The 71,835-nt window shown below is 43.3% G+C and overlaps 1 protein-coding gene, 1 long non-coding RNA gene and 1 other non-coding gene across 3 annotated transcripts; 1 reads left to right on the top strand and 2 right to left on the bottom strand.

The window, feature by feature from the left end:
• Window positions 1–6,526: 6,526 nt before the first annotated feature.
• Window positions 6,527–37,475, bottom strand: LOC138998936 (ubiquitin-ribosomal protein eL40 fusion protein-like). Its single transcript, XM_070400976.1, has 3 exons — window positions 37,386–37,475; window positions 6,803–6,905; window positions 6,527–6,720 (listed from the first exon to the last, which is right to left on the bottom strand). The coding sequence occupies exons 1-3, from the start codon at window positions 37,473–37,475 to the stop codon at window positions 6,527–6,529; spliced, it is 387 nt and encodes a 128-aa protein (XP_070257077.1).
• Window positions 37,476–46,842: 9,367 nt separating this feature from the next.
• Window positions 46,843–52,762, top strand: LOC138998779 (uncharacterized). The gene is made up of 4 exons (XR_011469261.1): window positions 46,843–47,148; window positions 51,283–51,364; window positions 51,976–52,175; window positions 52,269–52,762. It is a non-coding gene; the product is annotated as an uncharacterized lncRNA (long non-coding RNA).
• Window positions 52,763–60,912: 8,150 nt separating this feature from the next.
• LOC138999027 (small nucleolar RNA SNORA74) lies at window positions 60,913–61,115 on the bottom strand. The gene has a single exon (XR_011469295.1). It is a non-coding gene; the product is annotated as a small nucleolar RNA SNORA74 (small nucleolar RNA).
• Between the last annotated feature and the right edge of the window lie 10,720 nt (window positions 61,116–71,835).

Genomic DNA, 71,835 nt, shown 5'->3' on the forward strand with positions numbered 1-71,835 from the left:
CCTCTGACAGCGCCTCCGGTTCACGCCGTGTCTGCGGGCGGCTGTGGCCACGGGGCGGCCATGCCTGTGTGTGAACGTGCATGCGGAGCGCTGTATTTGGAGGGTGTGGAGGTGTATATGCCGGTGAACAGTAGTGTGTGTGCGGTTTGGTGTGGGGTGTGTGGTTGTGTGTTCTCCAAGATGGAAGAGTGAATCCTGTGGGAATTTGGGAGGGGGTATGTATGCGCAGGTGTGTACGTGGCATGAAGTGTGTTTGGGACATACGTATGGGACACAGGTGTGCATGTTTGCAGGTCACGGGCTATTCGTGGGTCTGTTCGGGGCTTGTGGAGAGTGTGTGTGTGGAGTGTACTGTGTTCCAGGGCCGTGGCCGGGGAAGGATGTTTGCTGGAGCTCCGTGTTTGCATTTTTCAGTCGGGCCCTAAGGCTCACATGTTTTGGGTACCGAGGGTGTGAGTATTTGAGGGAGAGATGGTTTTTGTGCTTATACATGGGATGGACGATGGTATCTATGTATGGGAGGTGTGTGATACGGTTATTTGTTAGTGTTTGTGGATGTGAGAGCTGACCAATTAGCTAGGGGTTATTTGGAATTTGGAAGTTGTTTTATATGTGGTTTCCTGGGGATATATCTACGTGTCTTGCCCAGGTATACTGGTCTGTGTTTATATCTATGACCAGGTGCATGAATTATCAGTTTGTTCATACGGTGTATGGGGTTCTTAGATGTACATAAAGTGTATTTCTTTGGAGAATACTAAAGTGTTTCTACATGTATTTGGTAGTAGTTAGCAAGCACTGGTCTGTATATTCAGAGTGATGCCAGAGAAAACAATGTGTACAGTGTGCTTTTGTTACATACTGAAGAGGCGAGGTGACGAGGTTGTATTCTGGAGAGGTGGCATAATGCATAGTGTTTGAGGGGTCTGTATATTCAGGGCTTGAGAATATTTGCAAGCGTGTGTGTTTCCATAGGTGTGTGGGAATAGTGTATGCATATTAGTGAGAGTTAAGGGATTGTCAGTGCGTTTGTGTTTTGCATGTATCCATCTGAGTGTGTGGGGTGTATATTCGTGAGTGGTTTGTGGGTGTGTGTATTTGGGATTTGTGAGTGTATTAGGAAGCTTAGGGTCCTCTTTGCATCTGTTCCAGAATGTAATGCTTGCAGAATTTGGTGGTATTGCTTGTATGTGTCCTCTCTGTGTGTGAGGTGGGCTTATATGTATTTGATAAGTAGAGGTTGTTTGTCACTCTATGTATTTAAGTTCTTGGAGCTTATGGATGGGCTGTGTGTTCTAGGGAATGTGAGAGTTCACTTTGTGTTTGGAAACAGAGACTGTGTAGGTTGTGTGTGTGTTTGTATGTGTGTGTGTGTGTGTTCAGGAATTGTGGAGCGTGTGCATTTTATGGCTGTGGAGTTGCATATGGATCTTTTTTTGGGTGCCACATGAGACAGTTGTCTACTTGTATTTTTAGAGGGTCTGAAGTATTCAGTATTCAGTGTGTATATCTGGGTGGTATGTTGGTTGCCCATGTTTGTATACAGGCCCATGTTGTGTGTGAGTATATACAATTGTAGGTGTAGAATGTGAATATTCCGGATGATTAGGGGTTTGTTTGTAACAACTTAGGTAGTAAGAGGTGGTCTATCTGTATATTCCAGGAGAGTGAGGGTAGAAATGTACATGTGTGTTCATATATGTAAATTCATTTTTGTTTATATATCTGGGTGGGAGTGGAGGTTCACAGGTGTACTTCTGGCCTGACAGGCTACATTCAGAAGATGGGGGGGCATCCTGGAGGTCAGATGGCAAATTGTTCCCCCTGACAAACGCCCTAAGAATCAGCTGGGCAGGTACTGGTATTACTGACTCGTACCTGCTGACTGCACGGAGCAGTTGGGGCCAGCACCAGCAGCAGCTGGGAGTGGGGCTGGGGCTGTCAGCAGGTGCAAGTGGTGGCTACTGCCCTGATTGCCCCTCAGGAGCAGGGGGAGGTGGAGAAGCCCTGAGGGGTGATCGGGGCTGGCAGCTGCCACTCGCACCCGCTGATGGCTAGGAGCAATTGAGGCCGGCGCCAGCAGCAGGTGCCTATATAATAAAAGCCTAAAGGTAAGGTGGGTGGGCAAGGACAGCCTTTACATGGGGTCCAGGTGGTGAGTTGTGTTGTGTATCAGACTGGTCAGTGATGTCACTAGTTCTTAACCCACTTATCTCCATGGAAACCTCAATCCTTTTGGATAGGGAGGACTTCAGGGGTCAGTGATATGACAGAGATGGAAGCGAAGAGGCTTTGTCCCTGAGGATGGCTGGGAGCAGACACCTGGAGAGACATGGGAGTCCCACTCTGAGGACATATATGTCTCTGACATTTCTGAACACTTTAGAGAGGCTCTCCTTTGTTATCTGAAGGCTCAGGATGATTCTAGCACTGACCCTCTTTTCTCTATCCCATGTTGATCTGCAAACCACCAGAGGCATCTGGGGCTGCAGGCCTTGCATAGACCATGGTCATTCTGAATCATTGCATTGCTCTTAATCAGGTTGGTCCATTCTTTCGGCCAAAGAATGCCATAAATGTTGGTGATTTCTGGCCCCTCTTCCTACAGATGGATTGGGGGTGTCTGTCCTTTAGGCATGTGGACATTTCTTTATTCTTTAACATTTGTATGATCCTGGCATCTGGGGCAGAGCAATGCAATGATTCAGAATGACCATGGTCTATGATGAGTGTAGCCATCAGCTGACCCCACAGCTGTCTCCTGCCTCTCTTAATTCCTCCCAAGAATTTATTGGGTCTTCCTTCCTTATGGTGAGTCTCCTTCTGGTCTTTTCTCTCCCATGGTGAATCCTCCTGCCAACAGAATGTACCCCTCACTTGCTTGAATGCCCCAATAACTGCTTGTCTGAGTAGAAGCGTATTCCTAGTAGCTCTCACTGCCCTCTCCATAACCTAGCCCCTATAAAATGACAGTGTGTTGTACTGATCATGTTGTGGGTTGATGCCAGAATGGAGCCAGTCCTAGTTTTATATTTTAAAATGTTACATATTTAAATAAACATGCAGCAGAAACCGGTTTGGCTCAGTGGATAGAGCGTTGGCCTGCGGACTGAATGGTCCCAGGTTCGATTCCGGTCAAGGGCGTGTACCTTGGTTGCGGGCACATCCCCAGTAGGAGATGTGCAGGAGGCAGCTGATTGATGTTTCTCTCTCATCGATGTTTCTAACTCTCTATCTCTCTCCCTTCCTCTCTGTAAAAAATCAATAAAATATATTTAAAAAAAATAAACATGCAGTATAATGTATACAAGGTAATGTTCTTGGGGTTGTTTGTTGAAAATTTTTTGGCTTTGGTTCTGAAATGGGAAGGCACGTCTCTTGAGTTTTATGGGTGAGGAACAGGAGTACCTTGGTATCTTGAATCAGCACTGAAAATCCCCCACCAGGTGCAATTAATGCAAAATGCTAGAATGGCTGGGCTTGGACAGAGCTGGTTTTTCTGGGGCTGATATTTTTTTGGAGTGTAGTCATTTCCTTGTCTCTCCATGGACAGAAGGAATCTTCTGTTCTTTTTAAAAAAATAATTTAAGAAAATGCTTTATTACAGTTTCCATACAATTGTTATATTAGTCTCAGGTGTGCAACATGGTGATAAAACATTTATATCACTTACAAATTGATTACCTCGATAAGTCTAGTACCCATTTGACACCATTCGTAGTTCTTACAGTATTATTGACTTTATATCCCTATGGCTGTTTTTGTAATTGGCAATTTGTAGATATTAATCCCTTCCACTTTTCCCCCCATCCATCCCACCTCCCTTCAAAATGTTCTCAGCACCTGTGAATATACTTCTGTTTTGTTTGTTGGTTAATTTTGTTCTTTAGATTCCACATGTAAATGAAATCCCATGGTCCTTGTCCTTCTCCATTTGAGCTGTTTGACTTAGCATAATGCCCTCTAGTTCTATCTATGTTGTTGCAAATGGCAAGATTTCATTCTCTCTTTTGGTTGAGCAGAATTGTATTGTTTGCAGTACCACACTTTCTTTATCCACTCATTTATTGATGGATACTTCGGTTTCTTCCATGTCTTGGCTATCCTATATACTAAAAGCCTAATATGCTAAGTGTCCAGTCGGCCAGTCATTTGTTCCACAAATCAAAGTGTAATCCTATATACTAAAATGCTAATATGCAAATAGACCCAACAGTGGAACAACAGAACAACTGGTTGCTATGATGTGTGCTGACCATCAGGTGGTGTGCATAGAACGTGGTGGGTGTTGGCCACGGTGGGATGGTGGGGCATGTGAGCAGGGGCACCAGACCAAGGCAGGGCACCAGTTGTTGTCATTGGGGTGAGCCTCTGGTGGTTACTAAAAATTCTTTGCTCCCCTGCGCCGTGATCCCGCCCGGAGCTTCCACCTGCTGCCAGTGCTGGCCCCGCTCACACCTGCTGATGGCGCCTGGCATGGCTCTGATCGCTTGGCGCCATTATCGGATGCAAGTGGTAGCTGCTGGCCCCGATTGCCCCTCAGGGCTTCTCCACCTCCCCGTGCTCCCGAGGGGCAATCAGGGCAGTAGCCACCACTTGCACCCGCTGCCGGTGCCGGCCCTGCTTGCACCTGCTGCTGGTGCCGGCCCCATTTGCTTCACTCTGTCAGTGGGTGCAAGTGGGGCTGGCACCATCAGTATGTGGGAGTGGCGGCAGCAGGATTGTAGCTGCAGGCAGACAGTGGACCGAGGGCCTTGGGGGGAGGGGTTGGGTAAGGGCGTGGAGTATGGGCTGAGACCTGCCCCTATTCCTGCTGCAGCTTCTCGGCCCACGGTTCCTTTCAAGGTGCATGAATTCGTGCACTGGCCCCCTAGTGCTAATGATATGCTAAGGTCGCTCAACCACTCGCTATGACATGCACTGACCACGAGGGGGCAGACAGTACACCAGTCGCTATGATGTGCACTGACTGCCAGGGGGCAGATGATCCAACCAGTAGGTTAGCTTGCTGCTGGGGTCCGGGACTGAGCAAGATGCACCAGACACGCCCTGGAGCCCTCCCGCAACCCCTCCCTGGCTGGCCAACCTCCCGCATCCCTCCCCTGCATCAGTGGGATCCCTTGGCCTGGCCTACACCCTCTCGCAGTCTGGACCCCTTGGGGGATGTTGGTGAGCCGGTTTCAGCCTGATCCCACAGGCCAGGCTGAGGGACCCCATTGGTGCACGAATTCCCACACTGGGCCTCTAGTTGTAATTAATGGTGCAATGGACATAGAGATGCATATATCTTTTAGAATTTAGTGTTTTATGTTTCTTTGAATAAATACTGAGAATTGGAATTGCTGGGTCCTCCTCGTTACTTTTTTATGGCCTTTAATTTAAAGTGTATTTTGTGTGATAGAAGTATTGTGATACCAGTTTTTAAAATTTCCATTTGCATGAAATATCATTTTTCATCCCTTTACTTTAGATCTGAAGGAGATCTCTTGTAAGCAGCATATGTATGGGTCTTGCTGTGTTATCCATTTAGCCATCCTGTGTCTTTTGATTGGAGCATTTAACCCATTTACATTTAAAGTAATTATGGATAGGTTTGTAGTTATTGCCATTTTATTATTCATATGTTCACCTCCACCTCCACCTCTACCTCTACCTCCACCCTCACCCAAACCCACACGCACACTCACACCTTCTTTCTCTTGAGTCTTTTTAACATTTCTTGTAATACTGTTGGGTGGTTATTAACTCCTGCTTTTTCTTTTCTGAATAGCTCATATCACTCCTTCTATTCTAAGTGATAGCCCTGCTGAGTAGAGTAATCTTGATATACCAGTAGGCCCTTGCTTTTCATCACTTTGAATATTTGGTGCCAGTCCCTTCTACCTTGCAAAGTTTCTACTAAGGAATCAGATGATTATGGGAGCTCTGTTGCAGGTAAGTAGTAGTTCCTATCTTGCTGCATTTCAGATTCTCTCTTTGTCATTAACCTTTGCCATTTTACTTATGATGTATCTTGGTGTGGGCCTCTTGGGTTCATCTTCTTTGGGACTCTGCACTTCCTGGACTTGTGTGTCTGTTTTCTTCACCAGGTTAGAGAAATTTTTCATTCGTACCTCTGTAAATAGGTTTTAATCCCTTATACTTTCTTCTTCTTCTGGTACCACTGTGATCTGAATGTTGTTATGCTTGATGTTGTCCCAGAAGTCTCTTAAGCTATCAGCATTTAAAAAAAATTATATCTTTATTGCTGTTCCAATTTTCAGCTACCTTGTCTTCCAAATTGCTGATTTGATCCTCTGCTTCATGTAATCTACTCTAGACTCACTCGAATGTATTCTTCATTTCAGTTATTGTATTCTTCATTTGATTGATTCTTTTTTTTCCCATCTCCATTTTTATGTTCCCTATCTCTTCTTTTGATTTTCTTTACTGTTCTAGTCAATGAAAGGGTAACTTTATTGAGGCCCCAGGGTTCTGGGATTCAGGCAGAAGACTTCCCTGCAGTAGAGGAGCTGGTGGAGGGGCCTTATTTAACCTTCTTGGGGCACAGGTTGTTTTGGTGGCTGCACTTATTTTTGTGGCAGTTGATAGCGTGAGGATACAACTGACTGTAACACATTTGGTAGATCATCTTGTTGCATTTGCACTTCTGGGCAAGCTGGTGGAAGGAGGGTTTGATGATGCCATCCCACAGATGAAGCATCAAGTACAAGGTGGTATTTTTCTAATAATGTAGTCAGAGTGTGACCATCCTCTAGCTATTTGCCAGCAAAAATCATATGCTGCTGGTTAGGCGGGATGCCCTTCTTTTCTTGGATTTTAGCTTTGACTTTCTCAATGGCATCACTGAGCTCAACCTCAAGGGTGATGGCCTTGCCAGTCAGGGTCTTCACTGTAGGGCGTGGCTATAGGGTTAAGCCTCGGACTGACCTGTTGGCAAAGCCACAAACAAGTCCCAGCTTAGAGGGCACAGTCCTGTTAGCATAATTAGGCTTGACCTTATGACGCTCCCTAGATCCTTCCTAGGTAGCTAATGAGCTGTGGGAGGTGCAGCAAGTGCTGCCAAAACAAGTGAAACTCACAAGAACATTGTAACTATGGTGACCACTACCTTGTTTACCTCTGGCTATATTTTTAATTATTTTTATTTTTATTATTATTTTTATTTTTTTATTTTTTGCTAAAAGTATTACAAAGGGTATTACATAAGTGTCCTTCCCCCCGCCCCACCCTTGACAAACCCCTGCCTTCCCTTACCCCCCAGTGTCTTATGTCCATTAGTTATGCTTATACGCATGCATAGAAGTCCTTCCGTTGATCACTTACTCCCCTCCCTCCTGTGCCCCAACCCTCCCTGGCCTTCCCACTGCAGTTTGACAATCAGTTTGAGGCAGCTCTGCCTCTGTATCTATTATTGTTCAAAAGTGTGTAATGGTCTTTATTATCCAGGAATGAGTGAGATCATGTGGTATTTTTCCTTCATTGACTGGCTTGTTTCACTTAGAATAATGCTCTCCAGCTCCATCCATGCTGTTGCAAATGGTAAGAGTTCCTTCTTTTTTACAGCAGCATAGTATTCCATCGTGTAGATGTACCACAGTTTTCTAATCCATTCATCTACTGATGGGCACTTAGGCTGTTTCCAGATCTTAGCTATGGTGAATTGTGCTGCTATGAACATAGGGGTGCATATATCCTTTCTGATTAGTGTTTCCGGTTTCTTGGGATATATTCCTAGAAGTGGGATCACAGGGTCAAATGGGAGTTCCATTTCCAATTTTTTGAGGAAACTCCATACTGCCTTCCATAGTGGCTGCACCAGTCTGCATTCCCACCAGCAGTGCACAAGTGTTCCTTTTTCTCCACATCCTCTCCAGCACTTGTCGTTTGTTGATTTGTTGATGATGGCCATTCTGACAGGTGTGAGATGGTACCTCATTGTTGATTTGATTTGCATCTCTCGGATGATTAGTGACTTTGAGCATGTTTTCAAATGTCTCTTGGCTTTCTGAATGTCCTCTTTTGAAAGGTGTCTATTTAGCTCCTTTGCCCATTTTTTGATTGGATTGTTTATCTTCTTTTTGTTAAGTTGTATGAGTTCCCTATAAATTTTGGAGATTAGGCCCTTATCAGATATGACGTTGGCAAATATGTTTTCCCACGAAGTGGGTTTTCTTGTTGTTTTGTTGATGGTTCCTTTTGCTGTGCAGAAGCTTTTTATTTTGATGTAGTCCCATTTGTTCATTTTCTCTTTTGTTTCAACTGCCCTAGGAGCTGTATCAGTGAAGAAATTGTTTTGGCATATGTCTGAGATTTTGTTGCCTTTGTATTCTTCTAGAATTTTTATGGTTTCCTGTCGTACATTTAAGTCCTTTATCCATTTTGAGTTTATTCTTGTGTATGGTGTAAGTTGGTGGTCTAGTTTCATTTTCTTGCATGTATCTGTCCAATTTTCCCAACACCATTTATTGAAGAGACTATCTTGACTCCATTGTATGTTCATGCCTCCTTTGTCAAAAATTAATTGAGCATATTGGTTCGGGCTAATTTCTGGACTCTCTATTCTATTCCACTGATCTATATGTCTGTTCTTGTGCCAGTACCAGGCAGTTTTGAGAACAGTGGCTTTGTAATACAGCTTGATATCTGGCATTGAGATCCCACCTACTTTGTTCTTTCTCAGGATCGCTGCAGCTATTCGGGGTCTTTTTTTATTCCAGATGAATTTTTGGAGAGTTCGTTCTAGATCTTTGAAGAAGGCCATTGGTATTTTAATGGGAAGTGCGTTGAATTTATAGATTGCTTTGGGTAGTATGGACATTTTAATGATGTTGATTCTACCAATCCAAGAACATGGTATGTTCTTCCATCTCTTTATGTCTTCCTCTGTCTCTTTTTTCAACGTCCTGTAGTTTTGTGAGTAGAGGTCTTTTACCTCTTTAGTTAAGTTTATTCCTAGGTATCTTAATTTTTTTTGGTGCGATGGTAAATGGGATTGTTTTTATAATCTCTCTTTCTGAAAGTTCACTATTGGTGTATAGAAATGCCTCAGATTTCTTGGGGTTAATTTTGTATCCTGCTACATTGCCAAATTCATGTATTAAGTCTAGTAGTTATTTGATGGAGTCTCTAGGGTTTTGTATGTATAATATCATGTCATCTGCAAATAAGGACAGTTTTACTTCCTCTTTTCCAATTTGGATGCCTTTTATTTCTTCTTCTTGTCTAATTGCAATGGCTAATACTTCCAGGACTATGTTGAACAGGAGTGGTGAGAGTGGGCATCCCTGTCTTGTTCCTGTTCTTAGGGGAAATGGTGTTAGTTTTTGTCCATTGAGTATGATGTTGGCTGTGGGCCTGTCATATATGGCTTTTATTATGTTGAGGTATGATCCTTCTATTCCCACCTTGCTGAGAGTTTTTATCAAGAAAGGGTGTTGGATTGTGTCGAATGCTTTTTCTGCACCAATTGATATGACCATGTGGTTTTTTTCTTTCAATTTGTTTATGTGATGTATCACGTTTATTGATTTACGGATGTTGTACCATCCTTGCATCCCTGGGATAAATCCTACTTGGTCATGGTGTATGATCCTTCTGATGTACTGCTGGATCCGATTTGCTAAGATTTTGTTGAGGATTTTGGCATCTATGTTCATGAGGGATATTGGCCTGTAATTCTCTTTCATTGTGTTGTCTTTACCTGGTTTTGGTATTAGGGTGATGCTAGCTTCATAGATTGTGCTTGGAAGTGTTCCTTCCTCTTGAACTTTTTGTAGTAATCTGAGGAGGATAGGTTTTAGTTCTTCCTTGAAGGTTTGATAAAACTCCCCTGAGAAGCCGTCTGGTCCTGGACTTTTGTTTGCTGGACGCTTTTTGATGACTGCTTCAATTTCTTCCATAGTTATTGGCCTATTGAGATTTTTAGATTCTTCCTGATTGAGTTTTGGAATGTTGTATTTTTCTAGGAATTTGTCCATTTCCTCCAGGTTGTCTAGTTTGTTGGAGTAGAGTTGTCCGTAGTATTGTTTAACAATCATTTGTATATCTGTGGGGTCTGTTGTTATTTCGCCTCTATCTTTTCTGATTTGGTTTATTTGGGACCTCTCTCTTTGCTTCTTGTTGAGCCTGGCTAGGGGTTTGTCAATCTTGTTTATCCTTTCAAAGAACCAGCTCTTGGTTTCATTGATTTTCTTTATTGTTTTTTTTTGGTCTCTATTTAATTGATTTCTGCTCTAATCTTTATTATCTCCTTCTTTCTGCTCACTCTGGGGTTTTCTTGTTGCTCTCTTTCTAATTCTTTGAGTTGTAGAGTTAGATGATTAACTACCATTTTTTCTTGTTTTTTGAGCTAGGCCTGTAGAGCTATAAACTTCCCTCTCAGGACTGCTTTCATTGTGTCCCATAGGTTTTGGATTGTTGTGTTTTCATTGTCATTAGTGTCCAGGATGTTTTTAATTTCTTCTTTGATCTCATTGGTAACCCAATCAATATTTAATAACATGCTATTCAGCTTCCAAGTGTTTGAGTATTTTGAGTTGTTTTTATTGTAGTTTATTTCTAACATTATGCCATCGTGGTCTGAGAAGATGCTTTTTATGATTTCAATCTTCTTGAATTTGTGGAGACTTTGCTTGTGACCCAATATGTGTTCTATTTTTGAATATGTCCCATGAGCACTGAGAGGAATGTATATTCCAAGGCTTTGGGGTGGAGTGTTCTGAAGATGTTAATTAAGTCCATCTGATCTAGTGAGTCATTTAGGATTGCTGTTTCTTTGCTGATTGTTTGTCTAGCGGATTTATCCAGTGATGTCAGTGGTGTATTAAAGTCCCCTACTATGATTGTATTGTTGTCGATCTCTCCCCTGATATCTTCCAGAAGTTTTCTTATGTATGTGGGTGCTCCGGCATTGGGTGCATATATGTTTATCAGGGTTATATCCTCTTGTTGTATTGATCCCTTTAGTATTATGAAGTGGCCTTCCTTATCTTTTGTTATGGCCTTCACTTTGAGATGTATTTTGTCCGATATAAGTATTGCTACCCCAGCTTTCTTTTCCTTTCCATTTGCCTGAAAGATATTCTTCCATCCCTTCACTTTCAGTCTGTGTGAGTCCCTTCTAATGAGGTGGGTCTCTTGTAGACAGCAGATGTATGGGTCATGTTTTTTTATCCATTCAGCCACTCGATGTCTTTTGGTTGGAGCATTTAGTCCATTTACATTTAAAGTTATTATTGAAAGGTATTTGTTTGTAGCCATTTCTTTTTGTGTGTGTGGCTGTTTTCTTTCTGAGCTTGTTATTTCTTCTTTTTACACCAGTCCCTTTAGCATTTCTTGCATGGCTGGCTTGGTGGTGATAAACTCCCTTAGCGTTTTTTTGTCTGTGAAGCTTCTTATTTCCCCTTCAATTTTGAATGATAGCCTTGCTGGATAGAGTATTCTTGGATTCAGTCCTTTGCTTTGCATCACTTTGTAGATTTCCATCCATTCTTTTCTGGCCTGATGTGTTTCTGTTGAGAAATCATTTGATAATCTAATGGGAGATCCCTTGTATGTAACTTTCCGTCTCTCTCTTGCAGCCTGTAAGATTCTCTCTTTGTCCTGAACATTTGCCATGGTAATTATGATGTGTCTTGGTGTGGGTCTTTTCGGATTCACCTTATTTGGGACTCTCTGGGCTTGTGTGATTTTTTTCTTCCCCACCTCAGGGAAGTTTTCTGATATTATTTCTTCGAATAGGTTTTCTAATCCAGGTTCATCTTTCTGTTGTTCTGGCACCCCTATTATTCGTATGTTGTTTCGTTTCATGTTGTCCCAAAGCTCCCTTAGGCTCTCCTCCCGTCTTTTAATTTTTTTCTCCATTTGCAGTACAGTTTGGGTGTGTTTTGCTTCCTTGTCTTCTAATTCACTAATTCGGTCCTCCGCTTCTCCCAGTCTACTGTTGATACTTTCAATGGTGTTTTTTATTGCAGCTATGTCGCTCTTCATTTCTTCTTGGGACTTACTTAAGTTGTTGATTTTTTCATCTGTTTCTTCTAGCTTCTTGCATAAGTAGTTGATTTTTTCATCTGTTTCTTCTTGCTTCTTGCACATTTGGTTGCATGTACTCTATGACCCTTATTCTGAATTCTTTTTCCGTCATGTTGCATATCTCTGTCTCACTTAGCTGCTTTTCTGGCGAGTCCTCCTTCTCTTTCCTTTGGGGGTTTCTTTGTCTACCCATGTTTGATCTCACTGACATATCTAGTTGTTGAGTCATTCAGTGGCTGCTCCCTGGGTGGCAGTGGCTGCTCCCTGGGTGGCAGTGGCTCCTTGGGCTGTGGTTGCTCCTTGGGCGGTTGAGTTAGCAGCGGCTCCTCCGTTGATAGCAGGGCCTCTGGTGGGTGCTGTTCACAGGTGTGGTGGCTCTTCTGGTTGGTGGAGGGAGGCTTCACACACAGCAACTGTTCCCCAGACAGAGCGTGTGGTGATCAGGAGGCCGTTGTTGCTTGAATCTGCTTTCCGTGGAGGGAAGCAGGTCTCCTCTGAGTTCATGTAGTCGCGCTGCTAGAGAGCCGTTGCCTCCGCACCTCTGGCTATAAAATAAAGGCTCAGCTTGCCAGGCACAGGAAGATCCACCTAGAACAGGGGTGGGCAAACTTTTTGAACTAGAGGGCCACAATGGGTTCTTAAACTGGACCGGAGGGCTGGAACAAAATCATGGATGGAGTGTTTGTGTGAACTAATATAAATTCAAAGTAAACATCATTACATAAAAGGGTAGGGTCTTTTTTTTTTTTTTTTAGTTTTATTGATTTAAAACGGGCCGGATCCGGCCCGCGGGCCGTAGTTTGCCCGCGGCTAACCTAGACCCAGGTTATTCTCTTTGTCATTTCTTCATCCTTTCACCACCCACACTCAGGCTTTTGAACCCTTGGCTGAACTGGTTCTGCACACTTCACAAAGATCTACATCTCTGCATCTGCTGGGGAAGCTTCTCTGCCACCTCATTGAAGAGAAAGATCCCATCTCTTTATTAATGTTCTGAGTTTATCTATGTTTTTCCTACGTTCTTTGAGCATCCTAATCAAAGTATTTTGAATTCTGCATATGGTAGATTGTTTGCCTCTGTTTTGTTGAGTTCTTTCTCTGGATTTTTTCCCCTGTTTTTTTCATTTGGGTCATGTTTCTTTGTTTCCTCATTTTAGCTGCTTCTCTCTGTGTATTTCCTTGTATTTGGGTATTTGGTAGATATGTTCCATCTCCTGATCTTGGTAAAGTGGCCTTATGTTGTAGGTGTCCTGTTGGTCCCAGTGGTGCAATCTTCCATGTCACCTGTGCCAGGTACTCCAGGGGTGTCTCTTGTGTGGGTTGTGTGTGCCATTCTGTTGCAGGTGAGAGTTGATTGCTATTGGTATGTTAAGGGGAGGTATTGGCTTTCAGGCTGATTAGCTGTGTGGAATGGCTGTGGGTACAGCAGACACACTGTTGTACAGGGGTTGATGCCATGGAGCAGGATTTGGATAAAGAAGAGGGGCTACAAATAATACTAGTATTATAGAATATTACTCAGCCATGAGGAAGAATGAAATCTTACTATTTGTGACAACATGGATGGACCTAGATGGTATTATGCAAAATGAAATAAGTTAGAGAAAGTCAAATACCATGTGATTTTACTTATATGTGGAATCCAGAAAACTATATTAACAAACAAACTTATAGATACAAAGAACAAACTGATGCTTGCCAGGTGGGTGTGGGGCTAGGGAGCTGGATGAAAAGTGGAAGAGATTAAGAAGTACAAATTGACCCGGCTGGCGTGGCTCAGTGGTTGAGCATTGACCTAGGAACCAAGAGGTCATGGTTCAATTCCTGGTCAGGGCATGCACTTGGGCTTTGGGCTTGATCTCTAGTACAGGAGGCAGCCGATCAATGATTCTTTCTCATCATTGATGTTTCTATCTCTTTCTCTCCTTCCCCCTCTGAAACAATAAAAATATATTTTTTAAAAAGTACAAATTGGCAGTTACAAAATAGTCACAGGGATATAAAGTACAGCATAAGGAATATAGTCAGTAATATTGTAAATCTATGTACAATGTCAGGGTGTTACTAGACTTATGGGAGGATCACTGCATATGCTATATGAATGTCTAACCACTATGCTCTACACTTGAAACTAACATAATATTGAATGTCAACTATAATTGAAATAAAAAGATGACCTCCAGAGAAATATCTGAGTTTATATTCTCCTGATAGGGTTATTGCTTGGAAAAGACAGGTAATCATGATTTATAAACCAATGTTTGATAGAGCATTCCTATACATCCTTTAGATTGGAAATAAGAAGAGATAAGAATAAAAGAAACCCTCCCCCACCCCCATAGCTGTTGTCATGCAGTAGAGGGAACCCCAACATGAGTGGTTGTTCCAAAATAATACATAGCACAGAAGTGTTTCAAATCACTGAAAATATCCTACTGTAAGGTCATGTGGCTCCAACTTGTTTGCTCTGGTTCAAGCTACTGCTGAACATGCTTCACCTTCTAACACCAACTGCACACAAAGTAATGGATTAAGTGTACTTTAATCCAAAGCACTTGGGACTTACTTATAGGACATAGCTGTGCCCTGGGTACTATTGGGCTCAAGGGCCTACACACACTTACCTAAATGACTGATGAAACTTAATGGACATTACTGGTTTTCTTATTAATATCTGATGTAGGTACTATTGGGATAATCAATCATATCCTGAATTTTTATTTCAATACGGGATTAAAGACTTACATTTAAGACTCGAAATCAGAAAACTCCTAGAGGAAAACATAGGCAGTAAACTCTTTGATATTTGTTTTAGAAATATCTTTTTGGATATGTCTCCTCAGGCAAGGGCAACAAAAGCAAAAATAAACAAATGGGATTACACCAAATTAAAAAGCATTTGCATAGTGAAGGAAACTATCAACAAAACGAAAAGATGACCTGCTGAATGGGAGAAAATATTTGAAAATGACATCTCCAATAACGGGTTAATATCCAAAATATATAAGGAACTCATACAACTCAATATCAAAAATATAAAAAATCTAATTAACAAATGGATAGAGGATCTGAGTAGATATTTTTCCAAAGAAAACATGCAGATGGCCAAGAGACACATAAAAAGATGCTCAACACCACTAATTATCAGGGAAATGCAAACCAAAACCACAGTGAGCTATCACCTCACACCTGTCAGGTTGGCTAGTATCAAAAGGACAATAAACAAATGTTGGCAAGGATTTGTAGAAAAGGGAACCTCATGCACTGTTGGTGGGATTACAAACTGGTAAAGCCATTATGGAAGCCAATATAGAGGTTCCTTAAAAAAGTTAAAATAGAACTACCATACGACCCAGCAATTCCTCTTCTGGGTATCTATCAGAAGAAAACTAAAACACTAATTTGGAAAGATACTTGCACACTTATGTTCATTGCAACATCATTTACAATAGCCAAGATATGGAAGCAACCTAAATGTTCATCAATAGATGGATATGCAATGGAATATTACTCAGCCATAAAACAGAATGAAGTGAAATCTTGCCATGGTGATAACATGGATGGACCTAGAAGAGTATTATGCAAAGTAAAATAAGTCATATGGAGAAGGAGAAGTACCAGATAATTTCACTTACATGTGGAATCTATAAGATAAAACAAATAAAAAACAAAACAAACAGATTCATAGACATGAAGAACAAACTGATGGTTGGCAGAGGGGAAGAGGGTAGCGGGGAGGGGGAAAAATGAAGAATAAGAGGCACAAATTCCCAGTTATCAAATAAGTTATGGTAATATAATGCACAGTATAAGAAATATAGTCAGTAATATCACAGTAACCATATATGGTGCCATATGGTTACTAGACTTATTGTGATGATCTGTTCCTTAGGTATACAAATGTTGAATAACTATGTTATATACCCAAAACTAAAGTAATATTGTATATTAACTATATATTTAGATAAAAATTTATGAATATTTATTTAAACATCAGTATGATTTTAGATATCAAAATTACAACTAAGCCACAGAATAACCATCATTCAGAACCACCTGAAATCTGGCTGAATGGAAGCCCTATAACTAGAGAATTAAAGAAGCCACACTGAGACTAGATTAAAGACTTAGATTTAAGACTGGAAATCAGAAACCAATAGGAGGACTGGAGGTTGGGGCCAGCTTTCTCCCAGACAGAAGTGCTGGCAGAGGTCATTGTTCCTCATCAGAGCCCTCCCCCACCACAGAACCAACAGACAGGAGCCATATCTGAGCTTCCACTAACCTGGGCCACACTATTAACCCCACCTCCCTGGTGATACCCTGAGACCCTGCCCCACCAATTTGCAGCTCCACCCAAGCTGTTTGCAGTGGGCTTTAAATATGACTGTCCTGGCTTAGGCTTCAGACTTTCCTAAAATCTCTCAAACAAGCAGCAGCTGGCCTCAGCTTCCATACCTCTCGGTAAGTGGCCCCAGACGCTGGAGTAGCAACAGCCTGGCAAGGTTCATAGGTTGGCCTCTCCTAGACACCTCCAAGCCCAACATAAGTAGCAGCCATCTGCAGGTCACTCTTTAGCTCATGCCAGGTGGCCTCAGGCAGGGCACAGGCAGAGGCTGACATTGTACCCCCTGGGAGGCCCAGAACCAGTGCACCTAATGGTCAGCTTCAGACCATGCCAGATTACAACTTGACTACATCCACCAGTGACACACTCAAAGGATGGACGTGGTGAGCACCAAAGCCCCACTGAAGCATGTCTTGCTCCACAGGGGCATCTCCTGCATAGCAGTTCTCCCACTGTAGTTGCAGCTGGTCCTCACAGCTGATTCCCCTGGGAGTCAATTCCTCCCAGTAACACCAACAGCAATCAAAGTTCAACTACAACAAGACAGTGCACACAGCCCACATAGGGGCACAGCCAGAATGCCCAGCTCAGATGACTGGGGAGGCTGAGCCACTGGGCCGTACAGGACACCTACTACAAGAGGCTACTCTACCAATTCCAAGAGACATAGTAGTTCTACCTAATACATAGAAACAAACACAGGTAAGCAGCCAAAATGCAGAGACAAGGAAACATGTTGCAAATGAAAGAACAGAAGAAATCTCAAGACAATGAACTAAATGAAATAGAAGGAAGCAAACTACCAGATACAGTTTAAAACAGTGGTTACAAGGATGCTCAAGCAACTTAATGAGAACTTCAAGGAACATAGGGAGTACTTTTAGGGAACTTAGTGAGAACTTCGGGGAACTTAGTAAAAACAATGACATAAAAAAGGACCAGTCAGAAATTAAGGATCCACTAACTGAAATGAATAATTTACAAGGAATCAACAATCCAGTAGAGGGTGCCAAGAATCAAATCAGTGATTTGGAATATGAGGAAGCAAAAACTCCCTATGAGAACAACTAAAAGAAAAAAAGAATCCAAAAATATGAAGGGAGTCCAGCTGGTGTGGCTCAGTGGTTGAGTGTCAACCTATGAATCAAGAAGTCCCCAGTTCAATTCCCAGTTAGGGCACATGCCTGGGTTGCAGGCTCAATGTCCAGTAGGGGGCATGCAGGAGGCAGACGATTGATGTCTCTTTCATTGATGTTTCTATCTCTCTATTCCTCTCCTTTCCTCTCTAAAATCAATAAACCATATATTTAAAAAACAAAATAATACAAAGAAATATGAAGATAGTGTAAGGAAGCTCTGGGACAACTTCAAGCATACCATCCTTTGCATTATGGGGATGATGGAAGGAGAACAGAGGGAGCAAGAAATTGAAAACCTATTTGAAAAAATAGTGACAGAAAACTTCCCCTAACTGGTGAAAGAAATAGACTTATAAGTCCAAAAAGCACAGAGAGTCCCAAACAAGAAGAGCCCAAAGTTGCCCACACTAAGACACATTATAATTAAAGTGCCAAAGTTTAAAGACAAAGAGAGAATCTTAAAAGCAGTTAGTTACCTACAAGGGAGGGCCCATACAATTGTCAGCTGATTTCTTAACAGAAACCTTGCAGGCCAGAAGGGAGTGGCAAGAAATATTCAAAGTGATGAAAAGCAAGGACCTACAACCAAGACTAGCCTACACAGGAAAGCTATCAGTTAGAATTGAAGGTTAGATAAAGAGCTTCACAGACAAGAAAAAGCTAAAGACTCCATCACCACCAAATCAGTGTTCCATGAAATGTTGAAGTGTCTTTAAGAAGTAGAAAAAAAATTAAAAATATGAACAATAAAATGGCAATAAATACATATCTATCAACAATTGAATCTAAAAACAAAAACAACAAAAAAAACAACCAGACGCATGGAAACATGGAACAGACTGACAAATCTCAGAGTGAAGGGGGTTGGAGGATAGGAAGAAATTAGCCAAAGAACTTATATGTATACTAGAGGCCTGATGCATGAAATTTGTGCAAGAGTAGGCCTTCCTTCCCTCTGGCCACTGGCAGGCACCTGGAACCTGGGCTTTCCTCACAGCCCCGGCTTCGTCTGGAAGGACGGAAGGACATCCGGTCTAATTAGCATATTATGCTTTTATTATTATAGGTATGCATTAGCTATAAACACAGATAATAGGGTGTTGAAGGCCTGGGGTGGGGTGCAGGATCTGGGTAGATGGGGGCAATAAAGGGGGTGATTAAGAGGGGGCATCAGTAATACTCTCAAAAATAAAGATTTTTTTTAAAAATAAAAAATTTTAAACAAGATCATGCCATAATCATCTTTATAAACTACTTTTTATTTAACATAGAGAATTCTGCAATATAAATTACCCCAAAATTAGCAGCTTCAAACAACACATATTTATTACTTAAGCATTTTTGTTGCCAGACTGAAATCCAGTGTTGGCCAGGTTGCAATCTCATCAGAGAATTGACTGGAGAAACATCTGCTTTCAAGCTCCCTCAGGTTATTGGTAGGATTCATTTCCTTGCAGCTAGAAACTGAGGTTCCTGTTTTCTAGCTGTCAGCAGTGGGTTGCTCTCAGCTCTTAGAGGCCCCTTTCATTCATTGCCATGGGGTCCTCTCCATAGCCCCTCTCACACCATGGTAGCTTCTTCAAAGCCATCAAAGGAGAATTATTATCATGTTTAATGGTAGCATATTATATATATGGTGTGGTTATAATATAATTTTACTATTCTCTGTAGATATGTTTTCTATTTTTCTTTATTATAATACATATTTGGGACTTCTCCAATTAATTCCTTAGATAATGCCCAGAAGTGGAATTGCTGAGTCAAATGGTATGCACTTTTAAAAGTTTTTTACATATTGCAAAATAGAAATCTAATCCCATGATACTTCCAGGAAGAATGTATGAGAGTGCTGGTTTGTGTACATACTTTCAAACACTGGCTTTATCCATAAATTTAAGTATTGCTAATTGACTGGTGAAAAAATATATTTCATTATCTTAATTTGTATTTCTTTGGTGAGGTCAGACATTTTTAAATGGTACTGAACTATGTGTTTGTGAATTGTCTTTTCGTGACTTTTGCTCATTTTGCAATTGCAAAAGTACTTCATATGCTCAGGACTCTGTTGATTGCAAATATTTTTCCTAATTTGCATGCTAATATTTTGGGGAATTGTTGGCCATATAAAAGTTTACATAAGTCAATTCTATTGATCTCTTTCTTTTTTATTTTTATTTTTTTATTAAATCTTTATTGTTCAGATTATTACAGTTGTTCCTCTTTTTCCCCCCCATAGCTCCCCTCCACCCTGTTCCCACCCCACCCTCCGCCCTCACCCCACCCCCCCACTGTCCTCATCCATAGGTGCACGATTATTGTCCAGTCTCTTCCCACATCCCCCACACCCCTTTCCCCCCAAAAACTAGTCAGTCCACTCCCTTTCTATGCCCCTGATTCTATTATAATCACCAGTGCATCCTGTTCATCAGATTATTTATTCACTTGATTTTTAGATTCACTTGTTGATAGATGTGTATTTGTTGTTCATAATTTATATCTTTACCTTTTTCTTCTTCTTCCTCTTCTTAAAGGATACCTTTCAGCATTTCATATAATACTGGTTTGGTGGTGATGAACTCCTTTAGCTTTTCCTTATCTGTGAAGCTCTTTATCTGACTTTCACTTCTGAATGATAGCTTTGCTGGATAAAGTAATCTTGTTTGTAGGTTGTTGGCATTCATCACTTTGAATATTTCTTGCCACTCCCTTCTGGCCTGCAAAGTTTCTGTTGAGAAATCAGCTGACAGTCATATGGGTACTCCCTTGTAGGTAACTGACTTTCTTTCTCTTGCTGCTTTTAAGAGTCTCTCTTTGTCTTTTGCTCTTGGCATTTTAATGATGATGTGTCTTGGTGTGGTCCTCTTTGGATTCCTTTTGTTTGGGGTTCTCTGCACTTCCTGGACTTGGAAGTCTATTTCTTTCACCAGGTAGGGGAGGTTTTCTGTCATTATTTCTTCAAATAGGTTTTCAATATCTTGCTTTCTCTCTTCTTCTGGCACCCCTGTAATTCGGATGTTGGTACGCTTGAAGCTGTCCCAGAGGCTCCGTAGGCTATCTTCGTTTTTTTGGATTCTTTTTTCATTTTGCTTTTCCGGTTGGGTGTTTTTTGCTTCTTTGTATTTCATATCTTTGACTTGATTCTTGTGATCCTCTGGTCTGCTGTTGGGAGTCTGTATAACATTCTTTATTTTAGTCAGTGTATGCTTAATTTCTAGTTGTTCCTTTATCACAACCTCGAGGGTCTCATTAGATTTCTTGTAGGTCTCATTAAGTTTGTTGGCGGTTTTTAGAAAATTCTTGAAAAACCTTAAAAGTGTGGTTTTGAACTCTATATCCAGTAGTTTCCTTTCTTCCATTTCTGCCATTTGTGTCCTGTTTCTTTGTCTCAGCATTTTTTATGTTTTGCTGTGTCGATATAGTGGCTTTCTGTGCTAAGTGTCCTATAGGGCTCAGTGGCTCAGCCTCCAGAATTACCTGAGGTAGACACCCTTGGTGCACCCACTTGTGGGCTTTGTGCACAGTCTTGTTGTAGTTAAGCCTTGATTGTTGTAGTTAACACTGAGAGGAATTGACTTCCAGGACAATTGGCTGTGAGAATCAGCTGTGTCTATGGTGGGAGAACTTCTGTGCTGAAGACACCCTTCTGGGGCAAGACTTGCTTCTGTGAGGCTTTGGTGCTCACTGAGTCTGCCCCCTGAGTGTGTCACTTATGGATCTGAGGAGTTGTAATTGGATGGTCCCACTCTGACCACTGGGTACACTGACTCTTGGATCTAAGGAGGTGCTACTCTAGCCCCTGCCTGAGGCTACCCAGCAGAAGCCAGCTGTAAAGCAATGCAGGTTGCCCTGGAGCCTTGGGGCAGCTGCAGTTTGTTAAGTAATTTTCAGATTACAAAGGGCCGGGCCTTTCATATGCAAAAGCCTCCGTGCAGGGCGTGGGCAGGGCGGGGTCCCAGGGGATCAACAGGATGGGCGGAGTGAGCAGTATGGCTGCTGTCAGTCCTGCCCTCAGAGACCCAGGCAATCGCTGGGAACGCCTCTGAGAGAAAGCTGCCCTCGAGTTCCGACTGATGCCAGACAGTCCCGTTTCTCCCATATGAGTCTGGGTCCCCAGAGACTCTCCCGGAACTGGAGCTCAGAGAGTGAAACTCCCTCCCGATTGAAAAGGACAATCATGTCCTCAGCCGCCAGCCCTCTCCGCATGCACCTCCGCACCTTTGTATTTTACTTCAGCACCGCACCTCCTCTGAGTCTCGGTATGCTTTTCTCTTTCCTTCTGGTTGTAGAATTTCCACTCAGCCAGCCTTCCTGTGGTTCTGGTTGATGTCCGTTCCGTCTTTTAGTTGTATTTTTGAAGTGGCTGTGCGAGGCAGCAATCTCCGGTGTTTACCTATGCCACCATCTTGGTTTCTCTGTCTGGTCTCTTTCTTAATGCTTTTTGCCTTTGAGGTCATGCTTAGAAATATCTTCCCATCTAAGAGATGTAAAAAGTTTCCTGCATTTGTGATTTGAAAATACTTATAGTGTCCGTTTACATTTAAGTGTTAATTGTTCATGAAGTATTGTGCTGGAGATTTGTTGATTGGTTTAGTGAAACCATGACAAGTGTTTTGTGGCTCTCTGAGTAATTTTATTGCTAGTAATATCCACTTTTTTCCTGAAATTTTGTGGAAACATGTCACTAGTCCCGTGACTTCTGAGATGACTTATAGATGAAATTGACAACATGAATAAATGAACATGATTGACTAGGAGGACCTGGGACAAGCATCAAACCACAAAAGCCCTTAAAAGGAGATTCCAAAATACCGGGGAGTAAGCGGAAACTAAACAGACATGCTTCCAGGACCAAACTGGAATTACAAGTAAAATACAGAAAAACCATCCTGAATAATCAACTGAAGACTAGCTGTAGAGAACCCTGATAACCAAGGACAGAAAGTGGAGACATCATAGAGAATGGTAGAAAGTGTGGCGGTGCAAAAGGGCTGGCCAGGCTCCCACAGACATCAGCTGAAGTTCTGGAGAGATATCTCAATGGTGTAGAGTTCCCACTAAGAACTCTGAGATCTAAACCCCAAGCTGGGCCCCCCAGCCCAGAGCACCAGAACTGAGAAAGGCGCCCACATAACACCTGGCAGTGAAAAGCCACAGGGTTGAGACAGCTGGAAATGCAGGTACCCTCTTAAAAGGCCAATGCAGAAAATTTCATGTGCAGACATTCATCTTGGGCTCTGGCAGAAGGAAGGCAGAGAGGACAGGAGCTATGTGACCAAAAGCCAGGGTTGGGGGCTCTGGGATTAGAGCTCAGAAGATAGACACCCTGGTCTCTTGTGTTGACTCATTCCCTCATAATGCAGAGGATATCTTTCTCCAGCAGACCTTTTCCACCCAGGCAGCTTTTTCCTGGGGAGGGGAAGAGTGATTGCCCCACTCTATTGGAAAAATCCTTATCCCACCCTGTGGAGTTTCTGAGGCCCATTAAGAGACTTAGAATAATAATCAGCCTGCAGATAGAAGCAATTGTCCCACATTGTTGGAAAACCACACCCTGTGGTCCATAGCCTGAACTTAATCAAGATTGAATAACAATCAGAGTGCAAGGAGAGGTGGGTCTCTGGAGGCTTTGAGTCTTTGCCTGATCTAATTCAGGGTCTGGCACTAGGAAAAGTAGACATCTTGGTTCTTTCTAAAGGCACCCATCCCCAGTAGAGGGAGTCAAAAGCTGTGGAATGCTGGTAGCTCCAAAGAGGGCTACTCATGGGAAGTCAGAAACAGTGTCTGATACTGTCATGCACTAGAGATTGGGAGTTGTTGCAGCTTTACCTAATACATAGGTACAAACACAAAAAGGCAGCCAAAGCAGGGAGACAAAAAAAAACCCAAGTGAAAGAATAAGAGAATTCTCCAGAAGAAGAGCTAAATAAAATGCAGATAAGAAATTTACCAGACATACAGTTCAGAATAATGATGGCAAGGATGCTCAACAGCATGAGAAAAGATGTAGTAACTATGAAAAAACACCAATAAAAAATGAAGAATGGCTTACCACTAACAAAGAACACAGTGAAAGAAATACACAGCAGATTAGGGGAAGCTGTGGATTGGATCTGTGAATTAGAAGACAGGGTAGAAAAATATCACTCAGGCGGAGAATCAAAAAGAAAAAAACAATTGTTTGGGATGCATGCAGAAGACAACCAATACGTGTGTTTTTCTCACATTGATATTTCTCTCTGGGTATTCCTCTCTTTTCCACTCTCTCTAAAAAATCAATGGAAAAATATTCTTGGGTGAGGATGAAAAAAATAAAAAACAAACAGGACAGCTTAAGGGAGCTCTGGGACATGAACATAACAGTATTTGCATCATAGGAGTGCCAGAAGGTGAAGTAAGTGAGCAAGGAATACTAAATGTGATTGAAGAAATAATGGCAGAAAACTTCCCTAACCTATTGAAGGAAAAAATCATACAAGTTCAGGAGACACAGAGAGTCCCAAGCAGGAGGAACCCAAAAAGGCCCGTGCCCAGACACATCATAGTTTAAATGTCAAAATTTAAAGACAGAAAGAATCTTAAAGGCAGCAAGTGTAAAGCAAATTGTTACCCTCAAAGGAGCTCTCATAAGGCTGACACCTGATTTCTCATAAGAAACTCTACAGGCCAGTAAGAAATGGCATGAAGTACTCAAAGTAATGGAAAGCAAGGATCCCAAGATTACTATATCCAGCAAGACTGTCATTCAAAATAGAGAAATAAAGAGTTTCCCAGACAAAAAAAGAAAGGCTAAGGTAGTACATCACCACCAAGCCAGCATTACAAGAAATGCTAAAGGGACTGCTATAACGAGAAGAAGAAATAGAGAGAGAAACTTAGGCATAAGAATTAAAATGGCAATAAAGAAGCATCTATCAATAATAACCTTAAGTGTAAATGGATTAAATGCTCAATCAAAAGACATAGGATAGGTCAGTGGCTAAGAAAACATGACCCAAATATGTGCTGTCTACAAGAGACCCACCTCAGAACAAAGACTCACACAGAATGAGAGTGAAGGGATGGAAATAAATTGTCGAAGTGAATGGGAAAATAAAAAGCTTGGGTAGCAATACTCATATCTGACAAAATAGATTTCAAAATGAAGGCTATAACAAGAGACAATAAAAGTGACTACGTAGTACTAAAGGAATCACTCTTACAAGAGGATATAACCTTGGTAAACATATATGCATCCACTGTAGAAGCACCTAAATATATATGTATATGTATGTGTGTGTGTATATATATAATTTATTTTTACAGAGAGGAAGGGAGAGGGATAGAGAATCAGAAACACTGATGAGAGAGAAACATCGATCAGCTGCCTCCTGCACACCCCCCACTGGGGATGTGCCTGCCACCAAGGTACATGCCTTTGACCAGAATCGAACCCAGGACCCTTCAGTCCGCAGGCCGACGCTCTATCCACTGAGCCAAACCGGTTAGGGCTATTTTTTAAAACTTCAAGAAGACCTTAAGGGAGTGATCAACAGCAATACAGTCATAGTAGAGGATTTTTAACACCCTGCTGACTTCACTGGGTAGATCTTCCAGACAAAAAGTTAACAAGTAAATAGTGACCCTAAATGACACACTTGATCAGATGGATTTAATTGATACTTATAGAATATTTCACCCCAAAGCTGCAGATTATACATTCTCCAGTACACATGGGTCATTCACCAAGATAGACCACATGTTAGGACCCAAAACAAGTCCTACTAGAAGCCTACCTCCAAAAAACAAGAAAAAGTAATATTAAACTATTTAACCCTACAACTTAACAACTTAAAGAATTAGAGAACAACAAGAAGAGCCCAGAGTAAGTAGGAGGAAGGAAATAAATATTAGTGCAAAAACAAATGACATAGAGACAAAAATAAACAAACAAACAAACAAACAAATAAATAATAACCAAGAGCTGGTTCTTTAAGAAAAATAAACAATATTGATGAACCTTTAGCCAGACTCATCAAGAAACAAAGAGGACCCAAATAAATAAAGTCAGAAATGAAGTGGTGAAGTAACAAATGACATCAGAGAGATACAAAGGATTGTAAGAAAATACTATGAGCCAATAAGCTGGACTATGTGAGTGAAATGGACAAGTTCCTAGAAAAATACAATCTTCCAAAACTGAATAAGCATGAATCAAAAAATCTGAATAGGCCAATAATAATTGATGAAATGGAAGCAGTAATAAAAAAAAAACTGCCAACAATCAATAGCCCTGGTCCAGATGGCTTCACAGAGGAGTTTTAACCAACATTCAAAGAACTAACACCTGTGCTCCTCAAACTATTCCCAAAAATCCAAGAGGAAGGGACACTTTCATCTTATTTTTATTAGGCCAGCATTATCTTAATTCCAAAACCAGATAAAGACACTTCAGAAAAAGAGAATTACAAGTCAATATCCCTGATGAACATAGATGCAAAAATCCTCAACAAAATATTAGCAAATCGAATACAGCAATATATTTAAAAGATCATACACCACGATCAAGTGGGATTTATTTCAGGGATGCAAAGCTGGTAAAATATTCACAAATCAGCAAACGTGATGGATCACATAAACAAATTGAAGGACAAAAATCACATGACCATATCAATAGAAGCATTCGACAAAACCCAATACTCATTTTTTGTTTTAAAGAAAAACTCTCAGCAAAGTGGGAATAGAGGGATCATACTTCAACATAATAAAGGCCATATATGACAGACCTACAGCCAACATCATACTCCACATCAAAAACTAAAATCATTTCCCCTAGGAACAGGAACAAGAGAGGGATATCTGCTTTTACCACTCTTAATCAACATATCACTGGAAGGACTAGGCACAGTGATCCAACAAGCAGAAAATGTGAAAGGCATCCAAACTGGAAAGGAGGAAGTAAAACTCATTATTCGCAGATGACATGATATTGTACATAGAAAACCCTAAAGACTCCATCAAAAAACTAGATTTAATAAGTGGATTCAGCAATGTAGCAGATACAAAGTTAACACCCAGAAATCAATGGTATTTTTATACAGCAATAATGAATTCTCAGAGTAACTACATCAACAATCCCATTTACCATTTACCATTGCAACAAAGAAATGAAGATACTTAGAAATAAACTTAACCAAGGAGGTAAAAGACTTGTACTTAGAAAACTATAGGACATTGCAAAAAGGGATAGAGGAAGATATAAACAAGTGGAGGAATATACCATGTTCATGGATTGGTAGAATTAACATCATTAAAATATCCATACTACCCAAATCAATCTGTAGATTAAATGCAATCCCTGTTAAATTACCAATGTCATATTTCACAGATATAGAACAAATACTCCAAAAATTTATTTGGAACGAAGAAAGACCACGAACAGTCGCAGCAACCCTGTCTCAGAGGGACGGCAGGGGTGGGTAGGTGGTGGTTGGGAAGAAAGCAACCACAGAACTTGTATGCATATATGCATAACCCATGGACACAGACAATATGTTGGTGAATGCCTGAGGAGGGAGGGCGGAGTCGGCTAGAAGAGGTCAATGGGGGAATGAAGGGGGCATATGTAATTCTGCCAACAATGAAGATTAAAACAACAAAAAAAAGCCCTTAAGAGGGCAGGATGATCTTGCTACAACACAATTACTGTAGAAAGCAATCATGCTGAGTTCAAGGGCACCGAGGTTTCTGTTGAGAACGCAGTTATTCATGGCTGCGAGTGGGAAACCAAAGATGTCTAGGGAGTAGTGGCAGCTGAGACTGAGCTTGGGCCTGGCTGGAGTGTAAGGCAAGCGTCTCAGGTTTCCTCACTCTTTTTCCACAGTGAAATTCAGAGAAGACCAGTCCAATGGAAATTCTGGTCACCAGACAACCAAAGGAGCTTTTGTGAGCTTTGATGTCTCTTACATGAAGGAAAGCATGAAATGAAGAAGCAGAAGCAGGTATTAAATTAGAATGCTCTTGACTTGTTTTCCTGAGATTCCTAGCTCTTAGCACAGAGCAGGCTTAATGTGGGCTCTCAGTAAATGCTAATTTCCAACCCCTTCCCCTGACCAGTCCTCCTACTTGTTTCAACCCCATCACTTCGCACAGTGACTGGCAAGTTAGGCACTTAGTGAATGTTTATGGACTAAATGATTGGATGATTTGAAGAAACAAACACATGGGCATTCAAGAGGAAGGTTAGTTACCTACATGCCAACAATCAGAGTAGCCCCTTTAATGGATGCCCGTTTCTACATTAAATGCTGTACACACTCAGTTCATTTAATACTTATGATATCCCCACAGGATAAAATATTAGTATTCTCATTTTGTACGTGAAGAAACAGAAGCTCAGAGAGGAACTAAAGTTATTCAATTAAGTGGAGAAATCAAGGTTTCAAACCCTGCACTGTCTGATTACAATGCCCAAGTAGTTTTCCCGTATCCCTTCCTAGCCTCGAAAACATTCACAGATCACTATGGCAAGAAAACTCTAATCATTGTATAGGCATGTGTATACACCAGGCATTTGAGGTAGGTGTTTATCTTCCCAAATGGACAAGGCCTACTCCCACAGATTGTGCAAGTCACATGAGCTAGGGAGGACTCATTAACCTTCCCAATTCCTTTACTCAGCTCCCCTGAGAAGGAAGATGCCAGATGGTCAATGAGCTGCTCACTTCCTCAGCTGCACAGCTCTTTCCAGGCAGGCTTGGAATTGGCTAGTGGCTGTGAGAGCTGGCATGTTCAAGCTCAGCTAGAGCCTTACTACTGCTTATTAAACCTGTTCAAAAGGCAGCCACCATGTCAGTATAGTAGAAATCAGAGTGTACTGGAAAGGCTGGTGGATGAAGGATAGGAGAACTGGGTTCCTGCTCACTGTTTTATTAATTTGTTCACTCAGCGACTGCATTTTTGAAATATCTATTATGTGTCAAGTGTTGTGCTCTATTCTATGTATTTAGCAAGAAAGGGTTGAGGAGATCATCACATAATGATTTCTTCTGCTGACATGGAAATTATGATTAATATATGTAACTATCATCCTAAGCAAGTTAAATGAACGTCTGTGTGCTCCTGTCTCAGGAATTAAGCCACACTGAAGGAAGAGAGAATGGGGCTCCCACAGATGTGTGTGCTGGCTGGCTTTCAGTGTTTCTTTTGGACATTGGAGAAGTTCCCCTTGGTGTTCTAAGTTAAGAGAGTTATGATTCTTTGTTATCATAACTCACAATTTCTGCCCTAAGGAACGTTCAAGAACAGGGCAGGGTAGCCAGGCTGTCATTCCTGCAAAAACATCTGCCTGGTAATCTCCACTGTGCCTGCTCCAATCAGTAGACTGTCCTCTGAGTTAAGCCCAACTCCAATGGGTGAACCATCGCTGCTTGGGGGTCCAGGGCTGTCTGGTCACTCCAGCCGAGGCAGCTCAGCGTTCTGGTAGAAAGAAAGGGCTGTCTGAAGCCCTGTGGCTGCTCTTCATTTCTTGGTGCCTTAAATTCCATCTCATTATGACAAAGTATGGCTCACTGCAGGAGAGGAAGTCCTGGTCTGGCAGGTTGGAAGAGACAAATTTTCCTCTAACTTTAAGTACTTTGAGTCTAGTGGTGCCACACCTGTACATACTCCTTCAACTAAACCCTGCCAGGTAGTGTCTTACACCTGAAAACCACTTTTTATGTCCTTCTCATTACCCCTTACAAAACCCCTGTGGTGTGTCTACTGTTCTCATCCTACAGATGAAGAAACAGGCGCTCAAATGTAATGATACTGTGAACTGCAGAGATGGCATGAGGTGGAGCTGGTGTCAGCCCCATGTCTGTGTGATGCTCAGGCCCTTGTGTGGAGGCAGGACTCTAACTTGCTTCTAAGAATTCCCCTCCCATTCCACCTCCATGCACAAACCCTGTATAGTCCTTGGGACTGAATCTGATGGGCTTTACTGTTGTAATTAGGTTATATTACTTGGTACAGTTGATGTTAAGAAAAAGGGAGGATCCTACTGGGCCTAACCTAATTACGCCAGACTGTCAGAGGCGGAGAATTTCCTCTAGCTGGTAGCAGCAGCAGAAGTGAGAGATTTGAAGTATGGAAAGGATCTGATGCGCTGTTTTTGGCTTGAAGGTGGAGGCAGCCATGTGGAAAGGACAGAGTAGCTTCCAGCAGCCAAGAGCCAGCAGTCAGTAAGGAAAGATGTCTTTGGTCCAGCAAGTGAGAGAACTGAGCTTGGGAGTGGCCCTTCCCAGTGCCTCTAGGTGGGAACGCAGCCCAACTGATGCCTGAATTTCAGGCACATAGGGCCAGGCTTCTGACCCAAACCGTGAGCTAATAAATGAGGATTGTCTTAAGCGACTGAGTTTGTGGTAATTTGCTTTGCTGCAGTAGAAAACTATTTTTCTTGTTAAATCTCAGGACTAGGAGCAAATATTTTAACCTTTGTTCTTCGTTTTTGTTTGAAAGAGTTACATATGATCTTTAAGGTTCCTTCTAGCTCAGATGATTCTAAGGTTCTTAAATCAGTGTTTTTGTAAGGACTGAAAGAAAATAATGCATATGAAAGCTCTTCAATCTTGAGAAAGTGTACCAATGAAAGAGAATAGTACTCAGTCTAATAATGTTTCTAGTCATCTTACGGCCTCCTGGGATCTTGTAGGTCAGTCTCCCATGAAAGTAATCTGTATTTTAGGGCCACATCAGTGGACATACAGGGAAGAGAAAGAATTTCTAACTCCGGAGGGCCCCTTCTTTGTGGCAGATGCCAAGGAGCACATGGAGGCAGGTTGCCCTCCAGCATCCTACAGCTCCGGGAGGGGCTGTGGGAATGAGATGCAGCCTGAATGTGATGTCCTCCTGAGAGAGCTGTGATGACAAAGTGATCTGAAGCTCCTGAGGGGGAGGGAGGCTCTGTCAGAGGCATCTATGAGCCTGGGCTACATTTTGAAGGTAAGTAGTTTCCCAGGCAGGTAGGGCTGGAGCAGCCCAGAGGCCACAGCACGTGCAGAAGGTGGATCACACTTGTGAAACTAAATCCCAAGTGGGTATTCATTCAGAGGAACTGTTAGTTGGGAGATTGTTGCTGGAGCACGTGGGGTGGAGAAGCAGGAAGGGTTAGGGTGCCTGTGTTCTGACCTGATATCATTTCTCTAACTTTCAGCCTACATCATCACTGCTCATTCATTCCGAATCTTGTGCCTGTGCCTTCTGGGGGATAGTTTTGTTGAACTTTACCTTCGCTGGTTAGAATTATCAGTTCACTAAGCACACACTGAATCTCTCCTCATCTACAGGGCTGGAATCAGAATTGCTGATTGCAAACAGCTCCAGGGCCAGAGTTCAGCCTTTCACATCTTGACATCACAAGTCACTCAGCACAATTTTTTGCACACAGCAGATGCTCAGTGTCAGATTAAACTTAACTTGAGGTAAATTGAATTAACACACATAAAAAAAGAGCAGAGATTAGATCAAATCTCTGATGGGTTGTGCTCAAGCTTTTTGCACACACTAAACCCGAGTGGCCTCAAAGCACAGTGCCTCCTGGTCTGAGAGCACTTCTCCTGATGCATTTGCATTGAAAGCCCTTGTTCCTGACAAAAGTCCTTCCTTTGCCAGGTGAGCTTGGAGGAAATCCCCTCTCCACACTAGATGCAAGCTATTCTCATCAGCCCAGAGGCTTGACTATGACTCCAGACACCTGCTCTGGGAGTTGTTAGTTAAATTACACAACAATTATGGGTAATAGTGTGAGACTAACTGAAGAATTATTAAGGTGGTTGCTAAGCAGTGCTAATTTTCTACCACCGTTATTTAGAATTAAAGATCAGACAAGATGAAAACTTGGTTGGTCAATCTTTTGTTTCTGGTGGGAAGATATTTTCCCTCTGAAATCTTTTAAGTTTCAATCTGGAAGAAACCTTATAGGTTACATCTTTTTCTACTATGTAGTTTACCGTTCATTTATTTATTGAACAAATGTTAATTTTTGACTGACTACTATGACTCAGAAACTGGACTGACCTCTAGGTTTGAGCTGCAAATGGATCAATGTGGTTCCTTGCCTTATATGAGGCGTAAAATCTAGAATTTAGACATTTCAAGAGTGTAAAGTAGCCTGATGGCCAAGGGCAATATTATCTAGAAGTGTGGTCTCGGGAAATTAACCTAGTCCAGGGAGGTGAGATTCTCAGGAAGTAATATTTAGGTGATAACTAAAGGTAAATGTGAGTTACCCAGTGAAGGGAGGTGGGAGGGATTTCAGGCCAAATAAATAAACACATTCATGTAATACAATTCTATAAATAAACTTAAAAATCAAGGTTAAATTTCTAAAGGATAAAGCATGCTTTAAGTGGAGAAAACAAAAGTTAAAATTTCAGTCTTGGACTGACCTCATTTCTTTTACTGTGAATTGCGCCACCTTTGGTAGTTAATTATCAATGCACATATTGTGTGTCAACAAGTTTTCTTAGAGTCCTAGTAGGTATTTTTTGATATGGAAGATCTCTGCTTTAAAATAAAACTGTAACATAGGTTCCCAACTTTATTGCGAAAGATACATATGATAATCTGCCTTCCCCTTTGGGTCGTATTTTAAAAGGTATCTGTCAATCAAAATGCAATTATTTTTCCTCCCCCCCCCCCCCTCCCCCAGCACACTCTATTATCGGGATAATCTTGGTTGCATTATTAAGTTGATATAATACTATTTAAAAGCAAAAAAACAAACAGTAACAGATAACCACTACAATAAGTATGGTGATCACATTGTAAGGTATATATATCATATACCAACTATATTAAATTTTTAAAAATACAAGCAAACAAGGGGGGGAGATATTGTTTTTGTTTTATTTAGCCTTGTAAAACCATAGCTCTGCCTTAAAAAATCATTTCACTTCTCCATGGACTATTTTCTTGTCAGAAAATGGAAATGGTAAAATCAGTATAGTAGCACCTACTTAAGTAACTGTGAAAAAGCATGAACTTCATATGTGGGCACTTAGTAAATGTTTATTCTATAGCCCTTTTGTGAGCAAAAGTTCCATTTTATCATCTTATTGATCCCCATTCATATCACGGAGGGTCCCTGGGATCTCATTCTTGGGAGTCTAACCCTGATTGAGTTCAACCTTCTTCTTTTATAGATGAAGAAACCAAGACCCAAAAGAGAGGAAATGACCTGATTTCTGCCCTTGACTTTACATTGTATTTCAGTTTATTTGCAGTCATTATAAAGAAGCAGTTAGTGAAAAAAGGGCCTGGTGCCTCCCAAATATGCCCATATGGCAGATGAGGAGTGGGCACTGGGCAAAGGCATACACTGCAGTACAGAAGGAGGTGGGGACCAGACTAGGCAGGGCCTCTTGGGCCTTTTAAATTGCTTAGGTCTCTGTTCTAAGGTGTGGGGAACCAATAATGTTCATTGTTGGTTATATTTGGAACATTTTGACAACTACATTTTTTATTTTTCATCTATTTGTTTGGAATAGTCTAATCACAGGTTTAAAGTTAAAAAGTGTTATTGTGTCAGCTTGTGGCAAGAAATTAAACTTTCTAATGAGGATAATTGCCAAAAGCAGTGAGGGTACATGGCGAGAGAGGTAGGTTGGATGAGGACGGATACCCTTGACTGCAAGTGTTGTTGTGACACTGGGCACACCACTGAGGAGTGCCCATCCTGGAAAAGTGTGTCTCGCAGCAGTATTCTTAGCATAGATCATTATGGGTCTGATCACATTCAAACTAGCTGTGCCAGATGAAGATTTAATCTGTTTAAAGAACTTTAGAAATATGTTCTTAATATTGGGATTTCTTATTTGGTTTTCTTTTATTAAAAACCCTGAGGAATGAAGAGGGTGAGTTTGAGGAAGCCTGGATCTAGAATATCTTTTATACCAGCTATAAAGCAGTGACCCTAGTATCACACTAAGAGTATCTTCCATTTATCTCCATCCCACACCTCCCTCCTGTGTTCCCAACACTATATTTAACAGTCTATTAGACATCTGTACTTGCCTTATCCCACAGGTATCTACAACTGAACATTCTAAAACTGGATTCTTGCTCTTTCACCAAACTGCTTCTCCTTCCAGATGAGTCCATAGAACTACCTTTGATCCATCAGCCCAGATTAGCAACCAGGATGCATCCTCTATCCTTCCTTTTTCTCCCTGCTCATTGGCCATCCATCTTGTGGACTCCACCTCCTCAGAACCACCTGGGTTAACATGCTCTCTTCCACTTACAGTATGGCCGCCCTAATCTGAGTCCACATTTGGCCAGTGACTACACCTGCCTCCTGAGTGATCGCTCAGCCTCATCCAACCGCTTCAGTCCTCTGTACTGTCCTCCCAGGAAGCTTTCCACACTACACATCTGGTCATTCCACTCCCTCTTCACATGCCTTCTTTGCTTCCACATCCTTCAAAAATCCAAACTCCTTAGGGTGACATGCAAAGTGTTTCATGATCTTGCTCTGCCTGTGTTCCTAGCATCATGTCTCCCACCCTCTTCCCTCAATCCTGAAATGTATTTATGTACTCTCTGGGCAGCTTTTCAGATATACCCAGCCCTTCCAAGAAGCCTTCTCCCTCTACTCCACTCCATCCTTAGGAATGTATAATTGCAGTATGTTACATACACAATGTGCTTTTACACACATAATCATGTAACTCTGAGGGTGCAACTCTGTAAGCACCAGGACATGCCAACCTGAGTGAGAGTGAGTGATGGCAGGGCAACAAAGTTCCCTTGGAGTGTTGTGTCCTGGGAAAAGGCAGCCATGCTGGTGGCCCATGTCCCTGCTCTGACTGTTGGACACTGCAGAGGTGCCGGGCAATGAGGCAAGAAGCTCGCACAGCATCCATGCTGGGCCTCTGGCTGGCTTGGCAGCTCCTGGACCTGGATCTGCCAGGTGCTGCTGTGTTCCCCACAGGGGACTGCATGAGCCATCAAGAATGTTCTGCTACTCAGACAGAGCCAGTGGCCACCAGAGCTCCCCCAGAGCCCAGAGTTCTGTGATAAAAGGAAGGATATCAGTGGGATAGATGCATTGTCTAAGTCAGTGGTTCTCAACCTTCCTAATGCCGCGACCCTTTAATACAGTTCCTCATGTTGTGGTGACCCCCCAATTTCATTGTTATAAATTGAACATAATTAAAGCATAGTGATTAATCACAAAACAATATGTAATTATATATGTGTTTTCTGATGGTCTTAGGTGACCCCTGTGAAAGGGTCATTTGACCCCCAAAGGGGTCGCGACCCACAGGTTGAGAACCGCTGGTCTAAGTGCTTCCCAGAGGTAGAATGGAGCCTGTGGGCTTCGGATCCAGGGACAGGCCTTGATTCGAAACAAGAATGAGCTTTTGATGACCAAGCCTAATAGATGTTAGCGAGCCCTTGTCACCGAGAGGGTGCAGGCAGGGCTCTGTGGCTACATGGTGCTGCAAGGGGGTGTCCAGCAGAATAGTGCAGGTCAGTGTTCAGACCTGAATGTGCGCCACATCACCAGGGCTAGGAAGACGGGTGCTGGGTGTTTGGGGACGAGCAGTGTCTCAGACAGCTTGGGCTGCTGTAACAAAGTACCACACACTGGGGGGCTTAAGCAACAGAAACTTATTTCTCCCAGCTCTGGAGGCTGGAAGTCTGAGGCCAGAGTGTCGGCATGGTTGGGTTGCAGACCACCATCATCTCACTGTGTCCTCACATGGTGGAAGAGGTGAGAGCACTGTTTTATAATGGCACTAATCCCATTCATGAGCGCTCCACCCTCATAACCTAATCTCTTCCCCAAAGCTCCACCTCCATCACATTTGGGTAAGGGCTTCAAAATAAAAATGTTGCAGACACAGACTCTCAGTCTATAATGCTTACGTGTTGGAGACCAGGTGTAAGCTGACATGGTCCTTACACCTGAAGGGGCTAGCAAGGCTGGGACCCTTACCCACACAGTTTTCCCACACTTGTTTGGATGGCGGTTATCAGTAGAATGAGAGCAACCTTTGTAGAATGAGAACAGCCTTTCATGGTTTATCAAGAAGTCTGTAACTATTTACTGAGATTTGCTGTACCGAGAATTTGTCCTTCTGCTCTGTCCCTTCCTTAGAGATTAAGAGGAACAAAGAATACATTCCTCTTGACAGACCTCCTATTGAGTGTCTTGTGTATAAAAAGCATTGTGTGGTTAATAAACTTGCTGCAGTTCCTCGATTGAGCTGTAGTCCTCCCGATCCCGCTCTCCTGTCTTTCTTTCTTTTCTCAATTCCCACCTCCCTACGTCAGCCTGGCTCAACCTGTCAGGCTGGCCCTGACACTTAGGTCCAGAGAAGGGCCTGAGGATTTGCATGTCTAACAAGTTTATACTTTAAGAACACCTGGTGCAGATAATCCTGATATTTGATAAACCCTGCAGTAACTGTCCCCCAATGACCAAATATCACTCAAGAAATTAATTCTGAAACTGGATTGATTGCTTAATCTCTTTGCATTTCACGTTTTCTATGGCAACACCTGCAACTCTGCTCACTGAAAATGAGTAGGGCAGTCTGAGCCCTCTGTCCTTCACTGCCATCTAGAGAAACATGAGAAGGTAGCCACAGACAAGACACCACCGCAGACCTTACTCAGCCCTGAGACTTCCATGAGTTGGAAGGACCACACCACCTCCTCCTGCTCTCATTCTGGTTGGCAAGTGTGTGCTTGGAAGGTTTTTGGTCACTTTCACATTGAGAAAGATCATTGGCAGGTGTAACAGTGACCTTCAAAGGTATTTCTGGGTTAGGAGGAGACGTCTGACCAGCATGATAAGCCTGTAGACTAGTACAGATTTTGAACATTCAGGCATGTTGCTGTTGACTGAATTTGGCAGACACTCACTAACCTTTTCAAAGATATCAAATATGATGGAGCTATGACTTAAGAAAATGGGCAATTGCCCCTTTAGCAAACAACAGGGAAGATGGTGCTGAGTCCAGCTCTAGCTTTTCCCCTGTGCTAGTTTCCTATTATTAGTAACAAATTACCAGAAACTCACTGACGTAAACAACACACAATTATCATTCTGAAGGTGTGAGATTGGTTTCAAGGGGCTATCATCAAGTTGTCAGCAGGGCTGGCTCCTGCCAGGGGTCCCAGGGCTCTTGTTCCAGCATCTAGAAGTGTACAGCAATCTAGAGAAGGGGCTGTGTGTAACTTAATAAAGGGTCCAGAGACGAAATATAATTTTGAAAGGCATTCGGGGTTCAGAGGAGCCCAGCTAAAGAAACTAAGATCTCCTCATCTCAGGACCCCATGCTTTTTATTAACACAAATTGTCCTGAGGCGAGGCAGAGATATACACTTGAAAGGGTCAGATTTCCTATACACAGTCCATTGTCAGAATGGGGAGAATTAGCCTATTCAGGCTGTTCAGGTGTTTAACCAGTAGGAGGCAATAACATGTAGATTAAGATGCCCTGAGCTGTCTGGCAGCAAGCAATGATTTTAATGCATCCTTTTCAGGTTTGGGATAATGCCCTCAGCCATTCCCAACAGGCAATAACATATGTGACTCAGCCCTTGTTGAGTCCCCAAGTTTCATCAACCTTTCGATGAAACCTTGCAATTATGACATGCTGGAATTGGCTTCCGGCACAGGGGTGAATCCATTTTCTTGCTGTTTCCAGCTTCTGGAAAGAATCACTCCAACCGTGGCTTTCATCATCACATCTGCTTCTCTGACTCTCCTGCCTCCATATTATAAGGACCCTTGGAGTTACATTGGATCCATTCAGGTAATCCAGGAAAATCCCCATCTCAAGAACCTCAACTCAACCACATCTGCAAAATCCCTTTGCCACATAAAGTACCTGGTCACAAGATCTTGAGATGAAGATGTGGACATGTTTGGGGGCAATTATTCTGTATCCCATGCCCTGGAAGAATGCTGACCCAGCCATGTTTCCGAATCACAGAGCAGGTGACCCCAGGCTGTACGCTGAAGACTGAGCAAGGAGCTGCATAGAGGGCACTGTTGGCACAGGGAACCCAGGGAGGACTAGGGGCAGAACTGCAGTGTCAGCATCTGTGCATGGGGTCTTAGTAACCTGCTGGAAGAAAATTCCAGCAGGTCAGAATTAAGAAGTTCATCAGAAGGCTGGTGGATCTTGGGGCTTCAGCAGGGCTGAAAATCTGCCTATGTTATTACCTGGTGCTGAAGCAGCTGTAGGCATTTTACCTAACCTGATCATCTTTTCCTGTTTACCTGCTGCTGGCAGAATAGCTGAAGGAATATCCCCTAACCTGATCATGTTTTCCTGTTTATTGAACTTTACCTGTTTGCATTCCTAAAGGGCCTGTGTGTTTTCCAGCAAATACAAAGCGGTGGGTCCGGAGATTCAGAGAGCCCACTTCACTAGAAAGTGAAGCCTCCCCTGGTTCCCCCATGCCTTCCAAATTTATATTTCATGTGTAGTTTATTAATTTACGTCATAGCCCTTTTCCAGATTCCTGAACCTTTGCAGCTGCGGAAAAGACCCCAGCATTTATGGCGCCTGAAACAGGGACATCTGGAGAAGAAGATTTCACCTGAGCGAAGAAAGTAAATTCACCTGGGAGGTGATGGATCACTGGTAGAGGTGGGGTCACTGAAAATTTGGTGGGGAGGTTCACTGTGTGTAAAGCCTGTGCCAAGCTTTGGATTTCCAGAACCAGAGTGGGTGGGAAAGTCTTTTGTTTCAAGCCAGGCTAAAATGGGGAAGGATTCAACCAAAAGGCAAAAATATCATTGTAAATTTTTAGCTTCCATGATCAAGGATGAAGAAATTAAAATGTCGAAAGATACTTTCTTAAATCAGTCTCAAGGAAAAGGAGTGCCATTGTCATCTAACTATGTGGGGTCTTGTTCTGCTTCTAGTGTGGAAAGACTTGGCAGCTAGAGAGGATGGAGCTGTTAATCCTCTCGCCAGGGAACTCTCTGATGCTTTGTTTAACAATTACCATAAGGATGCCTTTGGACAGGCAGATTTGAGCTGAAATAACTTTAAAGGCCAGTCAATGCTGTGGAGAGCGGAATAGGAAGAGATTCAGGAAAAGATCTTTGATTTCTTTAGTCTTGTTGATCTGTCATTGTATTTAGTTTAATGTGTTTATTGTTAGTCTATTAAGCATGGCTTTAATTCAATAAGAAAGGAAACCTGGGCGGTCAGTTCAGTTGCTAAATTTCCCCAAAGCAAGCAGGATGTGGGGGTGGGGAGACACGTGGTGATCCTGTAAAATGGACACCCACTCCCAAGAGTATTATTAGAAAAATCTCATTTCCCCTATGTTTTTTATTTTCCGGTAAAATTTGCAGAATTTAAGGGATGCATCTGGGATTCTGTACTCGTAAAGAGAGAAAGCTAGCTTAAGACAAAACGTGCGCACCCTTTGATTTTGGATTTTAGATAATTTTGGGCTAAGTTTAAATCTCTTTACGGATGCTACAGAATGAACCCAAAGCTGTTTTTTTCCTCAAAAAGATGGCAGAGATGTCCCAAGGAAAAGATCCAGGCAGGTTCTAAGCAACAAGGTTGGTATTTCCATAATAAATGGTAGTTGGTTTTTTTCATTGATACAGTGAAAAATTTATTGAGTTCATCTATTTTAGTAATAACTATTAATATATATGTATATAATATATAAAGATAATAACATTCACACCTGACAAAAGTGTGTAAGAATAAGTCATATACAGATATGCAAAAAAACTGATAGAATAATTTATAAAATATCATTACTGTACATAAACCCATCAGTTCAGATATAAAATTCACAATTTTGAATCTACCCTTTGACTACTTATTTATTTGTTTATTTATATTCTCAATGCAATTTTTATTTTATTTTTATTTTTTTAAATTTTATTTTATTGTTTAAAGTATTACAGATAGTAGTACATATGTCTCCTTTTTTTCCCCATTGACTTTCCCCCGGCCTCCCCTACCCTCCCCCCCAACATGCCCTCACCCCCCCGCCCCCCAGTGTTTTGTGTCCATTGGTTATGCTTATATGCATGCATACAAGTCCTTCGGTTGATCTCTTACCTCCCCCACCCCAAACATTCCCCAGCCTCCCCACTGTAATTTGACAGTCTGTTCCATGCTTTTCTGCCTCTGAATCTATCTTTTTGTTCATCAGGTTATAATGTTCTTTATTATCCATAAATGAGTGAGATCATGTGGTGTTTTTCTTTCACTCCTGGCTTATTTCACTTAGCATAATGTTCTCCAGTTCCATCCATGCTGCTGCAAAGGGTAAGAATTCCTTCTTTTTTATAGCAGCATAATATTTCATTGTGTAGATGTACCATAGTTTTCTAATCCACTCATCTGTTGATGGGCATTTAGGCTGTTTCCAAATCTTGGCTATTGTAAATTTTGCTGCTATGAACATAGGGGTGCATATATCCTTTCTGATTGGTGTTTCTATTTTCTTGGGATATATTCCTAGAAGTGGTATTCCTGGGTCAAATGGCAGTTCCATTTTTAAATTTTTGAGGAAACGCCATACTGTTTCCCACAGTGGCTGCACCAGTCCGCATTCCCACCAGCAGTGAAGGAGGGTTCCTTTTTCTCGGCATCCTCTCCAACACTTCTCATTTGTTGATTTGTTGATGATAGCCATTCTGACAGGTGTGAGGTGGTAGCTCATTGTCGTTTTGATTTGCATCTCTTGGATGATTAGTGGCTTTCAGCATGTTTTCATGTGTCTCTTGGCTTTCTGAGTGTCCTCTTTCAAAAAGACTCTATTTAGGTCCTTTGCCCATTGTTTGATTGGATTGTTTATTTTCCTTTTGTTGAGTTGTATGAGTTCCCTGTAAATGTTGGAGATTAAACCCTTATCGGAGATAACATTGGCAAATACGATCTCCCATGCATTGGGCTTTCTTGTTGTTTTCTGGATGGTTTCCTTTGCTGTGCAGCAGCTTTTTATTTTGATGTAATCCCATCTGTTTATTTTCTCCTTAGTCTCTCTTGCCCTAGTTTCTGTGTCTGTAAAGATATTCCTACGACATATATCTGCAATTTTGCTGCCTATGGAGTCTTGTAGGATTTTTATGGTTTCTGGTCTTACAGTCAAGTCCTTTAGCCATTTGGAGTTTGTTTTTGTTTATGGTGTAAGTTGGTGATCTAGGTTCATTTTTTTGCATGTATCTGACCAAATTTCCCAGCACCATTTATTAAAGAGGTTGTTTTGACTCCATTGTATGCTCTTGCTCCTTGTCGAATATTAATTGAGTATAATAGCTTGGGTCAATTTCTGGGTCCTCTATTCTGTTCCATTGGTCTATATGTCTGTTCTTGTGCCAGTACCAGGCAGTTTTGAGAACCGTGGCTTGGTAATATAGTTTGATGTCTGGTATTGTGATCCCTCCAACTTTGTTGTTCTTTCTCAGGATAGCTGTGGCTATTCGGGGTCTTATTTTATTCCAGATGAATTTTTGGAGAGTTTGTTCTAGATCTTTGAAATATGCCATTGGTATTTTAATAGGCATTGCATTGAATCTATAGATTGCTTTAGGTAGTATGGATATTTTAATGATGTTGATTCTACCAATCCATGAACATAGTATGTTCTTCCATTTGTTTATGTCTTCCTCTATCTCTTTTTTCAATGTCCTGTAATTTTCTGAGTATAGGTCTTTTATGTCCTTGGTTAAGTTTATTCCTAGGTATCTTAATTTTTTTTGGTGCAATGGTAAATGGGATTGTTTTTTTTTCATTTCTCTTTCTGTGAGTTCATTATTGGTGTATAAAAAGGCCATAGAATTCTGGGTGTTAATTTTGTATCCTGCTACATTGCCAAATTCATTGATTAGGTCTAGTAGTTTTTTGGTGGAGTCTTTGGGCTTTTCTATGTATAATATCTTGTCGTCTGCAAATAAGGACAGTTTTACCTCTTCTCTCCCAATTTAGATGCCTTTTATTTTTTCTTATTGTCTGATCACTATGGCTAGTACTTCTAGTACTGTGTCAAACAGTAGTAGTGAAAGTGGGCATCCTTGTGTTGTTCCTGTTCTTAGGGGAAATGGATTTAGTTTTTGCCCATTGAGTATGATATTGTCTGTAGGTTTGTCATATAGGGTTTTTATTATGTTGAGGTATGATCCCTCTATTCCCACTTTGCTGAGAGTTTTTATCAAGAAAGGGTGTTGGATTTTGTCAAATGCTTTTTCTGCATTGATCGATATGTTTATGTGATTTTTGTCTTTCAGTTTGTTTATGTGATGTATCACATTTATTGATTTGCTGATATTGAACCATCCTTGCATCCCTGGAATCAATCCCACTTGGTCATGGTGTATGATCTTTCTAATGTATTGCTGAATCCGATTTGCTAGGATTTTGTTGAGTATTTTAGATTCTATGTTCATCAAGGATATTGGCCTGTAGTTCTCTTTTATTGTGGTGTCTCTATCTGGTTTTGGGATTAGGGTTATGCTGGCTTCATAGAAAGAGCTTGGAAATGTGCGTTGCTCTTGAATTTTTTGGAATAGTCTGAGGAGGATAGGTTTTAGTTCTTCTTTGAATACTTGGTAGAACTCCCCTGTAAATTCGTCCGGACCAGGGCTTTTGTTTGCTGGAAGATTTTTTTTTTTTTAAATATATTTTATTGATTTTTTACAGAGAGGAAGGGAGAGAGATAGAGAGTTAGAAACATCGATGAGAGAGAAACATCGATCAGCTGCCTCCTGCACACCCCCCACCGGGGATGTGCCCGCAACCAAGGTACATGCCCTTGACCGGAATCGAACCCGGGACCCCTCAGTCCGCAGGCTGATGCTCTATCCACTGAGCCAAACCGGTTTCGGCGCTGGAAGATTTTTGATCGCTGTTTCAATTTCTTCGGTAGTTATCAACCTATTCAGGTTTTTTGACTCTTCTTGGTTGAGTTTTGGGAGCTTGTAGTTTTCTAAGAATATGTCCATTTCATTTAGGTTGTCCATAGAATTTTGTTCGAATAGGGTTGTTCATAGTATTTTTTCATAATTGTATTTCTGTGGGATTGGTTGTTATTTCACCTCCTTCATTTCTGATTTTGTTTATTTGGGTCCTCTCTCTGCTTCTTGGTGAGCCTGGCTAGAGGTTCATCAATCTTATTTATCCTTTCTAAGAAACAGCTCTTGGTTTGTTGATCTTTTGTATTGTTTTTTTGGTCTCTATGTTGTTTATCTCCACTCTAATCTTTATTATTTCCTTCCTTCTCCTTACACTGGGCTCTTCTTGTGGCTCTAACTCTTTGAGTTGTAAGGTTAGATAATTTATTACCATTGTTTCTTGTTTTTTGAGGCAGGCCTGTAGAGCTATGAACTTCCCTCTCAAGACTGCTTTCACTGTGTCCCATAGATTTTGGATTGTTGTGTTTTCATTGTCGTTTGTTGCCATGATGCTTTTTATTTCTTCTTTGATCTCTCTGATAACCCAGTCATTGTTTAGTAGCATGCTACTTGGCCTACAGGTGTTTGATTTTTTAAATAGTTTTTATTGTAGTTGATTTCTAGTTTTATGCCATTGTGATCTGAGATGGTGCTTGATATGATTTGCTTTCTCCATTTTTTTAAATTAAAGAAAACTAATTTAAAAATCACTAGAAAATCCTGTGAGAATAGAAATGTTTTATTTTGCACTGTTCAGTAGAGTTGCCAGTAGCCACATATGGCTATTGAGCTCTTGATACATGGTCAGTGCAACTTAGGAGCGTGATTTCTCCTTTTACTTCATTTTAAATTAGCCACATGTGGGTAATGACTACCTTATTGGTCAAAGCAGAACTTGCGAGTGCTGAATCCTAACCACTAGACCACTGGGGACTGTGGTACATATAATAAACAACATAAACTGATGAACAAAAACAGATCCAGAGAGAAAGAAACATCTATCAGACCATCAAACCTCAGAGGGAAGAGAGGGGAGGGTGGGGGTAAGGGGGAGAGATCAACCAAAGGACTTACATGCATGCATATAGGCCTAATTAATGGACACAGGCAACAGCAGGTGAGGGCATGAGTGGGGGGGGCGGGGATGGGAGGGGTAATGTAGGGATAAGGACACATAGGTAATAACTTAATCAATAAAGAAATTAAAATAACAAACAAACAAACAAACATAAACAAAGCAGAACTTGAAACTTGGGAGCTCAGTGCACCACTTAGAGCATTTGCTTGTATGCAGGAATACCCCCATCTTGTGGTCTTTTAGAATATTCCTTCTGAAATATTGGGAACTAAGATGTATTAGCAAGTATAAGCAAGTATTTTTTCTTGTAACTTCAGAATGTTAATAAATCATAAGAGTCATCTGGTAGATTATATAAATTATCTACAAGTTTAAAGACCAGTGTGGGTAAAAGACAGTCATCACACAGGGCAAATGAATTGCAGGGGACAGTAAATGTTTAGAAAAACACTAAGAATATAGAGTCACTCTTTTGATTGGGACACAGGGAGGCTTTTAAACAACAGAGGGACCTTGTTATCTTCCGAGTCCAACAATATTACTATTTGCAGATAAGGCTTCATATGGTTATTCCTAGAATTAGTACAATTGGGAAATGATCACTTTTAGGCATCAAGGATATCTTTTTCCAAGAATGGTGAAATGTGAAGAGTTCCTGGAAGTTTGGTTCATCCTTGAAATGGCCTTGAAACATATTTTATTGGAGATTTATCCCTAAAGCACACACCTTTGGGGCATGTTAACCAAATATCCAGGATGCTACTTTAGTTCTTTGGGCTCATCCTAAGCTTAGCAGAAATAATTGGAAAAGGGCAATGAAATGAGGCTCAATGTACTTTGTGAAACAAGGCAGAATGGCCAAACCTCAAACTCCCTGAGATAAATAAGGTAAATTATTAAACATTGGAAAGCTAATCCCATAGCTAGTTACTGGAATTTATTTAGCCATATGCAAGTAATGAGCAGCAACTATCTTGTGATCTGTAATTATTGGGAACAATAAAGTTTTTATAAGGAAGCTCAGTTTTTATTTGGTTTCAATGTCTCACATTAGCCTTGGAACAGTTCCCTGTTGCATTAGAAGAACTAATATATCTAGTGTGTATTCCTTAAAAGCTATTGGCTGTTATTTATTTTTCTTTTAGGATAAGCTAGTCATGATTTGGTGACTCTCTGATAAGTTATCAGAATCCAACCAATTGATTACCATCAATTTTATTTATTTTTTGGTGGTATGTGCAGATTTGATCTGCATTTACACCATTCACATTTCTCTTGTCAACAAATAAAAATAAATACTTCCATGGCCATCTTGCCTTCCTTTTTTATGATAAGTTATATTTATGGTACAGAAAACATCTAATAGATGTAGAATAAACAGTGTAGAAAAAACAGAGATCATATCTTGCCCTCTTTCTTTCTATTTTCATTTTTTAATAAATAATGAAACTCTAAGGCTGGGTAGCTCAGTTGGTTGGAGCATCGTCCCATATACCAAAAAGGTGCAGGCTCAATCCCCAGTCATGGCACATATAGAAGGCAGTGTTCAATGATTCTCTCTCACATAGATGTTTCTCTCTCTCCCTCTGCCCCTCACTCTCTTTCTTTCTCTCCCTCTATAATCAATAAACATATCATCAGGCGAGGATTATAAAAAATAAACATAATACAATAATAAAGAAATAATACAATACAGTAATACTCTGTATAATTTTTCAGTCCAATTTCTCTCTTTATATTTCCATTATAAATTTTCTAATCATTCCTCTAATTTAGGTTTTTAATCATTTATTACATATACTAGAGGACCGATACATGAAATTCATGCAAGAGTAGGCCTTCCTTCCCCCAGCTGCCAGCACCAGCTTCCCTCTGGGACCCGGGATCCGGACTTCCTACCTCCCCCCCCCCCGCCCCACCCCCCGAACGCTGTCAGGCACCCGGGACCCGGGCATCCCTTGTAGCCCTGGCTTTGTCCGGAAGCTCGTCTGGAAGGATGTTCAGTCTAATTAGCATATTATGCTCTTATTATTATAGATAGATATCAATCAACCCTATGTGGTATTAGTTCTTTCTGGATTTATATACAGGTATATTTTATGTAATATTGTGGAACTATTTTGTTTATATTATCGTAAATTTTAAAATGTATCTACTTTGAGACAAATAGTTCTTTATTGATTTTAACTGCCCTGTAATATTTATTCATATAAGTATTTCAGAACTACGTATGTATTCCTTTACTGGTGAATATTTACCATATTTTGTTGATTTTATTTATTATTTTTTAAATATTTGTTTTACTTCAGAGAGGAAGGGAGATAGAGAGAAACATCAATGATGAGAGAGAATCATTGATCCACTGCCTCCTGCACACTTCACACTGGGGATTGAGCCTGCAACCCAGGCAAATGACTGGGTTTCAGAGCACTGTGCCTTCCTGGTTCATTGGTTGATGCTCAACCACTGAGCAACACTAGCTAGGCATATTTTGTTGGTTTTAAAATGTGCAATATGTGACATTTAAAATCATTTGAAATCCAAATACAGAGCTAATAATAACGCACATGGCCTTCATCTACTCTGTGAAGGACAAGGCTCTGCAAACTTTCTGTGTAAAGGCTTTGGTAGTAAATGGTTTGGGCTCTGTAGACAATACCATCTTGGTCATAACTACTCACATTGGCCATTGTAACATGAAAGTAGCCAAAGACAATATGTAAATGAATGTACATGTCTGCCTTCCAGTCAAACAGTAATTATGGACACCAAACATTAATTATGGACACCAAAATGTTAATTTCATGTTATGTTTATGTATCAAAAATATTCTTTTCATTGTTTTCTAACTTTTAAAACGTGAATAAAAATTATTGTTATCTCATGGGACATATATAAACAGGCAATAGGCCAGATCTCACCCACTGACTATAAATTGCTGACACCTGGTATACACATAATATAATGACATACCCTCCTTTCTAACATCTACAAAAAATTATATCCTTCTTTAATAGAAAACATTTAATAAAATAAGTCAAAAGAACAGATATTCTACATCATGATGACCAAACCAGTGACCTCATGAAAAATTCTGGCTCTCGACACTGACTTGGTCAAAACGCAGAAGTGTCCTGTGTTGACATTATTCTGCAGGGACAGACTGTCAGTAAGCAATGCTGGGTGGATGAGGTAACCCACACTACTGAGCAAAGGAGGATGGCCTCCTGGTACTGCGCAGAGGCCCCACCAGGTGGCGCTGCAGCGGCCAATGCGCCTGGCAGGCCAGCCTGGCAGATCTGGCCACAGGCGTCCACGTGGGTGAGGGGGACTAGCCTGGAGGGACTTGGAGTCACAGGACCCGCTGGGCTTCCTGGCTCGCGCCGCTGCCTCGCCCGAGTCCGCCAGGGTCCCGCGGGCAGAGGAGCTGGAGGAGCCTTTGGAGGCCGAGGCGTGCTGGTGTGGATGCCGCCCCGCTGCCAGACCAAGTGCATCAGCCTGGAATCCAGGCCACCATCCTGCAGGCGCTCCTCTCCCGCGTGTGGCCTGGATCCTCTTGCTAATCTGAGGGAGGAACTGGAGCTGAAGCTGGTGAGGGGCAGTGCTGGGCCAGACCACCTTCCTCCATGTCACCAAGGTGAGTGCCCTCCTGCTCACCTGCCCAGCGCCTCCCGCCTAAAAGCCCTGTTAAACCTCCTCCCTCCGCCCCCTCCCCTCGCAACTGAGTGCGGGTTCCAGCCTATCTGGCACTTCCCAGGGGCCCGGCCTGGAGTGTCCCACGTGGTGGGGGCTGTGGTGGGCGTGAAGGGTTCATTCCAAGGGTGAACTTGGGCTTGTCAGGAATTTAAAACACTTGGAGGATTGGGGTTTCTCTGAGCCTTGCTCTGTGGGGGCAGCCAAGGAGTCACTTTCCCGAAGGATTGGGACTTGGTGAGCCCCGGGTAATGGGAGAAAGCAGGAGAGTGGAGAGGCTCCATCAAGCCGCCACCTGGGACCAAGAGCCCCCGTGCGAGACCAAGAGCCCAAGTGTGGGCTCCTTCTCTGTGGGCAGCTGGTCCCCCGTCATTCGGGTGCAGGTTGCGTGTGCTCCCTGGACCTGGATGAGTGCTGGCTGCTGTACTGACAGGAGGCAGCTGGGGACAGAGTTCCAGCCAGACCCCAGCAGGACCCCTGTCTATTAAGCCAGACAGTGAGGGGTCCTGCTTCTCCAGGACTTGTCTCAAGCCAGGGGACAAGACAGATCTGTAGTCCCCAGAAAGTTAACTACCTGGTCAAACAGAGTGTGTGTGTGTGTGTGTGTGTGTGTGTGTGTGTGTGTGTGTGTATGCATTGAGGGGGGGAGCGGGGGAGGGTGGAGAGGAGAGCTGAAGGAAGGGAATGGACAGGGGCAGAGCTTATTCCAGGCCCTGACATTGTGTGTCTAGGAGAAGGGACCCTCCAGGCAGGGGGCAGGACAGTGTGGACAGGGAACCTTTCATAGAGGGGTCAGAGCTGGGGGACAGGGAACCCCACTGGGAAGGACCCCATAGTGGGGACAGGAAACCCTCCATGCAGGGGGAGGGCAGCAGGAAAGAGAACCCCAATTAGAGGGGGCAGGGCAAGGAGGAGAGGGGAAACAGGGAACCCTCTATGGAGGGGACAGGGCAGTTGGACAGGCAATCCTCCATGCAGGGGGGAGGGCAGGAGGAAAGGGAACCCCACTTTGAGAGAGCAGGGCAGAGAGGAGTCAGAATTATCCATGGAGGAGGCAGGGCAGGGGGACAGGGATCCCAACTTTGAGGGGGAGGGGCAGGGAGGAGAAGGTACCCTCCATGAAGGGGGCAGGCAGGGGGACAAGGAACCTCACTTTGAGGGGGCAGGCAGCGGGGAAAGGGAAGCCCACTTTAAGGGAGAAGGGCAGGGAGGAGACAGAACCTACATGGAGGGGACAGGGCATGGAGGAGAGGGAACAGGGAACCCTCCATGGAGGGGAGAGGCTGATTATTAAAAAGGAATAATAACATTTATTGGTCATTCATCATGTCCAAGTATGGTGATCATGATTATAGTGAAGAGCACATAGGAATGAAGTTCAAGTAGGAAGTGGTCATTCCATGGGACAAAGGATGAAACAGAGTTTGAAATTCAAGGTGCCCAAGCAGCTGGGCATTTGAGGAACAGAACCTCAGAGAGGCAGAAACCACAGGGAAGTAGCCACCACATCTGCCTGCAATCTCCCCTCAAGGCATTTGCCAAATCCTACCTTGAAAGGGTGATTGATCTCAAAACAACAAGCAGAAAACAATGGAGTGTAGGAGATTGAGACTAGCTCTCAGCAACTGGACCTGACACTTTTAGAGAATCACACCCCACAGATGGAGAGCACTAGTTCACTTGAAGTGCACAGGAAACATTTACAATTATAGACCATCGCTGTTTCAAAGGCCTGAAATCAGAGTGTGCATTCTGATCACAGTCAACCAAACTCATGATCAACAATGACAGATTGAAACACATGGGTATGACTGGCACCACTGAGAGCTTTATACATACAGTGGGGCCTTGACTTACGAGTGTCCCGACTAACGAGTTTTTTGAGATACCAGCTGTCTCTCGGCCGATTTTTTGCTTTGAGTTGACAGAGTAATTTGAGTTAACGAGCTCCTTAAGGAGCTCAGTCTCCTAAGGAATTAAACTTGTAAGTCAAGGCCCCACTGTATGTTGATAAACTTGCTTAATTAGACCTGCTTTCTGATTTAGCTCAACTTTTTCCAGCCCAGTGAAGCACCCCCAACTTTTCTTTCAGGATATTGTCAGCAACACAGCAGTAAATATCAATACGAAGCAGATTATTATTGCAGATCATACAGGGAGAACAAAGGGTGAACTATTTAACTGTAGCACTGTTTGACTATATTCTGTGTAGTGAGAAAACCTGGAGTCATTTTCAAGTTCTACCATTTCTTATTTCTTTTCAGCTGGGCCAAGTTTCTAAACATTCTAAATCTCCATTTTCCGGCTAATTGAAAGAAAATAGGATTCTACCGAGTCTCCTATCTACCTACTCCAGGACTTCTGTTTGGATGAAATGAGATGAGGCACGTGAAAAGGTTTCACAGACATTTGGTTAAACTGTAAAATGTTTTCACTTGGCTATAAAGCAAGTGGGATGAAGAAACTCCAAGGAGGCTAGTCACTAGGGAGAGGAAGCCGGGTGTCCTATGTGACATCATTACCTGGCACCCACAGCCATCATTTCTGTGCTGGGCTGGTCTGTGGGCTTTGCGCCATGGGGTCTCGGCAGTGTTGGCTGCTATTTGGTGGGGTGTCGCTTCACGGTGGTGGCAGGGCCTGTGTCCCACTTGGGGGAAGCTGAGTGTTACTTGTGGGTTCCAGGTTTTCTGTAAATTGCCAGTTCTCGTCAAGGCAGTTCCAGCATTGAGCATCTCCCCCTGGTGGTCAGTGTGCATCATAGCGACTGGTCAGACGGTTGGACATTAAGCATATGAGCTTTTTATATATATAGGTTTGCAATAAGAACAGCAAAAACCATTCTAAAAGAAAATTAGCTATGGCTCATGCCTAAAATTGATCAGATCTGAACCTTTACTGTAGATATCAGCCTTCCAATGAGGAATTCTTCAAATACAGCCTGTGCTGTGGATACTGAGGCATCCTGCCTAGGAGCCTCTCTTCAGGGTTCCTGATCTGCCCCTTCCCCTACTGCGCCCCAGCCCCTGCCCCATTATTTTTTCCAAGCAGACCCAGCATCTCCAAAGCCAAGTGTTCTCATTCAGGGGCTGTTAGCGTGCAAGAATGCAGTTTAAAGGATATTTCACACCCAAAGCACCTTTTAAGTTTCTCAAAGATGAGTGGATGGTCACTGAACATGGGTGCAAAATGCATTTTAAACCAAAAGTAGTTATTTAAATGTTTTTTTAGAAGATTTGTTCTCATTATCAAAACAATACAGGATCATTAGTAGAAATTTACAAGAAATATATGAGGTAAAAGAAACCACTTCTCTCCATTATCCAGGGTTAACCACTGTCAACATTTCAAAGTATTTCTGTTTGTCTTAGGTAAATTTATATATCCAAATACCTTTTTGAGGTGATACTATTTATTTATTTAAATATAGTTTCTATTGATTTCAGAGAGGAAAGGAGAGGGAGAGAGAGATAGTAACATCAATGATGAGAAAGAATCATTCATTAGCTGCATCCTACACACCTCCTACTGGGGTTGGAGCCCACAATCAGGGTATGTGCCCTGACAGGGACTCTATGCATGACCTCCTGGTTCATACATCAATGCTCAACCACTGAGCATGCCTCCAGGGCAAGATGATACTATTTGTTATGTGTGTATTTTGATTTGTTTTCTTTAGTTATTGTGTATGCATTTCACTGCATCTATAACCACTTTTTTTCCCCATTTATTAAGGCACTGTTTATTTTTCCCAGCTTTATTGAGAAATAATTGATATACACCACTGTATAAGTTTAAGGCAGACAGCACGATGGTTTGATTTACCTACACTGTGAAATGATTACCACATTGGGTTCAGCTAACATCCATTGAACATGTGACAAACCAAAATGGAAATCTCTAATGTAATTTGAGGTCTTTTTTCTTCAAAGTCAAACCTACAATTCTTACTATTGCAAAAAAGAGCTGTACTTGGAACTAAAGTGCAGGGTGTGGTGGGTCTGCAGCTGGGGCTCTACTGCCCTTGCCTCTTGCACTTGACCCTTGTGCCTGTTCACATGCAGTTCCGTTCTCCCTCCAGACTTCACATGAGGCTGGTGATGGATGTGCTGCCCCTACCGGACAAGCTCCACAGTCTGTCTTCCCACCACTGAGTGGCAGAGGTGAGAGCCCACACTGTAAGGCTGTGGGGCCTATAAAGTTCAGACCTCACTTGTGTCTAGGAAGCTCTGGGGGTGACCTCAGCATCAGTGTGCGCAGAGCCTATGCTGGCCTCTGGGATGTGCTCTGTGAGGGTCCAGCTCACCCATAGCTCCTCTACCCCTGGATCTCAGCCACCTTCCCGGTCCTTCTGCTAGAAGCTCTGGTTCTCTCAGAATCTTAGACTCCTCTCCCGCCATGAGCTGTGTGGAAGCTTCATATAACACGATAGTTTTCGGGGAAAACTGGCAAGAGAAAAATAAGAAAAATAAGCAGGAGTCCCCCCAATATTTTGGAGTCCAGGGCCCCGTTTTCCCAGGTCCACACCAGAGATGGGTTTTTTCCTCAGCATTTGAAGGGCTATGCCCAGGCCATGGCTTAAGAGCAAGGCCAGGAAAGAAGAGGGGGAGGATCCAGGGCAGCCCCCACTCTGGCTCCAACAGGCCCCTGGTCCAGTCCTGTGAGTCATTCCCGTCCTGCTCACAGAGCAGGGCTAAGACTCACTGCCTTCAAGACAAATCAGCTCACCACCGTGCTGGCCGCTTGTCAATTTCTCACTTCTCTCCCCACTCAGCCCACTGCTGCTCTCTCTGGAGTCCGCAGTTACTATTCTCTCTGAGACCATGGTTGTCATCATTGGGTGGACAGCTAGCCATTGACCTGCTCCATCTCGGTGGCTCCAGAATGATATCTTCGGTTCTTTTGAGAAGAAGAAAAGGAAGGGAGAAAATGGGTCTGGACAGCAAGTAACCTTTCTGTAGAAATGCATGGACAGTGAGTTTTTTTACTCTTAGTACTTTGAAGTGCTATGTGGATTGGCATGAGGTACTTTTATTTTATTATTCTCTCTGCATGTTCTTTCTGAAGGTGACTGAGTTGGCTGGCTGCACAGGTACAGGAACAAGAGAGTGAATGTGCTGTCCTATGTGCCAAGATGCAAGGAGTTTGTGCTGTTCTGCATTTCTGAGCCTCTCTCACCAAGTGAGTCAGGTCTGGCCAGAGGCAAGGACAGCCATGAGTGGCTCCTCCCAGGCCATCCTGACACCACTCCTCTGTCCAACCTCTACACCATGGGTCTGTGCTCATTGCCAGCTGAATCCACAAGCCAGAGGAGCCCTGGAGCCCTGAGTCACTGTATGGAGAGGATGAGCTTTGGTGGCTCCCTGGCCCACATCATGGACCACAAGGAGCAAGATTTTATTGGGTTCAGACACTGAAAAGTTCTTCATGACAGCCCACATTATTACCCTAATGATACAGTCTTTGATGGACAATTAGAACCTCCCTGACTGGACCACAGAGTAAGGTGTCGGACCTTTGATGAGTGACACTCCGTCTCTCATCTTCTTTTAACCCAGTGGTCGGCAAACTGCGGCTCGAGAGCCACATGCGGCTCTTTGGCCCCTTGAGTGTGGCTCTTCCACAAAATACCGACTTCTGCACATGGGCCACGAAGTTTCAATCGCACCGTACCTGCGCGCCTGCACGTGGTATTTTGTGGAAGAGCCATACTCAAGGGGCCAAAGAGCCGCATGTGGCTCGCGACCTGCAGTTTGCCGACCACTGGGTTAACCCTTAAAAATGGGATGTGTTGATTTCACTCACCAGCATTCCTTCTTCCATCTCGCAGTCAAGTTGACAGGCAAATTGGAGCCATCTCTGGAAGGAGAGAGCATATGAAGACAAGGTATTATTTTTACCTTAATTTTGAGCACCACTCTGCCGAGTACACAGAGAAAAATTATTTATCCTTCCTGACCTTTAACGGAGCATAAGTATCTTTTCTGCAGTTGAGACCTGTAGATGATTAAAAGACACATGCTTGCAACGACAACGCTCCCTTCCTTCATCCTTGTTCTTGGGTAGCGTCACTCCTGGGCCCTGGGCCCAGGACCCACCCAAGACACCGAGAAGTGGATTTGCTCTGTCGATGGGACCCTGGCCCAGCGTTCCTGGAATGGCACAAAAGGCCCATCCTTGTCACTTGGTGGATGTGGTTTAATGAAGCAGAGGGTCACTGTGGGAGGACGGTGCTGCCTCTGTTGTGTTTTGTGAGATGGTTAAAAGGTTTGAAGCTCCTTTAAGAAACCCGGTGGTACAGTGAAGGAGCTGTTCTCCGGATCGATCGCATTAGCAGTGGCTGAGACACAGCAGCTGTCTTAAAGGCTGTGGAAGCTCCGTGACGGGATGAGAACATAGCTGTGGAGGTCACTGGTCTGGATGGTGGCCCTCAATCCCACTGACTACCAGTGCCCGTGGCCAATTCCTTATACTCAGCCCAGACCCCAACTGGACCTGCTTGGACCAGATTCTCTGGGGCAGGACAACCAAATCTGGGCCACCCCTTTTATTTTTTAACCTTTTAAAAATATAATTGTAGATTGACATTATTTGTAAGAGAGAATGCAGAGGTGGCCCATGTAATCTGACCCTGTTTCTCTCAATAATATCTTTTTTTAAAAAAATATATTTTATTGATTTTTCACAGAGAGGAAGGGAGAGAGACAGAGAGCTAGAAACATTGATCAGCTGCCTCCCACACACCCCCCACTGGGGACGCTCCCGCAACCCAGGCACATGCCCTTGACCAGAATCCACCCTGGGACCCCTCAGTCCGCAGGCCGACGCTCCATCCACTGAGCCAAACCGGTTTTGGCTCTCAATAATATCTTATAAAAATCTCACAACCAGGATTTTGACAGTGACCCAACCACCCATGGAGGGCAGATGCAGAACAGCTCTACCCAATTCTCCCGCACCCAGGACAGTGCCTTCTATTTTTTTTTTTTTTTGGTATATCTTTATCACAGTAAAATATACACAATGAAATTTACCATTTTAACTATTTTTCAGGGCGCAGTCCAGTGGTGTTAAGTACATTCATATTGTTGTGCTGCCGTCACCACCATCATCTCCATCACTGTTCTCATCTTCTCCAACTGAAGCTCTGTCCCCACTAAACAACAACTCTGCATCCACTCCCCCATCCCTGGTCCCCTCCCTCTTACCTCTGTCTCTATGACTCTGACGGCTCTAGGGACCTCAGGTGAGTGGAATCACACAATATTTGTCCTTTTGTGACTGGCTTGCTTCACTGAGCATCACGTCTGCAGGGTCCATCCAGGTTGTAGCATGTGTCACAATGGCCTATTTTTCTAAATTGAATTTATTGGGGTGAGATTGGTAATGAAATCATGTAGCTTTCAGGTATACAGTTCTATAATACATCATCTGTATGTTGATTTCTGTGTCTCACCACCCTCCCCCCTGCCCCCAGGTCAGGTCTCCTTCCATCACAATTTATCCTTTCTAAACCCTCTTCTCCCCACACCCCTTTCTCCCTGATAATCACCAAACTGCTGTCTGTGTCTATGAGTTTTTTTCTTTGCTTAATCCCTTCACCTTTTTCACCTAGTCCCCCAACCTCCCTCCCCTCTGACAGCTGTCAGTCAGTTTTCTATATCTATGAGCCTGTTTCTATTTTGATTGTAGTTTATTTTGTTCACTAGATTCCACATATAAGTGAAACCATAAGGAACTTGTATATCTCTGACTGGCTTACTTCACTTCACTTAGCATAATACTCACCAGCTCCATCCATGCTGTTGCAAAAGTTAAGATTTCCTTCGTTTCCTGTGTGTGTGTGTGGGTGAGTAGTATTCCGTTCTGTTAATGTACCACAGCTTTTTCTCCACTTATCTGCTGCTGGGCACTTGGGCTGCTGTGAAATCTTTGCTAATGTAAATAATGCTGCAATGAACATAGGGCTGCATATATCCTTTCAGATCAGTGTTTCAGGTTTCTGCAGTTATATTCTCAGAAGTGGAAATGCTAGGTCATAAAGCAGTTCTCTTTTTAATTTTTGAGGTAACTTCATACTGCTTTCCATAATGGTTGCACCAATCTGCATTCCCACCCAGAGTACAGGAGAGTTCCCTTTTCTCCACATATTCACCAGCACTTGATGTTTATTGATTTATTGATGATAGCCATTCTGACAGATGTGAGGTGATACCTCACTGTGATTTTAATTTCTATTTCTGTAATGATTAGTGATGCTCTGCATCTTTTTATTTGTGTAATACTCATCTGCAGGTCCTCATTGGAGAAGTGTCTGTTTAGGTTCTTTGCTCATTTTTAAATTGGATTGATTTTTTTAAGATGTTGAGTTTTATAACTTCTTCACAAATTTTGTATATTAAGCCCTTATCAGATGTATCCTTGGCAAATATGTTCTCCCATTCAATGGGTTGTCTTTTCATTTTGTTGATGGTTTCCTTTGCTGTGCAATAACTTTTTAGTTTGATGTAGTCCCATTTGTTTAGTTTTTCTTTTGCTTCCCTTACCCAAATAGAGATATCAGAATAAAAAATATTGCTATGAAAATTTATTGCCTTTATTTTCTTCTAGAATTTTTATGGTTTCAAATCTTACTTTCATTTCTTTAATCCATTCTGAGTTTATTCTTCAATATGGTGTAAGAAGGTAGTCTGCATTCATTTATTTTTCTACATACTTGTCCAATTTTCCCAATAGCATTTATTGAGTGGACTATCTTTACCACATTGTATGTTCTTGTGTCCTTTGTCAAATATTAATTTACCATAAATGTATGGGTTTATTTCTGGGCTTTTTATTCTGTTCCAATGATCTATATGTCTGTTTTATGCCAGTACCATGCTATATTTATTACTATGTCCTTTTAGTATAGTTTGTTATCAGGTAGCATGATTCCTCCAACTTTGCTGTTCTTTCTCAAGATCACTGTGGCTATTGGCTTGGTTTTATATTCTTTGATTTTTTTTTTTTTTTTGTGTGTGTGTGTGTGTGTGTGTATGTGTTTGTGTGTGTGTGTTGGGGTTTTTTTTTTGTACTTCCATATAAATTTTTGTGGTATTTGTTGTAGCTCTCTGAAATACATCATTGGACATTTTAATGTTGGTAATTCTTCCTATCTTTGAACACCATATATGCTTTTACTTATTTGTATCTTCTGCAACTTCTTTCTTCCTTCATTTCTTTCATTTTCTTCTTTCTTTCTTTCTTTCGTTCTTTCTATCTACGTGATGTTTATTATGTTGAGGTGTATTCCCTCTATTCACATTTTGCTGCAAGTTGTTATAATGAAAAGGTGTTTTGTTGAATGCTCTTTCTGCATCTATTGTTATAACCATGTGATTTTTATTCCTTATTTTGTTTATGCTGTATCATGTTTTTTATGTGCAGATACTGTACCAAGCTTGCATCCCCGGAATAAATCCCACTTCATCATGTTGTGTAATCTTTTTAATGTATTACTGGATCCAGTTTGCCAATATTTTGTTGAGGATTTTAGCATCTATGTTCATCAGGGATATTGGCCTATAATTTTCTTTCTTTGTAAAGTCTTATTCTGGTTTGGGGATTAGGATAATGCTGGACTCATAAAATGAGCTTGGATATCTTCCCTTGTCTTGAGTGTTTTGGATGAGTTTGAGGAGAACAGGTATTAGTTCTTCTATGAATGTTTGATGAAATACACTGTGAAGCCATCCAGTCCAGCATCTGGGTTTGTTGAGAAGTTATTTTTTCTTTTAATCCTCACCAAGGATATATTTTCCAATGAATTTTTTTTTTTTTTTTTTTTTTTTTTTTTTTTTTTTTTTTTTTTTAGAGAAGAGGGAAGGAGGGAGGGAGGGAGGGGAAAGAGAGAGAGAGAGAGAGAGAGAGACATCAATGTGAAGCACACAAATCAAATAGTTGTCTCTCACACACACACATACCTCAACAGGGGGCAGGGGTGAACCTGCAACCCAGGTACGTGCCTTTGACTGGGAATCGAACCCATGATCCTTTGGTGCGTGGACCATAGCTCTAACCACTGACACACAATGGCCCGTGCTTCATTGATCACTTGTTTGTTTTTTACTGTTTTGTTTATTTCTGCTCTGATCTTTATTATTTCTTTATTATTCTCACTTTGTGGTGTCTTTTTTGTTGTTTTTTTGTTTTTTGTTTTGCACTGGTTCCTCTAAGTGTAAAGTTAGATGATGTATTTCAGATTTTTCTTGTTTCTTGAGGTAGGCCTGTAATGTTATGAATTTCCCTCTTAGGACTGCTTATGCTGTGTTCCATAGAGTTAGGATTGTTGTCCTCTCATTTCCATGTGTTTCAAGGTATCATTTTATTATGTCTTTGATCTCATTGTTAACCATTCATTGTTTAGTAACATGTTAATTAGCTTCCAAGACTTTCTGTGTTTTGCAGATTTATCTTTTTCTTTTTCTGTTTTTTTTTTTCAATCCTATATTATTCATTTTTAGTGTGGTCAAATAAATATAAGATTTAGAGTTTTAACCACAGTTAAGTATACATTAAGTATATTGACATGCAATTCTCGCCACTGTGTATCTCCAGATTTTTATTTTATTTTTTTGCTTTTCATTGCTTTTATTTCTCTGTTAATAAATTTATTGGGGCAGGGTGGTTTTAGGTGTGTACAATTAAGTAATAGATCACCTGTATATCGGTTTTTTTCTCAGTGACTTCCAGTTGTATACAGTTATGGTCAGATAAGATTCCTGATATGATTTCATTCTTCTTAAATTTCCTGAGACTGGTTTTTGTGTCCTAACATGTGGTGTATCCTAGAACATGTTGTACGTGCACTTAAAAAGAATGTATATTCTACTGCTTCTGGGTGAAATGCTCTGAAGATACCAATTAAATCCATTTGATCTAGTGTGTTATTTAAGGCTACTCTTTCCTTCTTGATTTTCTGTGTGGAAAATCCAGCCATTGATGCCAAGGTGGTATTAAAATGCCCTACTATGAGTATATTATTGTTTAACTCTCCATTTATGTACATCAGGACTTGATTTACACATTTAGGTGCTCTTATGTTGAGGAAATACATGTTTGCAAGGGTTATATCCTCTTGTTGGATTGCTCCCTTTATCATTATGTGGTGTCCTTCCTTATTGCTCAATATAGCCTTTGTTTTAAAGTCTATTTTGTCAGCTATAGGTATTACCTCCCAGCTTTTTTTCCGTTTGTATTTGCATGAAATATCTTTTGCCATCTCCTTGCTTTTTGTCTGTATATCTTTCATTCTGAGGTAGGTCTCTTATTGACTGCATATATATGGTTCTTGTTTTCTTATCGATTCAGCTATCATGCCTTTTAATTGAAGCAGTTAAGCCACTTACATTTAAAGTGATTATTCATAGATATGTTTTATTCTTTTAACTCTGTTTCCCTTTTATTCCTTCTTGATAGTTCTTATACTAATGTTTGGTGGTAACACACTTCTTTGCTGTTTCTTGTCTGCGAAGCTCTTTATTTCTCCATCCATTTTAAATGACAGCCTTGCTGGGTAAAGTAGTCTTGGTTGAAGGTCCTAGCTTTTCATTACTTAGAATATTTTGTGCCAACCCCTACTGACCTGGTATGTTTCTGCAGAGAAACAAGCTGACAATCTTATGGGAGCTCCCTTGTAGGTAACTGACTGTCTTTATCTTGTTGCTTTTAAGATGTCCTGTCTTTACTCTTTGTTATTTTAATTATGATGTGTCTTGGTGTCGTGTTTGTTTGAGTTCATCTCCTTTGGGACTCTGAACTTCCTGTACTTGTGTCTTTTCCTTCACCAGGTTAGGGAAGTGTTCGGTCATTATTTCTTTTAATAGGCTGTAGTCCCTTAATCTTTCTTTTCTCCTTCTTGTACTCCTGTAATGTGGATGTTATGCTTCATGTTGTCCCAAAAGTCCCCTAAACAGTCCTCATTTTTAAAAATCATGTTTTTCTTTTTTCTGCTTTTGTCTTCTGTGACCTTCTCTTCCAAATCACTAATTTGATTCTCTGCTTCATCCAACTATTTATTTCCTCTAGTGTATTCTTCATTGCAGAGGTTGTACTCTTTATTTCTGACTGGATCTTTTATATGGCTTAAATGTTCTTTTTCATGCCTACTATCAGTTTTCAAGTTCCCACTGATTTCATCCATTCTTCGCCTAATTTCTATTAACATCCTTACAACCATTTTTTTTAAAACACCCTGTATCTGGTATATTGCTTGCTTTCACTTCATTTAGCATTTTTTCTGGATGTGTCTCCTGTTCTTAAATTCGGGGCATGTTTCTTTGCATTTTGGCTGCCTCTGTGTGTTTGTTTCTTTGTATTAGAACCCAAGTCTTGGTACTGTGACTTTGTGTAGTAGGTGTCCTGTGGAACCCAGTGGCAAGGTTTTCTTGATCACCTGAGTTGAGTGCTCCAGGGATGTGCCATGTATGTTATGTGAACCTTCCTGTGGTAGTTGATTCTTGATGGCTATTGGCCCATGCATGTATTGAGTCGATGCTCAGGCTAGTTGGCTGGGACCAGTGTACCCTGCCTACAGTGCAGTGTATGAGCTGCTGACAGGTGTTGACCAGGTGGAGCGATTTTCATCTCAGCAGGTTCTGGTGCCTGCCTAGATCTCTCTTTGGATATCCCTCTAGTAAGGCTAATTGTATCCTGCTCTGATGTGCTTGGAAGCTGCCACTGGGCGTGTTGGTCCTGGGGCTTCCTGGGAGGGACTCTGGTGCTGAACAATGTCAGATGCTTTATGTGACTGTCCCAGGGCAATCTATTTGCATCTACAAAGCAATTCACAATGTGTGACAGCCTCTACCGAGGCTGAGTGAGCACAGGAGGGTCCAAGCAGGGCACCAAAGCTGGCTTTTACTAGCATTGAGCCTGGGGACAGGTCAGCAAAAGTCCCAGAGCACACCATGCTCTGCCTCCCTGTCTGCCTCCGTCTGCTGGGTGCCTGTTAGTCTCAGTGAATGAAAGAGTCTCTGGAAGCATTCAAGTTGCATGAGGTAGGTGCTCAGGGAGTCCCCAGGTAGAGGTGAGTGGTGTACACCAGATTGATGCAGGTTCAAGCTCAGTGTCAGTGTTGGGTCTGAGGCCACTCAGCAAATGTCCCAGGGTGTACCAGGTCCAGCTGCCACCTGCTGGGTCCTCACACATCTTTGAGCAGTGTACAGAAGACACAGACCTGGCATTGTTTGTAGGAGGAGAAGGAAAAAGTCAAAAGAGGCTGCTTCCCAGGATTTAAGATGTCTGGGATCTGTAGTCTGAGATCAGCCCTGTGAGCTTAAGGGCTTTGCAGAGGGTCTGTGGATTCTCAAAGGCCAGAGAGCTGCTTCCTGTTGTGGCTGATTCATGGGTCCCCTGGGATGCCACAGGGGAGCGAGAGCATGGCAGGATCATGCAGGTGTGATGCCATCATCAGGTAGTGAAAAGTCGAGTCCCCTCATGGGTGGCTGATTTCAGCAGATTCATCCCTCGATTTCTATCCTAAGAGAACTGGAGCTCTCTCCAGACTTCCGATCACATGCATGCTCACTGGCTTCCTGAGCAGCACTGTCCCTGCCTTCTTTCCTCAAGGCTGGATGAGCCAGGCTGGCTGGAGTGTAGGGAAGGGAGGATAGAGGTCCATTTGGTGGGTCGAAATGCTGTTAGAATCTTTAAGGCTTAAATTTATTTTTTCTGTGTCTACTCCCACACTACAAGTAAGCAGCCAAAGTGATGCTTAGCTCACTCTCAAGGAAGCACAGTACTGCCTTGTACCAGTGCCACACGTCACCAGAACAGTGAAGGGAGCAACTGGAGGAAGAAGACAGGGCATTCCTCTCCCAGCAGTGTAACACCCTCACAGGCATGATTCTGTCTGGAGAGCTGACCCCTGCTGGAGCGCTTAAGGCTTTTAGGCACAGAGTGAAATGATCTGATTTATATTTTTTAAAGATCACTCTGATTTGTATTTTTATGTTTATTAAAAATTGTTTTACTACTTTAATTTTTTTTCAATTAGGGATGACATTCAATATTAGTTTCAAGTGTACAAAATAGTGGTTAGACATTTATATAACATATAAAGTCATCTCCTGATAAGCCCAGCATGGGCTATCTTTGAAAAGGGTATTAATCCTATTCATGAGGGCTCCACCCTCATGACCTAATCAACCTCAAAAGACCCACCTTTTACTTATTTTTCATCAACCTTATTTGTGTGACATTCATTAATAAAATTGCATAGGTCGGGTGTGCAATTCTATAATGCATCATCTGTATATTGGATTGTGTGTTCACTGCCTTCAAGTCTCCTTCCTTCACCATTTATCCCCCCCCCATGCCCTCTTCTCCCTCCCCCACCTGTCACCCACCAACCCTACCTCCTACTCCCCACATGCGACCCCCACCTGCCACCCCACACCCCACACCCTCAGCCCCCACCTGCCATCCCCACCCCTGACCTGCCAGCTCCCATCCCCCACCACTACCCCTCACCCCCACCTCCCACTCTATCCCCCACCCCTACCCCCACCCGCCACCCCACATCCCATACCCCACACCACCCACCCACCCACCTCCCATCCCCCACCCCCCACCCCCCACTCCCCAGCCCCCACCCTCCACCCCCCCTCCCTGCATCCCCCCACCCCCCTTCCCCTGTTTGTGATTTGACATTTGAAATGATATTTGAGATGTGTCTTGAGAGCACGGGTAGGATTTAGACAGATGAAGAAGGTGAGAATGTGCTTCAGGTACAGAGAGTGGACACTTGGCCTGGAGGCAGGAGAGATGAACACTGGAGAGACCAGAGCATATGCCCCTCAGATGCCTGTGAGTGAGGGGTCAGGGCAGGGAAACAGAAGACCCTTCATGGAGGGAAAAGGCAGAAGGATAAGGGGACCAACCACAGAGTGGTCAGAGCAGGGGAGACAGGAGCCCCTCCATGGGAATGCAGGGCAGCGGGGACAGGGGACCACGGGAGGGGCCGATGGACAGGTAGGACAGGGAATGCTGCGAAGGGGCAGGGCTAGGAAACAAGGGCCCCACCATGGGGGAACAGGGGACTCTCCATGGAGGGGTCTGCTTCCCCTGTTACCTATCTCTACTTCCCTGTCCTCCCTTCCCTGGCCCCTCCATGGATGGTGCCCTAACCCCACTATCCTGCTCAGACTATGTGGGGTTCTTTGTCCTCCCTGCCCTGCTACCTCCATGGAGGATGCCCTCTCCCCCCCTGCCCTGCCCTCTATTTAAGGATCTGTGCCAAAATCCTTGCTGTCTCAAAGTAGGGTTCCCTATCCCCCCAGCCTCTCCCCTCCATGGAGGGTTCTGTCTCCTCCCTGCCCTTCTCCCTCAAACTGGGGTTCCCTTTCCCCACTGCTTGCCCCCTCAAAGTGAGGTTCTCTGTCCCCCTGCCCTGCCCCCTCCATGAAGGAAACCTCCTCCTCCCTGCCCCTCCCCCTCAAAGTGGGGTTCTCTACACCCCTGCCCTGCCCCCTCCATGAAGGAAACCTCCTCCTCCCTGCCCCTCCCCCTCAAAGTGAGGTTCTCTGTCCTCCTGCCCTGCCCCCTCCATGAAGGAAACCTTCTCCTCCCTGCCCCTCCCCCTCAAAGTGGGGTTCACTACACCCCTGCCCTGCCCATCCATAGAGGGTACCTTCTCCTCCCTGCCCCTGCCCCTAAAGTTGAGATCCCTGTCCCCCTGCCCTGCTCCCTCAATGGATAGTTCTGTCTCCTCTCTGCCCTGCTCTCTCAAAGTGAGGTTCCCTTATCCCCTGCCCTCCCCCCTGCATGGGGGTTCCCTGTCCAACTGCCCTGCCCCCTCCCCATAGAGCAGCGGTTCTCAACCTGTGGGTTGCGACCCCTTTGGTGGTCGAATGACCGTTTCACAGGGGTCACCTAAGACCATCCTGCATATCAGATATTTACATTACGATTCATCACAGTAGCAACGTTACAGTTATGAAGTAGCAACAAAAATAATTTTATGGTTGGGTCACAACATGAGGAACTGTATTTAAAGGGCCAGAAGGTTGAGAACCACTGCCATAGAGGGTTCCCGGTCTCCCCTCTCCTCCCTGCCCTGTCCCCCTTAAATTGGGGTTCCCTTTACTCCTGCCCTCCCCACTGCATGGTGGGTTTCCTGTATTCACTATTCCTTCCTTCCATGTGCAGTTCCCTGTCCCCAGCTCGAACTCCTTTCTGAAGGGTTCCCTGTCCACACTGTTATGCCCCCTGCCTGTAGGGTTTCCTGTCCTCTTGCACTGCCCCCTCCCAGGAGGGTTCCCTGTCCCCCTGCCCTGCCCCCTCCATGAAGGTTTCCCTGTCCCCCTGTCCTATCCTCTCCATACAGGGTTCCCTGTCCCCATGCCCTGCCTCCTCCATGAAGGTTTCCCTGTCTCCTGCCCTCCACCCTCCATGGAGGGCCCCCTCTCCTCCCTGCCCTGTCCCCTCCATGGAGGGTCCCCTCTCCTCCCGGCCCTGTCCCCTCCATGGAGGATCCCCTCTCCTCCCTGCCCTGTCCCCACCATGGAGGGTTCCCACTTTCCCTGCCCTCCCACCTCCATGGAGGGTCCCCTCTCCTCCCTGCCCTGTCCCCTCCATGGAGGGTTCCCACTTTCCCTGCCCTCCCACCTCCATGGAGGGTCCCCTCTCCACCCTGACCAGCCAATCCATGGAGGGTCCCCTCTCCTCCCGGCCCTGTCCCCTCCATGGAGGGTCCCCTCTCCTCCCTGCCCTGTCCCCTCCATGGAGGGTCCCCTCTCCTCCCTGCCCTCCCTCCTCCATGGAGAGTCCCCTCTCCTCCCTGCCCTGTCCCCTCCATGGAGGGTCCTCTCTCCTCCCTGCCCTGTCCCCTCCATGGAGGGTCCCCTCTCCTCCCTGCCCTGTCCCCTCCATGGAGGGTCTCCTCTCCTCCCTGTCCTGTCCCCTCCATGGAGGGTCCCCTCTCCTCCCTTCCCTGTCCCCTCCATGGAGAGTCCCCTTTCCTCCCTGCCCAGTCCCCTCCATGGAGGGTCCCCACTTTCCCTGCCCTCCCTCCTCCATGGAGAGTCCCCTCTCCTCCCTGACCAGCCAATCCATGGAGGGTCCGTGTTCCCCCTCCCCACCGCCCTGCCTGTCAATGGAGAGTTCCCTGTTCCCCATACCCCTTCACTTCCCCCTCCATATAGAGTACTCATTCCCACTATCCTTCCCTTCCATGGAGGATCCTAACCTCCCTGCCCTGTAAACTCCATAGAGGGTCCCTCCTCTTTACCTGTAACCTCCATGGAGGGTCTCCTCTACTCTTTGTACTCTCCCCTCCATGGAGGGTCACCTCTCATCCTTGTCATTTCCCCTCCATGGAGGGTCCCTTCTCCTCCCTGTCATTTCCTCTCCATGGAGGGTCCTTTCTCCTCGCTGTCATCTCCCCTCCATGGAGGGTCCCTTCTCCTCCCTGCCCTACCCCTCCATGGAGGGTCCCCTGCCCCACCTGTCCTGTAGTCTCAATGGAGTGTTCCCTGCCTCACTGCCCTGTCTCCTCCATGGAGGGTCCCCACTTCCCCTGCCCTCCCTTCTTCATGGAGCGTCCCCTCTCCTCCCTGCCCAGCCCATTCTTGGAAGGTTCCCCGTTTCCCTTCCCTACTGCCCTGCCCCCTAAATGGAGGGTCCCCTCTCCTCCTCTTCCTTCCCATTCCATGGAGGGTCCCTTGTCCTTCCTGCCCAGCCACTTCTATTGAGGTTCCCCTCTTCTTCCTTCCCTGTCCCCTCCATGGAGGGTTCCCATCACCCTACAGCCCCCCTCAATGGAGGGTCCCATCTCCTCCCTGCCCTTCCCGTCCATGGAGTGTCCCCTCTCCTTCCTACCTGTCCTCTCCATGGAGGGTTCTCATCCCTCTACAGTCCCCCCTCCATGGAGGGTCCCCTCTCCTCCCTGACCCGTGTCCTCCATGGAGGGTTCCCACTCCTCCTTACCTGTCCCCTCCATGGAGGATTCCCATCACCCTATGGTCCCCCCTTCATGGATGGTTCCTTCTCCTCCCTGACCCATCCCTTCTATGGAGGCTCCCCTCTCATCCCTGCCTGTCCCTCTCCATGGAGGGTCCCCTCTCCTCCCAGCCTTGTCCCCTCAATGGAGGGTCCCCTCTCCTCCCAGCCTTGTCCCCTCCATGGAGGCTCCCCTCTCATCCCTGCCTGCCCCCCCCCTCCATGGAAGGTTCCTTGCCCCCACTGCCCTGCACCCTCCATGGAGGTTCCCCTCTCCTCCCAGCCTTGTCCCCTCCATGGAGGGTCCCCTTTCATCCCTCCCCTGTACCCTCCATGGAGGTTCCCCTCTCCTCCCAGCCTTGTCCCCTCCATGGAGGGTCCCCTCTCCTCCCAGCCCTCTCCCCTTCATGGAGGGTCCCCTCTCCTCCCAGCCTTGTCCCTTCCATGGAGGGTCCCCTCTCCTCCCTTCCCTGTCCCCTCCATGGAGGGTCCCCTCTCCTCCCAGCCTTGTCCCCTCCATGGAGGGTCCCCTCTCCTCCCAGCCCTCTCCCCTTCATGGAGGGTCCCCTCTCCTCCCAGCCTTGTCCCTTCCATGGAGGGTCCCCTCTCCTCCCTTCCCTGTCCCCTCCATGGAGGGTCCCCTCTCCTTCCAGCCTTGTCCCCTCCATGGAGGGTCCCCTCTCCTCCCAGCCTTGTCCCCTCCATGGATGGTCCCCTCTCCTCCCTGCCCTGTACCCTCCATGGAGGGTCCCCTCTCCTCCCAGCCTTGTCCCCTCCATGGAGGGTTCCCATCCCCCTACGGTACCCCCTCCATGGAGGGTCCCTTCTCCTCCCTAACCCAACCCTTCCATGGAGGGTCCCCTTTATCCCAGCCTTGTCCCCTCCATGGAGGATCCCCTCTCCTCCCTGCCCTGTCCCCTCCATGGAGGGTCCCCTCTCATCCCAGCCTTGTCCCCTCCATGGAGGGTCCCCTCTCCTCCCAGCCTTGTCCCCTCCATGGAGGGTCCCCTCTCCTCCCTGCCCTGTCCCCTCCATGGAGGGTCCCCTCTCCTCCCTGCCTGTCCCCTCCATGGAGGGTTCCCTTCCCCCACTGCCCTGCACCCTCCGTGGAAGGTCCCCTCTCCTCCCTTCCCTGCACCCTCCATGGAGGGTACCCTCTCCTCCCAGCCTTGTACCCTCCATGGAGGGTTCACTGCCTCCCCTACCCTGCCCTCTCCATGGAAGGACCCCTTCCCCCTGCCCTGTCCCCTCCATGCAGGGTCTTCTGTTTTCCTGCCCTGTCCCATCACTCACAAGCTCTGAAAGGCATGTGCTCTGGTCCCCAGTGTTCATCTGTCCTGCCTCCAGGCCGTGTCCACTGTCTGTACCTGAAGCACATCTCACCATCGTCATCTGCCCAAATCCTCCCGGGCTCTCAGGACACATGTCAAATATCATTTCAAATGTCAAATCACTGAGTGATCTCTAAAAAATATAAATCAGATCCCCCTATTCTGGTGCCTAAAAGCCTTCATGCTGTGACAGCATTTTCAATCCACACTAGGGTCCCCTATGTGCCCCCTCCACCATCTGCTGTTCCCATCCAGCCTGGCTGTCCTTGCCCTGGGCACTGCCTCTCCTTTTCGGGAGGCTTTCCCAGCTCTCCATGGTGCCAGCTCTGTCTCAAAAGCCACTACTCAGTTTAAATATTTTGGGAGCCCTTCCCTGAGCCTGCTGGGGAGTCACCCTGCTAGGGAGCCCCCACCCAGCCCTAGGGGGTACACCAGGCAATAGGTCACAGTACTAACAGAGGTCAGAATGGTAAGACTGATCATAGAGGTAACCTAGCAACCCTGCCAGGTCAGCCATGTGGGCCAACCTCTCAAATTTTCTTGTGTTGTTTAAAATCAGTGAATAAACATTTATTGACACCAACACACCCCAGGCCCTCTACAGAAAGCACAGGAGGTGTGGCTCTCCCCAAGGTCCTGACCCTCCATAACCAGGTGTTCTTGACAGTGAAAACTGGGTGGGAGGGCGAGTCAGAGAAGCCAGGGAGGGACTCCACTTGAGTTGCTGGCTTTGAGGCTGGAGGAAGGGATCAAAGGCCAACATTTTTGGGAGCGCCCAGGAAGCTGGGAGTGGCTTTGGCAGGGACACAGAAGGGAACTGTCCCATAAGGAATGGATTCTGCCACCTCCCCATGAGCAGGCCCCCCCAAGGCCTCCTGGGAGGAGGGCAACCCAATGAACTGCCTCGGGTTTCTGACCCACAGCACCTGGGATCCCACACTTTGTCCTGTGAACCACTGTGTTTAAGGTCATTGGTCAGGGCACCAACAGAAATCCTTTGTGTCCCTGTGGTTCCCTAGTCATAATAAGCTAAGTCTGTTTTCTTTGTGGCTCTTCCTATATCCTGAAATAAAGTGTTGCCTTGGTTCTTGTTCACCTGTCTATCCCTCAGCCCCTCTCAGCACCTGAAAGGTGACCTGTGAAGTCCCTGCCCCCGAGACCCAGGTAGACAGCACACACTTGATGAATGAATTCCTGAGCAAAGAGCTCTTTTCTGATTTCATATTTGTAATAAACCGGATTCATTAACATGTACATACATATGATATCTTAATCCACTTTACGACATCCCACATAGATTCATGAATTTTTAAAATATCTTAATTTTTTTTTGTCAAAACCCGTGTCTCAATTTCTTGTTCAGAAATGCAGTAGCTGCTTTGTGACCTGCCTCAGGGAGGAGAGGGTTCTGACTGCAGACCAGTTCACGCCAGGATGTTGCTCCTGTCCCTAGTCCTTCACAGGCCAGCCCTTTGGCCTCTGGTGGCCAGTTGACCCATGATGTGCCTTCACACCTCATCTCCTGTTCACCAGCCTGGTGTTGCTTCCTGCGTTGGGTACACGGTGCAATACACAGATCCAGTAACATAGAACCCCACACCTGAAACCTATATGTTCATGTTGACCAATGTCACCCGAATGTATTTAATAAATAAAAATATTTTTTAAAACACACACATTAGTTATTTTGCAGATTGAAACTGGTTCAGGGAGATGAAGTGACTGGTCTGAGGTTCCCCAATATTCCCACTGCCCATGATTCTGAATGCCCAGCACTTTCTTGTCGGTCTCCCATTAGACTTCAGTGGTCCTGCCTTTTAAAAATGCAAAGAAGCTAAAAAAAAAAAAAAAAACAGCAGGAAGCTTCAAACCTCCTTTTGAAAGCAAACTTTAAGTCAGCAGAGTGGAACATCTTCTCTATCAATGTTTCTTTGCTTTTTGTTCATTCATTTGCCAAATGTTTATTTTACAGACCTATCTAGAACCAACCTTTTCAGTACTGGATCTCCCTCCCAGTAGGTGCCTAGGCCTGTGCTAGGACCAAAGAGTCCCCAGTGCTGAGTGGGAATTCAGCAATTACTTTTGAGTATAATGGCTTGAGTCAATTTCTGGGTCCTCTATTCTGTTCCATTGGTCTATATGTCTGTTCTTGTGCCAGTACCAGGCAGTTTTGAGAACTCTGGCTTGGTAATATAGTTTAATGTCTGGTATTGTGATCCCTCCAACTTTGTTGTTCTTTCTCAGGATAGCTGTGGTTATTCGGGGTCTTATTTTATTCCAGATGAATTTTTGGAGAGTTTGTTCTGGATCTTTGAAATATGCCATTGGTATTTTAATAGGTATTACATTGAATCTATAGATTGCTTTAGGTAGTATGGATATTTTAATGATGTTGATTCTACCGATTCATGAACATAGTATGTTCCTCCATTTGTTTATGTCTTCCTCTATCTCTTTTTTCAATGTCCTGTAATTTTCCGAGTATAGGTCTTTTACGTCCCTGGTTAAGTTTATTCCTAGGTATCTTAATTTTTTTGGTGCAATGGTAAATGGGATTGTTTTTTTTTTTCATTTCCCTTTCTGTGAGTTCATTATTGGTGTATAAAAAGGCCATAGAATTCTGGGTGTTAATTTTGTATCCTGCTACATTGCCAAATTCATTGATTAGGTCTAGTAGCTTTTTGGTGGAGTCTTTGGGCTTTTCTATGTATAATATCATGTCGTCTGCAAATAAGGACAGTTTTACTTCTTCTTTCCCAATTTGGATGCCTTTCATTTTTTCTTCTTGTCTGATCACTATGGCTAGTACTTCTAGTACTGTGTCGAACAGGAGTAGTGAAAGTGGGCATCCTTGTGTTGTTCCTGTTCTTAGGGGAAATGGATTTAGTTTTTGCCCAGTGAGTATGATATTGGCTGTAGGTTTTTCATATAGGGTTTTTATTATGTTGAGGTATGATCCCTCTATTCCCACTTTGCTGAGAGTTTTTATCAAGAAAGGGTGTTGGATTTTGTCAAATGCTTTTTATGCATCGATTGATATTATTATGTGATTTTTGTCTTTCAGTTTGTTTATGTGATGTATAACATTTATTGATTTTCGGATGTTGAATCATCCTTGCCTTCCTGGCATAAATCCCACTTGGTCATGGTGTATGATCTTTCTAATGTATTGCGCAACCCGATTTGCTAGGATTTCATTGAGGATATTAGCATCTATGTTCATCAAGGGTATTGGCCTGTAGTTCTCTTTATTTGTGGTATCTTTGTCTAGTTTTGGGATTAGGGGAATGCTGGCTTCATAGAAAGGTCCTGGAAATGTGTGTTGCTCTTGAATTTTTTGGAATAGTCTGAGGAGGATAGGTTTTAGTTCTTTGAATGCTTGGTAGAACTTCCCTGTAAAGCCACCCGGACCAGGGCTTTTGTTTGCTGGAAGATTTTTTGATCGCTGTTTCAATTTCTTCGGTAGTTATCGACCTATTCAGGTTTTTTGACTCTTCTTGGTTGAGTTTTGGGAGCTTGTATTTTTCTAAGAATATGTCCATTTCATCTACGTTGTCCATAGAATTTTGTTGGAATAGAGTTGTTCATAGTATTTTTTCATAATTGTTTGTATTTCTGTGGGATTGGTTGTTATTTCACCTCTTTCCTTTCTGATTTTGTTTATTTGGGTCCTCTCTCTGCTTCTTGGTGAGCCTGGCTAGAGGTTCATCAATCTTGTTTATCCTTTCAAATAACCAGCTCCTGGTTTGTTGATCTTTTGTATTGTTTTTTTTAGTCTCTATGTCGTTTATCTCCACTCTGATCTTTATTATTTCCTTCCTACTCCTTACACTGGGCTTTTCTTGTTGCTCTTTCTAACTCTTTGAGTTGTAGGGTTAGATAATTTATTACCATTGTTTCTTGTTTTTTGAGGCAGGCCTGTAGAGCTATGAACTTCCCTCTCAAGACTGCTTTCACTGTGTCCCATAGATTTTGGATTGTTGTGTTTTCATTGTCGTTTGTTGCCATGATGCTTTTTATTTCTTCTTTGATCTCTCTGGTAACCCAGTCATAGTTTAATAGCATGCTATTTAGCCTCCAGGTGTTTGGGTTTTTTTTATTGTTTTTATTGTAGTTGATTTCTAATTTTATGCCATTGTGATTTGAGATGATGTTTGATATGATTTCTATCTTCTTGAATTTGAAGAGACTTTCCAGTGACCCAATATATGGTCTATCTTTCAAATGACCCATGTGAACTTGAGAAGAATGTATATTCTGTGGCTTTGGGGTGAAATGTTCTGAAGATGTCAATTAATTCCATCTGACCTAGTGCATCATTTAGGACTGATGTTTCTTTGCTGATTTTTTTTGTTTAGAGGATTTGTCCAATGGTGATAGTGGGGTATTAAAGTCCCCTACTATGACTGTATTGCTATCACTCTCTTCCTTGATATCCTCCAGAAGTTTTTTTTATGTATTTTGGTTATCCTGTATTGGGTGCGTATATGTTTACCAGAGTTATATTTTCTTGTTATATTGCTCCCTTTAGTATTATGAAGTGGCCTTCCTTATCCCTTGTTATGTCCTTCCCTTGAGATCTAATTTGTCATATATAAGTATTGCTACCCCAGCTTTTTTTTCACTTCCATTTGCCTGAAAAATCTTTTCCCATCCCTGCACCATCAGTCTGTGTGAGTCCTTTTTTCTGAGGTGGGTTTCCTGTAGACAGCAGATATATGGGTCATGTTTTCTTATCCACTCAGCTACCCTATGTCTTTTGATTGGGGCATTTAATCCATTAACATTTAAAGTTATTATTGATAGGTATTTGTTTGTTGCCATTTTCATTCTTTACGCCTGTGTTCCTTCTTCATTTCCTATTTCTTCTTTTTACAGCAGACCCTTTAGCATTTTCTTGCATTGCTGGTTTGGTGGTAATAAACTCCCATAGTCCTTTTTTGTCTGTGAAGCTCCTGATTTCACCCTCAATTTTGATTGATAGCCTTGCTGGGTATAGTATTCTCGGATTCCGACCCTTCCTTTGCATGACTTTGTATATTTCATTCCATTCCCTTCTTGCCTGATGTGTTTCTGTTGAGAAATCAGTCACTAGTCTGATGGGGGATTCTTTGTAGATAACTTTCTGTCTCTGGCCACTTTTAAGATTCTTACTTTGTCGTTGGTGTTTGCCAATTTAATTATAATGTGCCTTGGTGTCGGTCTTTTGGGGTTCATTTTGTTTGGGACCTGTGAGCTTCTTGGATTTGTGTATTTGGGACCTGTGAGCTTCTTGGATTTGTGTGTTTTCTTTCCTATATCAGGGAAGTTTTCTGTCATTATTT

The sequence above is a fragment of the Myotis yumanensis genome, unplaced genomic scaffold (assembly GCF_028538775.1).
Source record: "Myotis yumanensis isolate MYYU_CA2020_CCGP unplaced genomic scaffold, mMyoYum1.0.hap1 SCAF_21, whole genome shotgun sequence".
Lineage (NCBI taxonomy): Eukaryota > Metazoa > Chordata > Mammalia > Chiroptera > Vespertilionidae > Myotis > Myotis yumanensis.

What these genes read in the sequence shown, in the direction of transcription:
- LOC138998936 (XM_070400976.1), bottom strand. Translation starts at nt 37,475, where the DNA reads ATGGCTGGGTCAGCATTCTTCCAGGGCATGGGATACAGAATAATTGCC. An exon ending in TCTCAAGATCTTGTGACCAG is followed by an intron (nt 6,906 to 37,385) that starts GTACTTTATGTG and finishes TTAACCCTATAG; the next exon opens with CCACGCCCTACAGTGAAGAC. An exon ending in TAAAATCCAAGAAAAGAAGG is followed by an intron (nt 6,721 to 6,802) that starts GCATCCCGCCTA and finishes ATTATTAGAAAA; the next exon opens with ATACCACCTTGTACTTGATG.